Below are 72,089 nucleotides of genomic sequence, written 5' to 3' on the forward strand. Positions count from 1 at the left end.
TAACCAATAAAACCACGAACAATTAACTCGTTATCCGCACCCCGAATGTACATATCGGTAAGAAAAACTGGCATTTGACAGGACAGCATACTACAAGAAATAATCAAGCTGTAAATCATGCTCAGAATGCAATGCTCAGAAATCGTGTGTCGTCTAGCACCACGTGTGATCATAGCTCTGTAAAATCTGCATGTAAACAAACTGCAACGGAAAACAAAGCTAACGTGGGGGTAGACCTATGTGAAATGTATCCAGAAAGTGATTTTAAAAGTGTAACTTCTGATAACCACCTGGTGCCAGATGCTACCAATGTCAATTTATATTGCACTCTATCTTACACAGAAATTAACCCAAAGTGAACAATCTGCCACAAAGTGTATGAGTAATCCACCGACGAACAGAATTTCTCAAGTACCAATATATGTGCTGGACAAAAACGAAAGAAATTCCAGAACGTTACATAGCAAGAAAATCTCGGAAAAAATGAAAGTACTAATATTAAGTGACAGTGATGGAGGGGCCTGTGCTCAAATACTGCAAGACAAACGAGGGCCCTCATATAAGGGGAAAGGCATAGTAAAACCTGGCACCCCACTAAAAGAGGTGATAAAAAACACAGAAAATTTGATAAGAAACTTCAGTACACGTGATACTTTGATTGTAATAGGGGGATTGTAACAACAACGACGCTGTACTATTGTACATAAGTAATTTTTTTGTTCTGATTTTTCAATAAACTAGTGTAATTGATGTTCTGATTTCATTTCTTTTTTGTTTCATGTCATTGTGTTAGGAAAACTGTAAACGAGTTTCAATGTAAATATTAATGTTTATGTCAAATGTGAAGCAATATTGTGACAGAATTGAAGTGTAACAAATGTTGAGACTGTTGTAAGATGTTTAAAATGGTAACTGTGTGTCTGGTCCATACATAGGCAATGGGTTAGGATATGTAGAATGGAAATCCTTGGGTGAATACTATGTCTGTAAGGGAGCGGTAAAAGATGGTTGGCAGTCAAGCGCGGGAAAATGCACGCGGGCACTGCACAGCACAATGGGCTCAGTAGTAGTTGGAGTTTGGCATTGGTCTGAGCAACACCTTCTGGAGCGAGGAGGCTCTCCTGGAAGATGTAATTTCACTGAGCCTCGGGTATGCTGTTCGAATGCCCACACAGCATGGAAAAATTCCATAGGCACTAAATGGAAAAGTATTGTGACGCTAAGAAGAATTAAAGTGCCAATACGTCAAGAGCCGTAGCTGTGGTTGTATGTGTGCTCTGTGCCTCGCCATCTCACCGCCCGCCAACCGACGCATTGATACAAGCAGGCTGAAACTTTTAGTACTGTATTTGTATGGACCAGAGAGTTAACTATTCAATAATAACCTAAATTTTACCACAACTTTCTCCTCATGTAATTATCCTCACAACTAACCTAGACAGGGTCCTTTCCAAATGTGGAATCTGAGTGTCCCGAAATGAAAAATTAAATTTTGTGTTAATAATAATTACTTACAGACCTAGTTATGTTAGAATGGTTTTTAAAAAACTGTTTTGTTAATGAACCAGTAAAAGAATAACAAAGGTCTAACGATGTTGAAAGGTAACTTTAATATTGAAATAGTAATGAAGTTTAATTATTTTGAGACAGATATAAAGGTATTTAAAAGAGAAGCAAATAAGATAAAAAGAGTAGTAACTCATATATTGGAAATCTTGAACGCATTATAATTTCAGTAATCAATATTTTAATATAGTGATCAAAACAGTTTCATGCCCCCCCCCCCCCCTTCCCCCCACTCCACCCTTCCGCACCTCCAATTTATTCATTTGAATTTTGAAGTGTTCTAAATTGGTTTGACCAGCAAAAGTTAAAGTCAATATAAAAGCCTAAATTTATCAGTGTTTTATATTTATTAAAATTGACATTTTGTGTGTGGCTTGAAAGTGCTATTTCTAGGGTAACCTATGCCCGATTTTAATCAGATTAATAGACAGTATAAAGTCTTGTAGTATACATTATAGTGTGGTGTTATGTATTTATGGTTTTTCCATGTCAGTACAGAACGTGAAACTATCAGTTCAATAGACTTTCTTGTTCTAAAGTTTTACTATATTATGCAGTGTTACTGTGTGTTGTTTTGCATGAATATACAGCAACTTGCACAGGGAAGAAGCTCAGTTAATGCCTAATTAGGCTGGCGACCGTATTATCATCAAATTGGTAGCATCTTCAGTATTACTTTTGTTCCATACTGACGTGTAATTCCATTTTGAACTTACTTGACGGATCATTGATACAGGCACGGAATTTAGTAAAACATGCATTCAAAAAAAGAATTGCTATGAACTTTGAAATAGAGAGTCTAGCCAGAAACCACTTCACAACACATGGTTTACACCTAAACAAATGTGGCAAGGAGATTATCTGCAATAGACTGGCCTTCCTGACAACTATGGGGGACAATAAGAAACCAAAAGTCAGAAACCATAAACAGATGCTAATAAGCAATTGGATAAAGACAAACAAGATGGGAAATAAAAAGAGTAATAGTGGTCATGCTGTGCAAACTACACTAGACAAATGGGTCACAAAGTCACAGAGATGAAACACAAGCCCCTTGACTCCTCAAAAAGGTCAGGAACTGGAAAGGATCAATAATGTGATGGTGAACATTATGAAGACATCCCTCCAAAATGTCAATGTGATGCCTCAGCAGTGTGAAGTGCATGTGGACACTTTTCAGGCCCACCTGGAAGATGAGTCGGCTGCCAAGGACAAACAACAGAACCAGCACAGCTGCTCGGAAGTCAACATACCTAGAATACAGCACAATTTAAACTAAAGGTCAGTGACACAGTAAATATGACTTCAAGCCTCCCTGAGTAAACCCCACTCAGACCTGAAAATCTGTTATGACAATGTCTAATCCTTGAGCAACAAAACTGATGATATAAGCATTTTGCTGACCAGTGAACTCAGTGATATCTCAGTAGTATGCCTAGCAGAGCACTGGCTCTGCACTGATGTAGTTAAGTTAATCTCACTACCAAACTCAAATTGGGTTAACACCACTCCAGATCAAATGTTGGACGTGGTGGGTTTGCCATCTTCATCAAACAACACATTGAATATAGCCCACTTCCTACCCTACAGGAAATAGGAACAGACAAGATCTTTGAATGTGCAGCCATAAAGCTAACAGATCTAAATCTAATTGTAGCTACTATTTACCATCCCCCTTCCAGTAGTATTAATGATTTTCTGTTACAAATGGATTTGTTTCTATCCAAAATAAGTCAGTGGAAACAAGTTGCGATTATGTGTGGTGACTTTGATATAGACTTTCTCACCCACAACAGACACACGGAAACATTGATTAATTGTGCAAAAACTTTTAATCTGCATGACCTTGTAAATGAGCCCACTAGAATAACACCCACATCCAAGACAGCTCTAGATTAAATTTTTGCAAATAGAAATAAACTTACCCCAACTCTACGAGTATACAATGCATGATTCAGCAACCACCAAGCTGTCATTCTAAAGGTCGATGTTAGCAAAGATACCTCAAACCCAATCGCACCTAAAACGTTAAGGTTTTTCACCCAAGAGAACTTTAACAAGCTAAATGCCCTCCTTAGTAAAGAAAAGTGGACAGATATGTACACAGCCAATGATGTCAACATGAATTTCAACATGTTTCTTGACAAAATGATCCACCACTTTGAAGAGGCCTTTCCACAAAAACCAGTAAGAATAAATAATAATAATAATAATAATAATAATAATAATAGAAACAAGAGTTGGATTACACCAGCTATAAAAATCTCTTGCAAACATAAAAGAATACTCCATATGTTATGTAAACGAAGTAGCGACTCCCCCAACTAACAGAATATTATAAAAACTACACATGTATCCTAAATAGAGTGATAAGACAAGCTAAAAAGATGCAAAATGATGAGTACATTGTCAAATCCAGCAATAAAGTAAAAGCAATGTGGAATATCATAAAAAGGGAAAGAGGGGAAATGAAAGCTTCACACACAAACATAGAAATCAAACTCAACAATGAATCTATATCTAATACCGAAGTTGTGGTGAACTCTTTCGACAATTTCTTTACGAGCATAGCTGAAAAATTGGTCGAAAATAATCCTAACACAAATTACCAACCAGCAAACCAAAAATATCACTCATGTCCAGAGTCAACTTTCATTACCAAAGTCACTGAAAATGATGTTGCAAAAGCCCTCAGAGAGTTAAAATCTTCATATTCGGCTGGAATTGATGGTATCCCAGCAGCTGTAATCAAAAACTGTGAACACACAATTGCTGAACCATTAACTCGCCTCTGTGACTGTTCTTTACAGGCACGTATCTTCCCTGAAGCTCTGAAACTTTCTAAAGTAATTCCTGTCTTCAAAAAAGGTGATGATAAAGATATGAATAACTGCAGGCCTATCTCAATCTCATCCTGCTTTTCTAAAGTTTTTGAAAAAATAGTGTGCAAAAAAACGAACTTCATTGAAAAAATATCTACACTCCTGGAAATTGAAATAAGAACACGGTGAGTTCATTGTCCCACGAAGGGGAAACTTTATTGACACATTCCTGGGGTCAGATACATCACATGATCACACTGACAGAACCACAGGCACATAGACACAGGCAACAGAGCATGCACAATGTCGGCACTAGTACAGTGTATATCCACCTTTCGCAGCAATGCAGGCTGCTATTCTCCCATGGAGACGATCGTAGAGATGCTGGATGTAGTCCTGTGGAACGGCTTGCCATGCCATTTCCACCTGGCGCCTCAGTTGGACCAGCGTTCGTGCTGGACGTGCAGACCGCGTGAGACGACGCTTCATCCAGTCCCAAACATGCTCAATGGGGGACAGATCCGGAGATCTTGCTGGCCAGGGTAGTTGACTTACACCTTCTAGAGCACGTTGGGAGGCACAGGATACATGCGGACGTGCATTGTCCTGTTGGAACAGCAAGTTCCCTTACCGGTCTAGGAATGGTAGAACGATGGGTTCAATGACGGTTTGGATATACCGTGCACTATTCAGTGTCCCCTCGACGATCACCAGTGGTGTACGGCCAGTGTAGGAGATCGCTCCCCACACCATGATGCCGGGTGTTGGCCCTGTGTGCCTCGGTCGTATGCAGTCCTGATTGTGGCGCTCACCTGCACGGCGCAAAACACACATATGACCAGCATTGGCACCAAGGCAGAAGCGACTCTCATCGCTGAAGACGACACGTCTCCATTCGTCCCTCCATTCACGCCTGTCGCGACACCACTGGAGGCGGGCTGCACGATGTTGGGGCGTGAGCAGAAGACGGCCTAACGGTGTGCAGGACCGTAGCCCAGCTTCATGGAGACGGTTGCGAATGGTCCTCGCCGATACCCCAGGAGCAACAGTGTCCCTAATTTGCTGGGAAGTGGCGGTGCGGTCCCCTACGGCACTGCGTAGGGTCCTACGGTCTTGGCGTGCATCCGTGCATCGCTGCGGTCCGGTCCCAGGTCGACGGGCACGTGCACCTTCCGCCGACCACTGACGACAACATCGATGTACTATGGAGGACTCACGCCCCACGTGTTGAGCAATTTGGCGGTACGTCCACCCGGCCTCCCGCATGCCCACTATACGCCCTCGCTCAAAGTCCGTCAACTGCACATACAGTTCACGTCCACGCTGTCGCGGCATGCTACCAGTGTTGAAGACTGCGATGGAGCTCCGTATGCCACGGCAAACTGGCTGACACTGACGGCGGCGGTGCACAAATGCTGCGCAGCTAGCGCCATTCGACGGCCAACACCGCGGTTCCTGGTGTGTCCGCTGTGCCGTGCGTGTGATCATTGCTTGTACAGCCCTCTCGCAGTGTCCGGAGCAAGTATGGTGGGTCTGACACACCGGTGTCAATGTGTTCTTTTTTCCATTTCCAGGAGTGTATATTCATTACGTTTGGCTCAATAAGGGTTCTGAAGCAACAAATCTACTTACACTGCAGTATATGATTGCATAAATACGCTATTAGAACTGTTAGATAGAAAACAACCCATAACAGGCATATTTCTGGATCTGTCAAAGGCTTTTGACACTGTTGACCACAAAATATTACTGGAAAAAATAGAACACTGTGGTATCAGAGGAATTGCAAACAACTCAACTGCTACATTCCTAACCAATCGGATGCAGAGCGTCAGCATGAAATACACTAACAGACAAAGCAACTTAATAACCGAAATACTATCAAGTAATAAAACTGTAAAGCAAGGTGTTCCACAGGGCTCAGTATAGGGACCTTTACTTTTCCTCATGTGTATTAATGACTTGAGCCTGAATGTTGATGCACACAAAATAATAATATTTGCTGAGGACACAACTGTACTTCTCAAAGGGGAGAATACAGAGGCTGTGCAAAAAGCTGTGAACTTGGCCACTAAACACCTCAGCATATGGGCTAAAATCAACATATTAACTATTAACACCAAATAGATAGATTCCATGAAATTTCACACAACACAAAATGCAAATTCCTCTCAGTCATTTGTCACTGTAAATAATCAGCCAAAAGATACCAACACTGTTTTCAAATTCCTGGGTCTGTGGGTTCAAGATAACCTGAAATGGAATACACATACATGAGAGGTAAATGTCAGGATTAGTACTGGCTGTTATGCATTGAGTGTACTGAAAACGTGCGAGCCTGAAAACATTAACCAGCGTGTACTACGATTACATACAAGCCCCCCTAAAATATGGTGTAATATTCTGGGGAATATCTCCAACTGCTCTGAGCACATTCAGAATCCCGAAGAGAGCAATGAGGACTATTACTGGGAGCAAACCCAGAGACTCCAGCAGACCCATCTTCAGAAAGGTGGACATCCTTACACTGCCTTGCCTCTACATTCTCGAGCCTCTAAACTTTTTCAGAAACCACATAGTGCCAACTGACCCCAGAGTCATAAAAAATAAAGAAGTTCATGAACACAACATCGGGAAAAACGCAAATCTGCATGTTATACGTACAAACACCCAACTGTGTAAAAAGGGAGCCTTCCACATGGGCCTCCAACTGTTCAACAATCTTCCCACAAATATTAAGTCCATCGGGGACAAAATAAAATTTAGCAAAGCTGTGAAGTCATATTTATTTTGTCACTGTTTTTACTCTGTAAATGAATACTTAGAACAGTAATCTTGCCATTTCTATTAAATTGAAAACATTGAGCAATATAATACATTAGGATACTATGGGCCCATGATAATATATTTTAACAATGTTAACTGACATTTTCTGACACCTGCAACACACTGCGTACCATCAGATCACACAGAATGGATAAATAAATAAAACAAAAACAGCTTGGTCTGGGAACAAACTGTAGCAAAAATCTTAATGGGAAATATTTTATGAACAAAGGGACAGTGATATTGGTCTGGGAACAAACTGTAGCAAAAATCTTAATGGGAAATATTTTATGAACAAAGGGACAGTGATAATGTACATACATTATCATTGATACTTATTACCAACCATTATCTCCACATGTGTGAAAACATTTCTTCTATGGAGACAGGGAAGTTTCAGAATGCGTGAGGAAACTGACTAAGCAAGGTTGAGGCCGGGAGGGTTATGGGAACAAAGGATATACTGCAGGCCGGGTTCCCACTTGTGCAGTTCAGAAAATCTGGTATTGGTGAGAAGAATCCATAATGGCACAGGCTGTCAAGCAGTCATTGAAATGAATGATGTCATGTTGGGCAGCATGCTCAGCAACAGGGTGGTCCAATTGTTTACTGGCCACAGTTTGTCAGTAGTCAATCCTGCAGACAGTCAGCTTGTTGTTTGTCAGTCCCATGCTGAAAGCTGGACAGTGGTTGCAGTTTACTTTGTAAATCACATGACTGGTTTCACAGTAACCACTGTCTTTGGTGGGTAGGTGATGTATGTGACCTGATTGGAGTAGGTGACAGTGGAAGAATGTATGGGACAGGTCTTGCATTTAGTTCTGCTATAGGGATATGAACCATGATGTAAGGTGTTGAGAGAAGGAGTTGTGTTCAGATGGACAATTATATAGTGTAGGTTTGGTGGATGGAGCAAAACCACTGTGGGAGGGGTGGGAAGGATAGCAGGCATGGCATGTCAAATTTCAGAACACAATGACGGGTAGCCAAAACCTTGGTGGCGATTAATTCAGTTGTTCCAGTTCTGGGTGGTACTGAGTTACGAGGGGAATGCTCCCCTGTGGCCAGACAGAGAGACTTGGGGGTTGTGGGAGACTGCAAATATAAGGCACAGGAGATTTGTTTTTGTAAGCTTTATTGAGACCCGCAGTATATTTCGTGGCGTAATGCTAATCACTGTAGATGTGAGAACTGTGGGTGGATAGGCTGTATGGAAGGAACTTCTTGGAATGGAAATGATGGCAGTAGTCAAAATGGAGGCATCACTTGTGGTTAGTAGGTTGATATGGACAGAAGCAGTGAAGAAGCCATCTTTGAAGTGGATGTCAACTTCTATGAAGATGGCTTGTTGGCTTGAGAAGGTCCAGGTGAAGCAAAGGGGGAGAAGCTGTTGAGGTTGAGTGGGATGTGAATAGGGTGTCTTCAATCTCAATACGGATCACAACGATGTCTTCAGTAAACCTGAACGAGATGAGTGTTTAGGAAGGATTCTCAACCAGTTACCCCATCACTCATATCCATGTAACAGACCTAGAAGCAAGACCTGTCCCATACATCCCACCACCACCACCACCACCACCACCACCACCACCACCTACGGCTCCAGTCCGGTCCCATTCACCAGCTATCCCATCAAAGGCATGGCTACCTGCGATACCAGTCATGTGATATATAAGCTAAGATGCAACCATTGTGCTGCATTCTATGTTGGCATGACAACAAACAAGCTGTCTGTCCACATAATCGGCATCCTACAAACAGGGCAAGAAAAAAATTTTATACCCTGCTGCTGGGCAGGCTGCCCAACAGGACATCCTTCATTCCAATGACTGCTTCACTGCCTGAGACATCCAGATCATGCCCACAAACACCAGCTTTTTCTAAATGTGACGGTGGGTACCCTCCCTGCAACATATTCTATGTTCCTAAGACCCTCCCAGCCTGCACCTCAGTTATTCACTTTTCTCACACATCCATACCTTCTTATTCCAGCACTGCTCAGCCTCCATTCCACCATCACACCAAGTCTTCATTTTTCTCCTTTTCAGCCACCACCACCACCACCACCACCACCACCACCACCAGCAACAGCAACAACCACAAGAACCGGCCGCCGGCCCATTACCGTCCTGTGCGTTGTGCTATATACATCATGATCGGTCAGAGTGCCCCCAGCGTTGGGCCGTTTGTCGCATATGTAATAAAAAAGGACACATTGCTAAAGTTTGCCGCTCAGCCGCAAAAGAATCGAAGGAAGCAGGTACAGCGGACATGGACGTTGATTTTTAGGAAGTTTCATTGGGACAGGCTCTCTTCACATCGGCACACAAACTCTATATTGAGGTGTCTGTTCGGTCTCGCTGACTGTAACTGCATGTAGATACGGGGGCGGCAGTTTCTTTGTTGAATGCACAGACTTACTCCGACCTTGGGTCACCCCCGTTGGCGCCAGTTTACCGGCGTCCACGAGGTTATGGTAAACAGCTCATTCCCCTACTGGGTCAATTCACTACCGACTTACAATTCAGTTACTTTTATTTTGTCAGTGTTGCAAGCTCCGCTAAAATTTTGGCTTGGATGCCTTTCAAGCTTTTGGTTTTTCTATCGCTGACACCATACAGTTGGTCTCCGAAGATGTTCCCTATCAATCATTGGAATCTTTGATCTCGGACTTTCTGGATATCTTTGAGGAGGGCCTGGGTTGTGTTTCAGACTTTGAAGCTCACTTAACATTGAAGGCGTAGGCTCGCCTGCATTTTCTACGCACGAGGCAGATCCCCTTGGCTCTCCGCACTCAGGTTAAAAAAAAGCTCAAACGGCTGACAGCCCTCGCGGTTGTTCTTCCCATTTCTTCTTGTGAGTGGGCTTTGCCCCTCGTTATTGTCAGGAAACCATCAGAACACTTGCACAACCTTCACACCCTATTTCTCAAATTCAAGTCCGTGGGCTTGCGCAAGTTAAACTTCCTCCAACTCTCCATTGAGTATGTGGGCTACATCTCTCGGCACAGCTTCCAGCCGCTAGGAAGTTTAGTCCAAGGTATTGTCAACCTTCCGCGGCCCGCTTCGCTGAAGGAGTTACAAGCTTTTTTAGGCAAGATTGCCTATTACCACCGGTTTATTTCCAGGGCTTCCACCATAGCCCGCCCCCTGTACTGCATTCTGTGCTAGGGTGTTCCTTTTGGTTGGTCACCTGCATGCAAGTGAGCGTTCACCTTGTTGAAGGGCCTCCTCATGTCAGTGGCGTGTTTGGATACTTCTTACCCACATAAGCCATTGGTCCTCACTACAGATGCTTTGCAATATGGTGTGGGGGTGGTCCTGGCCCATCGCAATGCGGATGGTTCCGAGCAGCCACTGGTGTTTGCATCTAAAACTCTTAGTCCTGTGCAGGCCCATTACTCCCAGGTGGAAAAAGAGGCTTTGGCCATTGTCTATGCTGTTACCAAGTTTCACCCTTTTTTGCAAGGCACGAAGTTTCAGTTAATCACTGACCATAAGCCACTAGTATCGTTATTTGTCCCCGCCTCTCAGATTCTGGATAGGGCAGCCCACAGACTACAGCTCTGGGCCTAGTTCCTCTTGAAGTACAATGATGACATTCATTTTTGCCCTACTGGACAGCACGCCAATGCAGACGAACTTCCCCATCTTCCGGTGGGCCTGGATCCTAAGTTCAATCAAGAGGAGATTATGTGTTTTCATTTGGATGTGGCGTCCCGCCAAGCGGTTGATGGCTTCCCGATCACTAGTTCTAGAGTCGCCGGGGCAACGGCAGCTGACCCAGTTCTCCGGCAAGTAGTTCACCTCATTCAGCAGAGGTGGTCATCCCCACCTCCAGGCCGGGCCTCGGACCCTCTTTGTAATTATTTTGTTCAGCAAGACCGCCTCTCTGTCTTGGAAGGAGTTCTCCTTCTGGCTACCGATGATACAGCTCGTTGCGTGGTTTTTCCTACAAGTTTGCGAAGGGAAGTCTTCACGTTATTACATGAGGGGCACTGGAGTGTTTCCCGTACAAAAACTTTGACTTGCGGTCATGTGTACTGGCCCAGTATTGACAGAGAAATTGAGCACTTGGTGGCCACCTGTTGCCCGTGGGCAAGCCAACCGGCATCTCCCTGGTCAGCGTTCCCTTCATGGCCACCTGTAACCCAGGCATGGGAACGTGTTCACATCGATTTTGTGGCCCGTTTCTCAATGGCTTTTGGCTCATTGTCATTGATGCTTATTCCCGATTCCCATATGTGGTTCGCTGCTCCTCAACCACTTCAGAAGTTGCAATCCAGGCACTGGCAAAAATCTTATCTGTGGAAGGTCCACCAGTCACCCTAGTCTCAGACAATGGGCCTCAGTTTATTTCGCAGACCTTCCAGGATTTTTGTAGGCGCTTCAGTATTCGGCACATTTGCTTTCACCCCTTTCATCCACAATCAAATGGTGAAGTCAAGCTCATGGTGTGCACATTTAAGACGCAGATGAAAAAGTATGTGCACGAATTTCCTGTGGAGGAAGCATTGACATTTTTCCCGACGGCATACCAGACCACACCAAAGGGGGAACACAGCCCTGCAGAGCTCCCCCACGGGCGACAACGTAAGACTCTGCTGCCCCTCCTCTGGCCTGGTCCTCGCCAGTGTTCGCAAACCGGAGTACCCGGCTTTCCACCGGGTATGTTGATCTGGGCACGTGGGTTTGGTCGCAATCCACATTGGATACCAGTGATGGTCCTGAGCCGAAATGACTGCCGGCACTATACCTTGCAGGCAGGGAACCGGGAGATATGTTGGCACCAAAATCAGCTACGTCCACATTTGGGCACCCACCCTCCAACCCCTCAGGCACCGGCTTCCCCTTTGCCGGTACCCGTGTTGGGTTCTCAGGGGACGCTACCGCCACTCCCACCTGTGACTCAGCCACACTGCGATGGTTCTCAGCCTTGGCAGCCTCCAGTAGCTCCAGCACTGGCATCGCCATCGTTCGAAATCCCCAGCGAGAGCCGGCCCCCCTTGCAGGCCCGGTTTCTCAGGATGCTGTTTCACCTGTCGACGTCCATTCCCCTATTCGAAGGTTCTGGCTCAAGGGTTGGCAGATCCCCTCGACCCCAGCAGTCTGATGGATGTGGAGGTCATCGCTCCTGAACAACGCTCCACCTTCCATTACAGTGGATCACAGTGGCTTCACCCCCCTGAAGGAGGAGGAGTGCAGTAACCACCAGAAAGATCGCGGGAGGCGCACGTCAGCACAGCATGTCACGGACAGTAGTTGCCGCAAGTAGAGTCCTGTCCACCAGAGGGCATGCAAGAATTTGGCAGCGACCTCTGCCAGCAGAACAACAACAACTCAGGCAGCACGGGACGTGCCCAGTCAGTTCACATCGGGCATGCCTAGGAGACAGTTCCCGGTCGACTCTATGTGAAGTGCAATGGAAAACGTGAACCATGTTACTACAATATTCATTGAAGGATGATGCTTTTAATATGAGCCACGACAATGAAATAAGGGGACTGATCTAAACATTAGTACTTATTGCAGTGTCCCAATTTGTAATGTTAGCTAACCTTTACAATGACTTACTTTTAAATGTAAATTTGGTACTTAAAAATTTGTCTTCTTTCTTTTTTATCACATTTCCCTCACAATCTACCATGGCACACATTTGAAACACAACTGCACATTTGTGACCAAACTCTTGTAGTTACAAAGTGTAACGGAACATATTAAAGGCTTTACTTTAATGAAGTATGTGATACCCTCCAAATTCAACCAGTTTAACGAGTATTTATGATTATAGAAGAGTTATTGTGTATGTTAACAATGATTGCACAACATGTCTCCATAAACAGTCAACCCATTAAATTATACTGAATAACTGACCCACACAAAAGTTAATATCACTTGATCACTGATACAGCAAATGTCATCATGTAAAAACACTAAGTTTATCTTAAATAATTAATATGAAGTACGAAAAATAGTAGCCAACTTAGGTATTTTGGGTCTCCTTAAATAAAAATCACCCAGTGAAACCTATTTGTTCACTAGGAGCGTTTTCACTCAGTATTCAAGTAGTCAATCCTATTTTAGACGAAAACCAATGTAATTTTTAATAATTCATGTTACTTACTCATTTATGCAAATTAGAGAAGACAATTGACAAACTTCTAAAAAATGGCCTTTTTGTAAAAGAGAATTATTCTGTCAAGTAAACAAATCTGTCTGTCATTTTCATAACATGTTAAATTATGTCACTCAATGCAAATTAATAACTTATCTGCACAAATTATGATAACAGATGTACATGTGACTTATAAACTATATCTCTTTTTAGTAGTTCTTTGACAATGTTATAAATACAAGCAGCAAGAAGGGTCGAGGGGGTAGTCGGAATGTCACTTTGGTAAAGTGTGTTTGTGTGTTATTGTTTGAGGTGGATAAACAATGCAAGGAACATGTAAAGGAAGTACTATTTTGTGTTGTGTCATGGTCTTTGGTGGACAGTGGAATTAAGATGGCCACCAGAGTAATAAATATTTGAAGTTTACATATATGTTGGTTTTGCTCGTCCTTTATCATCAAAAGCACATAAAAAACACGGGACCCCATGTTTTTAACCCTAGACAACCAGATTTAGACCCAGCATCAGCATCGAGACACAGCAGCGATCCAGCAAGCAGCAGCGATTACTACAACGCATTTTAATGGCGCCAACCTAACATCAAGTGCTAACAAGATCCGTAAATGGGAGTGAAATAGTGTGATTACAGCAATTAGCTATATCAACGACTAGGCGACCATTACAAAAGGCAGTGCCAATTTTCAGTATGAATAATGTACTATGTAATTAATATCCAGTGTCAGGTTCAAGCATAAAATTCTGAACAACTGTTTCACTGATATACTTTAGCACACCACCAGTGAAGAATTAATGTCAAAGAAAAAGATGAAATAATGTATGCCACACAAGACAACATTAAAGTGATAACTTTAACATGTAATTAAGCTACTGAAGAAAGTGAAAATCTCACCTGCTGCTACCTCCTCTGCCTGCATCTCTTGTGGCTCCTGCAAAAAAATTAAAAAAACTGAATAATTTTTCATCAATTCATTTAAGTGTGAATCAAACACCTCGAAATGTGGCAGTGGTATGTCATCTCACTGCACATGCTCATCTAAGTGTTAGTAAGTTGGTAAATTAAATATGATATTGGACCACACAACAGAAAATGGTGTAGAACTGTTAAAAGAACCAGTAAATTAAATCCGGCCAGTTTTTTGCTATCCTGAAGGGTGCGAAGACACTGTGTGTGTGCAACTGTTTATAATGAATGTTGTTTGCCATCATAGAATGATGGAGAGCACATCTGTGCATGTGAGTTGAGTCACAACATGTCTCAGTCAATCGAGTGACTGTGACATGGCATGGTAAAGATGAAGAGAAAGAATGAAACAATGTTGGCAGTAATGATTACATTTCTAACTGGGAAAATTATGTTTCTCGAAGGGTGCCACGGAGCATAAAATCTCTAGTCATCCTTAGAAAGCTGTCATTTGGGTTTGCATTTAGGTGGGGTTGAGACAGAAAATGGATAGCAAATGGATGTAGACTGTCCAGTGGCTGAGGGATGTAAACAGTACAAAGGGTTAAGTCCAGGAGAGGAAGTAAAAGGCAGACAGGAATAGCTTGAAGGTGGGTTGTCAGGAAGACTATGAACATCATCCTTAACGAGCAGCAAAACTCCACTGCATGATGTGGAATCTGTCAATGGGTGATGGTGTGAGGTTGGGGGCATGTCAAAGCAAACTGGAAATAAATGAGAGAGTTCAGAGCAGGTCGTGAGCATGCAATTTTGTTTCCTGGAAGCAGAAAACAAGTAGAGGCTGTGATTCCAAGAGCAGCAATAAACCCTCTTTGTTGGATCAAAGGCCACAAACATTCCACTGGAAGAGTGCAACAATTAGGAAAGGGGAAAAGGGAAATAATGGAGGGGTGTCACCTCAGTGGATATCGAGTGGCAGCTCACTGCTACAGGGCAAAGAGGCTGGAGATTCCGCCTCTAGGAGATCTACAGAGGTGTCAGCATTACCATTCTGACCGTCCTTGGAATCCAGAGCAGAAAAATGGCTGGAGGTGCATACCGACATCAAGGAGGTCAGCCAGCAATGGATATCATGTGCCGACACCATCAGGGAGGACCCCCGAGCTGATAAAGAAGCAGATCATTTGCCTTTCTTTGATTTCTTGGAGCCTTTCTGGTTGGCAGAGGAAGACTCTTCTACATCTACATCTACATCTACATCCATACTCCGCAAGCCACCTGACAGTGTGTGGCGGAGGGTACCTTGAGTACCTCTATCAGTTCTCCCTTCTATTCCAGTCTCGTATTGTTAGTGGAAAGAAGGATTGTCGGTATGCCTCTGTGTGGGCTCTCACCTCTCTTATTTTATCCTCATGGTCTCTTCGCAAGATATACGTAGGAGGGAGCAATATACTGCTTGACTCCTCGGTGAAGGTATGTTCTTGAAACTTCAACAAAAGCCCATACCAAGCTACTGAGCATCTCTCCTGCAGATTCTTCCACTGGAGTTCATGTATCATGTTCATAACACTTTCACGTTTACTAAATGATCCTGTAACAAAGCGCACTGCTCTCTGTTGGATCTTTTCTATCTCTTTTATCAACCCTATGTGGTATGGATCCCACACTGCTGGGCAGTATTCAAGCAGTGGGTGAACAAGCATACTGTAACCTATTTCCTTTGTTTCCGAATTGCATTTCCTTAGGATTCTTCCAGTGAAACTCAGTCTGGCATCTGCTTTACCGACGATCATCTTTATATGATCATTCCATTTTAAATCAGTCCTTATGTGTACTCCCAGATAATTTATGGAATTAACTGCTTCCAGTTGCTGATCTGCTATATAGCACCTAAATGATACAGGATCTTTCTTTCTATGTATTCGCAGCACTATACACTTGTCTACATTGAGATTCAATTGCCATTCTTTGCACCATGCATCAATTCGCTGTAGATCCTCCTGCATTTCAGTACAATTTTCCATTGTTAAAACCTCTCGATATACCACAGTATCATCCGCAAAAAGCCTCAGTGAATCTGATGTCATCCACAAGTTCATTTATGTATATTGTGAATAGCAATGGTCCTACGACACTTGCCTTCCGCACACCTGAAATCACTCTTACTTTAGAAGACTTCTCTCCATTGAGAATAACATGCTGTGTTCTGTTATCTAGGAACTCTTCAATCCAACCACACAATTGGTCTGATAGACCATATGCTCTTACTTTTTTTCATTAAACGACTGTGGGGAACTGTATCTAACACCTTGCGGAAGTCAAGAAACATGGCATCTACCTGGGAACCCGTGTCTATGGCCCTCTGAGTCTCGTGGATGAATAGCACGAGCTGGGTTTCACACGATTGCCTTTTTCGAAACCCATGCTGATTCCTACAGAGTAGTTTCTAGACTCTGTAAAAGTCATTATACTCGAACATAATACGTGTTCCAAAATTGTACAACTGATCGACGTAAGAGATATTGGTCTATAGTTCTGCACATCTGTTTGACCTCCCTTCTTGAAAACGGGGATGACCTGTGCCCTTTTCCAATCCTTTGGAATGCTACGCTCTTCTAGAGACCTACGGTACACTGCTGCAAGTAGGAGAGCAAATTCCTTCGCGTACTCTGTGTAAAATTGAACTGGTATTCCATCAGGTCCAGTGGCCTTTCCACTTTTGAGCTATTTTAATTGTTTCTCTATCCCTCTGTCATCTATTTCGATATCTACCATTTTGTCATCTGTGCGACAATGTAGATAAGGAACTACAGTGCAGTCTTCCTCTGTGAAAAAGGTTTGGAAAAAGACATTTAGTATTTTGGGATTTAATCTGTCATCCTCTGTTTCAGTACCATTTTGGTCACAGAGTGTCTGGACATTTTGTTTTGATCCACCTACCGCTTTGACACAAGACCAAAATTTCTTATGATTTTCTGCCAAGTCAGTACATAGAACTTTACTTTTGAATTCATTGAACACCTCTCGCATGGTCCTCCTCACGTTACATTTCTCTTCGCGTAATTTTTGTTTTTCTGCAAGGCATTGGTTATCTTTATGTTTGCTGTGAAGTTCCCTTTGCTTCCACAGCACTTATCTAACATGGTTGTTGTACCATGATGGCTCTTTTCAATCTCTTGTGATGTTGCTTGACACATAGTCATCTAACGTATATTGAACGATGGTTTTGAACTTTGTCCACTGATCCTCAACGCTTTCAGTACTTAAAAGAAAACTTTTGTGTTGAGCCATCAGGTACTCTGAAATCTGCATTTTGTCACTTTTGCTAAACAGAAAAATCTTCTTACCTTTTTTAATATTTCTATTTACAGCTGAAATCATTGATTCAGTAACCGCTTTATGATCGATGATTCCCTGTTCTGCGTTAATTGTTTCAAATAGTTCGTATCTGTTTGTCACCAGAAGGTGTAATATGTTATTGCCACGAGTTGGTTCTTTGTTTAGCTGCCCAAGGCAGTTTTCAGATACAGGACTTAAAAAATTTCACTGGATTCTTTGTCCCTGCCACCCGTTATGAACGTTTGAGTCTCCCAGTCTATATCTGGCAAATTAAAATCGCCACCCAGAACTATAAGATGGTGGGGAAATCTACTCGAAATATTTTCTAAATTATCCTTCAGGTGCTCAGCCACAACAGCTGCTGAGCCAGGGGGGCTATAGAGACATCCAATTACCATGTCTGAACCTGCTTTAACTGTGAACTTCACCCATATTATTTCACATTTCGGATCTCCGTTCATTTTTATCGATACTATTGCACTTCTTATCACTATAAACACGCCTCCCCCATCACTCTCCAGCCAGTCTCTGTGGTATACATTCCAATCTGAGTTTAGAATTTCATTACTGTTTACATCTGGTTTCAGCCAACATTCTGTCCCTAGTACTATGTGGGCATTGTGACCGTTTATTAATTAGAGCAGTTCTATGACCGTTCTATAGATGCTCCTGCAGTTTACTATTAGCATATTAATGTAGTTATTCCCTGTTATTAGCCATACATGTGGAGGGAACAACTGAGTAATCAGGAGTGTGATCCCTGTGTTGTCATGGGGCTCAGCCATATGGGTACGTAACAGCCCCATCACTCTGGTGACTTAGCGGGGTGGAAGGGGGCTACTGGGGGGAAGGGTGCTGGAACGAAGGGCGCGGGGGGGGGGGGGGGGGGGGGGGAGGAATCCACACCACAGATGCCAGGGAGGGAGTTGTTCCCCAAGTGGCTCACACTAAAATACAGGAAATATTGAAGTGTTGAAGTGGAGGTCAAACCTCAAGTGGGGGCCTAACACCAAAACGGATGACTGAACAGGCAGAAGGAACAAAATTGGAAACAATACAGGAAAGCAGGTGGCTAGCCATGTCGATTTGAATCAGAACACTGAGAAAGGGGATGGAGGAGGCAATGGAGAATGAGCAAGGATGAAGAGGGAGAGCAGGGTGACAAATGCAGCCAGTAAAGAAGAACTGGATGCAATGCCACATGTACACCACGTGTGAAGTCACTAAACAACTGAGAGACCCCAGTGACGGATCTGACTTGAGTGCATGAGAATGTACGATCAAGTTGCCCATCATTAAACTGCCAACATTCAAAAGTGGTGTAATGCAGTTCAGGCATTTTTGTGGTAAATAATGAGGATTTATAGGACACTGCTTAATAACCATTTGCTTAGTTCAGTAATATGCACTGCTCACAATATAATCGCCCATCTTCCGGTGACTAGCACTAATTTTAATGCAGCTTCTGATAATGTTTGCAACACATACAATAACCCTAGATTGATTCTGTTATCACATCTGAAAAAGCTGTTGGTGCTCCCTTTCGTGACTGGGTAAATTGCAAATGAATTTCATGGACTACTTCAAGCAATGTTCATGTGCTGATGACATTACTAGCAAATGTATCCTTGCAAGACATAACTATACCTCATCTCTTTGTAGAAAATGTTGACCAGTATTCTGACATTAGCAGAGAGATATTATTTTCTCTAAAACAAATGCAAGTCTGAAATCTTGAAGGCTACAGACCAACATGGCACAGCACATATGGGAACAAACAGCAGACCACCTGCAACGCCAAGCACATAGGTCATTTGAGATGAAGCTAGTCCCTGCTAGTACTGCATTTGTCATGTGCCACTTGCCTCATACTTTGCAGAAGTGCAGAAAATTCAAGCAACCCACGTGTAGTGAACACAAACCTAATGTGATGCCCAACATATTGTTTGCCCAATTGCCTGAAGGTTGTTCGTAGGGATTCTAGTTGCACATCTGTATGCTGTCATGCTTGTCAAAAATGACAGCACACTAAATGAAACACACGAAATGGAACAAGGTATGACTGTCCTAGTAACATAAAACACAAACACAATGGTATACATCAATCAAGTAGATTGAGTTACTGCTCACTTAAGTCACCCCTGGCAAACAAGTGCTGCTTACAACAGTGACAATATGGTTAAAAGATAGCAGTGGCACATGAAAAACTTATGCTCTCTCAGTTTCTGACTCGCAGGGACGATTTATATCTCAACCATGTGCACAGTACAGCACCCATTCAAGGAACAGATGGAAACATACCAGAAACAAAATAGTGCGTCTCTGTTCAAATCGACTCCTGTAGAAATGTCTTCATCTTACCTTCCATCTGTTTAATGTTGCTGAAGATAACCCACATTTCGTCTCGATCCCAATATGTTGGATTTGATGAGTATAAAACTTGTCGATCCAGAATTTTGGTCACCTTTGCAAGATCGACATGATGTTGGGAGCAGAAGTTTGTGTGTAGATTCAGAAGGCAAGGACTCTCTCCACAGGATCTGATCATCATGCAGTTCAAGAGACAGAACTGTATTTGGTTATGTATGTCAAAGCTGTATCAAATGGGAGAATACAAAATTTTGTCAAGGTAGCCATTCGTGTTGTGCTCTGTGAAAACTTACACTGACTTTCTTGAAAAAATTGTGGAGCACAGAAGGATCAAATCATGTCTGAGCCTCAGTATCTCTAACGTTGGTTGCACAGCATTCCACTGGCATCACTAAATACTTAGGTTGCCCATATGGATTCAATTTTGTGTTACTAACTGAGATCTTTGATCAATGCACACCTGCAATTGTGCATTTATGATAGTGTGTCAGTTAAGTAGAGCCTGGAGAAAATTTGGCTGGAGGGTACATAGTGGGCAAGTTGTTGCTTTTGGGGGACTCTCTCTGTCTGATGCAGGTCCTGAGATAACGCTGAAGGTTGAATCAGTGAGGGCAAACTGGGCCGGATCACATGAGGACTGATAGCGGTCACCTGTGTGAAGACATACGGACATTGCTTGCAACCTGATTGGCAAGTTACTGGCTTACTCTACAAGCTTAAATCATGGCTCCTCGATGATCAAATGTGGGTGTTGTTGTTGTTGTTGTTGTGGTCTTCAGTCCTGAGACTGGTTTGAAGGAGCTCTCTATGCCACTATCCTGTGCAAGCTCCTTCATCCCCCAGTACCTACTACAACCTACATCCTTCTGAATCTGCTTCGTGTATTCATCTCTTGGTCTCCCTCTACGATTTTTACTCTCCACACTGCCCTCAAATGCTAAATTTGTGATCCCTTGATGCCTCAGAACATGTCCTACCAACTGATCCCATCTTCTAGTCAAGTTGTACCACAAATTCCTCTTCTCCCCACTTCTATTCAATACCGCTTCATTAGTTATTTGATCTACCCATCTAATCTTCAGCATTCTTCTGTAGCACCACATTTCAAAACCTTCTATTCTCTTTATGTCTAAACTATTTATTGTCCATGTTTCACTTCCATACATGGCTATACTACATACAAATACTTTCAGAAACGACTTCCTGACACTTAAATCTATACTCGATGTTAACAAATTTCTCTTCTTCAGAAACGCTTTCCTTGCCATTGCCAGTCTACATTTTATATCCTCTCTACTTAGACCATCATCAGTTATTTTGCTACCCAAATAGCATAACTCCTTTACTGCTTTAAGTGTAATTTCCTAACCTAATTCCCTGAGCATCACCCGACTTAATTCGACTACATTCAATTATCCTCATTTTGGTTATTAGATGGTCATGTTATACCCTCCTTTTAAGACACTGTCCATTCCATTCTACTGCTCTTCCAAGTTCTTTGCTGTCTGACACAATTACAATGTCATCAGTGAACCTCAAAGGTTTTATTTCTTCTTCATGCATTTTAATACCTACTCCAAACTTTTCTTTTGTTTCCTTTACTGCTTGGTCAATATACAGATCAAATAGCATCTGAGAGAGGCTATAAACATGTCTCACTCCCTTCCCAACCACTGCTTCCCTTTCATGTCCACCACCTCTCATAACTGCCATCTGGTTTCTGTACAAATTGTAAATAGCCTTTTGCGCACTGTATTTTACCCCTGCCACCTTCATAATTTGAAAGAGTGTTCCAGTAAACATTGTCAAAAGCTACAAATACTAGAAATGTAGGTTTGCCTTTCCTTAATCTTTTTTCTAAGAAAAGTCGTAGGGTCAGTATTTCCTCACATGTTCGAACATTTCTAAGGAATCCAAACTGATCTTCCCCGAGGTCGGCTTCTACGTTTTTCCATTCGTCTGTAAGGAATTCATGTTAGTATTTTGCATCCATGACTTATTAAACTGATTGTTCGGTAATTTTCAAATCTGTCAGCACCTGCTTTCTTTCGGATTGGAATTATTATATTCTTCTTGAAGTCTGAGGGTATATGGCCTGTCTCGTGCATCTTGCTCACCAGATGGTAGAGTTTTGTCAGGACTGGCTCTCCCAAGGCTGTCAGTAGTTCTAATGGAATGTTGTCTACTCCAGGGCCTTGTTTTGACTAAGGTCTTTCAGTGCTCTGTCAAACTCTTCATGCAGTATCGTATCTTCCATTTCATTTTCATCTGCATCCTCTACTATTTCCATAATATTGGTCCTCAAGTATGTCGCCCTTGTATAGACACTCTATATACTCCTTCCACCTTTCTGCTTTCCCTTCTTTTCTTGGAACTGGGTTTCCATCTGAGCTCTTGATATTCATACAAGTGGTTCTCTTTTCTCCAAAGGTCTCTTTAATTTACCTGTAGGCAGTATCTATCTTACCCCTAATGAGATAAGCCTCTATATCCTTACATTTGTCCTCTATGGATTGCCTGCTTAGACATTTTGCACTTCCTGTCAATCTCATTTTTGAGACGTTTGTACTCCTTTTTGCCTGCTTCATTTACTGCATTTTTATATTTTTACCTTTCATCAATTAAATTCAATACTTCTTCTGTCACCCAAGGATTTCTACTAGCCCTCGTCTTTTTACCTACTTGATCCTCTGCTGCCTTCACTACTTCATGTCTAAAAGCTAACCATTCTTCTTCTACTGTATTTCTTTCCCCCATTCCTGTCAATTGTTCCTTTATATTCTCCCTGAATCTCTGTACAGCATCTTGTTCTTTTAGTTTATCCAGGTCCCACCTCCTTAAATTCCCACCTTTTTGCATTTTCTTCAGTTTTAATCTACAGTTCATAACCAATAGATTGTGGTCAGAATCCACATCTGCCCCTGGAAATGTTACAATTTAAAACCTGGTTCCTAAATCTCCGGCCTATCATTATATAATCCATCTGATACCTTCTAGTATCTCCAGGATTCTTCAAAGTATACAACCTTCTTTTATGATTCTTGAACCAAGTGATAGCTACGATTAAGTTATGCTCTGTGCAAAATTCTACAAGGCGGCTTCCTCTTGCATTTCTTACCCCCAATCCATATTCACCTATTATATTTCCTTCTCTCCCTTTTCCTACTATCAAATTCCAGTCACCCATCACTATCAAATTTTCGGCTCCCTTCACTACATGAATAATTTCTTTTATCTCATCATACATTTCATCAATTTCTTCATCATCTGCAGAGCTAGTTGGCTTACAAACGTTTACTACTGTAGTAGGCATGGGCTGTGTGTTTATCTTGGCCACAATAATGCATTCACTATGCTGTTTGTAGTAGCTTAACCACACTCCCATCTTTTTATTCATTATTAAACTTACTCCTGCATTACCTATATTTGATTTTGTATTTATAACCCTGTATTCACCTGGCCAAAAGTCTTGTCCCTCCTGCCACTGAACTTCACTAATTCCCACTATATCTAAGTCTAACCTATCCATTTCCCTTTATAAATTTTCTAACCTACCTGCCCGATTAAGGGATCTGACATTCCATGCTCCGATCCATAGAACGCCAGTTTTCTTTCTCCTGATAACATCATCATCTTGAGTAGTCCCTGACCTGAGATAGAAATGGGGGACTATTTTACCTCTGGAATATTTTACCCAAGAGGACGCCATCATCATTTAATCATACAGTAAAGCTGCATGCCCTAGGGAAAAATTACGGCTGTAATTTCCCCTTGCTTTCAGTCATGCGCAGTACCAGCACCAGCACAGTAAGGCCATTTTGGTTAGTGTTACAAGGCCAGATCAGTCAATCATCCAGACTGTTGCCCCTGCAACTACTGATAAGGCAGCTGCCCCTCTTCAGGAACCACACACTTGTCTGGCCTCTCAACAGATATCCCTCCGTTTTGGTTGCTCCTACGGTATGGCTATCTGTATCATTGAGGCACACAAGTCTCCCCAGCAATGTCAAGGTCCATGACTCATGGGATGTGGGGGTAAGATGCAATAATACCCTGGCTGGAATCCTGCAAGGCACTGCTCCTTTGCAACTGAGTCAAGTTTCGAGTTGCTATGTTATATTTGAGTTAGGTCATGTCTGTATTATCTGGAATTGCATCTGTAATATTAATGCACCTATGAGTGTTTCAGTGCATGACCATCCGTCAATGTTATTAATTGTAATTTGTGTTCGGGGTCATGCATCATGAAAGTGTAAGAGTATACTGTGTCGGAGGCAAAGCAATCTCGGTACATGTGTACGCTTCAGCTAATGTATCAACAAGTGCTGATATTTTTGCTTCTGAATAATACAAATTTTAAGGAGTATTAAATTGTATCTCTAGTCAGTTGTGCCATACGTTCACATTTTCTACTTTCTGGCCTTTATTGTATGAAGCTGTATTTGTGCAGATTACCGTTCCCATTGATGTGTGTCAGCAGAAAATGATGTGTTTCAGTGCCCTGGGCCCAGAGTAGAGGTGTGTTTGCATATTTCCATGGCGGCACTTCCATCATCACATGGCACCCATATAGACTGGCAGTCTGATGCCCCTGCCAGTCGCACCTTTGTGGGACGAGGGAAGTGACGTTGCTCATTTAACATGTGACATGGTGGAGTGTCACCTCTGGGCAGGAACCAGTAGTCTGCTTGTTTTGGTGAATTTATTGAGATCGGGAGATTAAGGCACATTTTCCAAGCCTGAGGTTCCTCCTCATTACACCTTTAACTACTCGCTTAAACCTTTATCTCTTACTACTAAATCTCAACACATTAAGTTGGTTTGTTCGTTGGTTGCTTGGGGATGGAGACCAGACAGCGTGGTCATCGGTCTCATCGGATTAGGGAAAGATGAGGAAGGAAGTCAGCCATGCCCTTTCAGAGGAACCATCCTGGCATTTGCCTGGAGTGATATAGGGAAATCGCGGAAAACCTAAATCAGGATGGCCGGATGCGGAATTGAACCGTCGTCCTCCCGAATGCGAGTCCAGTGTCTAACCACTGCGCCACCTTACTCGGTAAACTACACGTTAAGTTTAAACCATGCTAGTTAAAAGTATAAACTGTCGATCGTTACCCTGGTGCATAGTCATTAATTAACTCCACTTGGGAAATTTGGCTGCTTGTTTCTTGTTGACTCTGATAGCTCTCTGCTGTAGCTCTCTGTTTGTTCTGAAATTTGGACAGTTGTATATTTATTAAAGGTCATTTTTAATGTTTGTTTGCAATGCATGGGTTACTGCTTAAGGGTTGTTCTTCCTTTTTGTAAAGTGTTAAACATTGCTAAGAGGCCTTCCAACAGCTACAATCAGTGGTGTGACTTGCGAATCTTCCTGAATTTGGATGAATGTTATTCAGGAGTCTAACAGTTACAAAAGCTGCAAGTTATCAGCACATTTAATGTCTTTCAATGTAATTCATTTGACTGATAATATTTTTGTTGAACCTGCCCAATTGGTGTGACCTTTCTTTGTTTTGTGACCTGTGTACTTCCAATTTCCTGCCCCGTTTGCAATGGTGCAATTGACAAAATATGGCTTCTAATTAATTAAGCCTGTTCAAGTTTTGACTGTTGGTATTGTGACTGTAAGAAATTTATTAATTTGTAGTAATAATAGTAATAGTAATAATAATAATAATAATAACAATAATAATAATTATGTTTGTAAGTAATGAAGTGTATTACATAAAATAACAAGTGACAAAATATGTGAGTCCACATTCCATTCCTTTTCCTTAATGCTGTTCCAACCCAAGTTATGAGGTATTAATGTCTTTATGACAGAAGAAGAGCAGCAATGTGATTCACAATTCCTGGAACACACAATTAAAGATTCAACAGATATATTAATTGTTCGTCTTCCATTTCAGGAACAGCCGAGTTTGTTATGCAATTCCTTCCACAATGCAGTAAAATTCTTTTCTTAAACTGAACAGAAACTAGCAAGATAATCAAAGTTTGTGGAAAGCTATACCGAGTTTATGAGGAAGTATGAATATTTAAGACATATGGTAATAGTGGTCATGATACATGCCATTTAATATTACATGCCACATCAGCTGTTCTTAGAAAAGCCAACTCAAATACCAAAGCAAGAGTAGTGTTTGATTGTGTTGCCAAATGGAATATGAATTTGTCACACAACACTCTTACAATGGTAGGACCAACCATGAGATATTATTTGTACTCCATGAGATTATGCTTCCACATGCAACACATTGCCTTCACAGTAGACATGGAGAATATGTATAGTCAGGTTCTGGTAGTAATTGAAGATCCCACATTCCAATGTATATTGTGGATGATTGATAGATCTGCACCACCTCAGGAATACCAATGAAAGAAAATCACATACACAATGATATGTGCCCCCTCCCTTGCAGCACAGTGTCCATTACGATTAGCTTGCAAAGAGAGTGAGCAGAGTGAAGCAGCAAACATTCTCACTAATCATTTCTATATGGACCACTGTATCTCAGGTTGTGATACAGTAAGGGCTGAAACTGAGCTCCAACAATATCTCTTGAAGATATTGATCAGAAGTGGATGTTCACTATGAAAATGGTACAACAACAGTCCAAACTATTCAAAAATATCCCCTCAGTGGTGCAAGAAACACAACTACTTTTACTGCTTGATAATGATGAGGATATTACAACTTCAGGTTTATTCTAGCAACCAGCTGATGATCATTTTGAAATTGTAAACAATGTCAAACCAGCACCTAATATCTACAGCTTCACAAAACACACACTACTGTGTGACACATCAAACATTTTTGGTCCTTTTGGATGAATTAGTTCCACTGTGATCACATTTAAGATATTTTTGCAATGTCAATGGCAGCGTAAGTTAATGTGGAATGGGCCCTTGCCCTCAGAGTTCCACTCCTTGTGGCAGACACTGTACAGTCAAATTCTTATGACAGACAGCCTGCACGTTGATTGTATAGTCATTGCACGAGGGACAGCTATCAGCATACAGAAGTCAGTACAAGATTTGGATGACTATCGAAAGATTTTCATTTGATTCTATTTCATGTGTCAGAGACCTATCTGAATATTACTGGAAGCAAATCCCAAAAAGCAAAAGTAGATACACAATTACTTTTACTTCACTCAGCACAATCTGTGGTACATGAGATACCAAACACGAAGTTAGTTTTATTGAATTACTAAGCTACATGTGTTAAAGTCTTGACACCCAGAGACAAGAAGACCTCTCTATGAAGAGCACAAGTTATCTATTTAACAGCCACAAAAATATTCTTGAAGATTTTTTAAACTTTGTCTGTCTATGATAACAGTAAGAAGAGTGACTCTGCTATAATTTTAGAAAGGTACTTGATGTGTAATTGCAATATCTAAATATTTTAGACAACTGTAGATATCATACCTACTGTGGTGTAACCTATCACTTGGGTACAGTTACATATTTCGCAATGTCTATAGTACCGATGAACGATGGCTGCAGCAATAATGTCATCTTATAGTTCATATAATGGGTTTACACTTTTATTCACTTCAGGAATTTTTTCTCTTGTGGATGAACTCTGTTGCAGATGTATGAAGAATTTCCACAGACTGGGACAACAATAGTTGCTTTATGAGGCTTCACCGTACCTGCTGATTTGAGTTGTTTATTCCATGCTACCTCATTCTGGTTCATTGATGTACCTATCCTCTACATCTGCTAGCACAGTGACAACTGCCGTTACATCAGGACACAAACATGAAGTTGAGCTGTCATTAGTATGTAAATATTGTTTGAGAAATTTTCTGGATTGTTCAGTAGACAATTTTATTGTGATAATGGACTTGAGATAACATTGCAGTTAACAGTGTAAATGAAGTTGCAAAGGTTGTGGGGCCAGGAAAGGGGTGGAGTGGAGTGCAAAAAACAATGAGAATGAAGTGGAGATGAATGGGATACACAGAAAGAAGTTGATTAATTAAAATGGTGTTGTGAAGGGCAGCTCACAGAAGGGCTGAAAACCCTGGGCTGATGAAATTTGTGAGCACCTTGTTTTACTACTGGTGATACTCACCTGAACTCTGCCATTCTCACGGGTGCTACCCTCTACTTTCACTCACCTGAGCAATAGGAGGCGGGCCTTGCTCCTCAACGAGGCCTGATTGACAAGAAAAGAAATTGTGTGTTAATATAAAAACTACTTTATCTGCAAAGGTAAAACAAACATGTGATTAACTAAGAATGTTACAATGTGACATGATAAAGAACAGAATTATTTCAATCTTTTAGAGTGCCTATTGATCAGTGAATAACTGAGCATCTTGTCTACTCAATTATGTACAACAGAGAACATTACTAACCGAGTCCCAGAAAGTCAAAACTTTATTCCAGTTGGTGGCTGCTATATGAAGACTGCCAGGGGCAAATACATTTTTACTGTCAATATTTCAGATAATTATTGACCAAATTTTACAATCCTGTAGTAACGTGCTTATTGAAACATACAACTTTATTTTACAGGATTAATTCACTGTGGCAAGTGTAACAGTTTGGAACTGTGTGTATGACTGTATACGAAGCCTCACTCACTGCAGGCATATGCAAACATTATATTCATCAATTATTTTACAATGAGAGCACTTAGTTACTTGCAGAAAATTTCACCCCCAAATTTCAAATTATCATGAATTTATCTCAGGGATACCCCACACAAGGTAATAGAAAAATTTGTTTATCACTTACCACAGTTTCCTGTTCGTGCAGTCAAACAGCCACATCAAACAAATACAATGCAACCCTTCTTTATTTACTTACAGATGGATACATACAACCACAAGAAGGCATAGCAGATGATGAGGGGTATTTCTCAGGTGCTTTCTTCGTAGAGCTGAGGGGGGAAGAACTTTGATGGGTATGGCAACAGGATGGAGTAGGAGACATAATAGGAATGAGGTGGAAGTGGGTGGTGTACCATCTGGATGGTACCTTACAATGCCGTCTTGTGAAATTCAACAGAGGGCTCTCTGTTGCTGGCATGTTAAGAGGCCTAAAACAAACTCAGTGCAGCTCATCTTACCCATGTCAGCCACTACATAGTTTCTGTACAGGGGCCCATAACACTGGACAATTTTCTAGTACTCCTGCACTGTACAGCCCTCATAGATCACTGCACAGTGGCACACTTTAGGTGCCTACAGCAGTGCTTCTCAGTTGTTACAGACTGAGGGCTGAACTGGAGATTCAAGAATAGTTATCATAGTAGCAAATATCTTTCAGTGGAACAGGGCATTCTCTACCTTGTCTTCACTAGTAACCTGTTTCATGTTGTTACACACAAAATGTGTTGCAATGACTCTCTATTCTCCTTGGCTACTCGGGAACATCTCTCTTCTTGTGCTATTTTCATTACTTCTTTGTCTCTGGAAACTTATTACCAGTGGCTTGTGTTCCGTTGGGTAGCCTTTATCTCTGTGTCATTGCACCTCACCATTCTTCTTCAATGATGATGTGGCCCGATTCCTGTATTATTCTGCCTGGTCTGTGCCTCCTTGATAACACTGCCATTGCCTCCATGAGAATGTCAGTTGTTATATTTTTTGCTGCTGTATAGAAAACTTTTCCTCTGAGCACAACAACAACATAGGAATCCAGGAAATCAACAGTGCAACTTTGCAGTGCTCACCTAACACCTTAAAGAAGGATTCTCATATTAGTGACACCCTTAGAGCATATAAGAACTATTTTTATGTTGCTTGCACTAGGAAGCTGCTTCACTTGCACAACTTTATCATGTGCCTTCTGTGTCGCAACAAAGTTCTAATATTATGCCTAACTGAGCAACATTTCTTTCCTTGTGCATGGATCATCAACAATAGGTGGGACATATGACCATGAGTGTGGTGGTAGACGGCAGTTCCCTGCGAGACTCCCTGTAGAGAGGTGAGGCAGGAATACAAACAGATTGTTCTGGGGAAAAGACTGTAGTGAATTTCTTAATGGGAAATATTTTATGACCAAAGGGACAGGGATACTGTACATACATTATCTTTGGATACTTATTATCAGCCATTCTCTCCACATGTGTGAAAACATTTCTTCTATGGAGACAGGGAAGGGCCTGAATGGGTGAGGAAACTGACTACGCAAGGTTGAGGCTGGGAGGGTTATGGGAACAAAGGATATACTGCAGGCAGGGTTCCTACTTCTGCAGTTCAGAAAAGCTGGGGTTGGTGAGAAGGATCCATAATGGCACAGGCAGTCAAGCAGTCATTGAAATGAATGATGTCAAGTTCGACAGTATGTTCAGCAACAGGGTGGTCCACTTGTTTACTGGCCACAGTTTGTCAGTGGTCATTCCTGAAGACAGACAGCTTGTTACTTGTCAGTCCCATGCCGAAAGCTGTACAGTGGTTGCAGTTTACTTTGTAAATCACTTGACTGGTTTCACAGGAAACCATGCCTTTGGTGGGTAGGTGATGTATGTTACATGATTGGAGTAGGTGACGGTGGAAGGAATTATGGGACAAGTCTTGCATTTAGTTCTGTTATAGGGATATGAGCCATGATGTAATGGGTTGGGAGCAGGCATTGTGTTCAAATGGCCAATTATATATAAGTTTGGTGGACAGAGGAATACCACTGTGGGCGAGGTGGGATGGATAGTAGGCATGGCATTTCAAATTTCGGAACACAATGACGGGTAGTCGATCCTTAGTGGAGAATGTAATTCAGTTGTGGTTGGTACTTAATTACAAGGGGAATGCTCCCCTGTAGTCAGACAGAGAGACTTGGAGGGTTGTTGGAGACTGCAAATATAAGGCACAGGAGATTTCTTTTTGTATACTTGTGGTTAGTAGGTTTGATATGGACAGAAGCAGTGAAGAAGCCATCTTCGAAGTAGATGTCAGCTTCGATGAAGGTGGCTTGTTGGCTTGAGAAAGTCCAGGTGACGCAAAGGGGGAGAAGCTGTTGCGGTTGGGTGGGATGTGAATAGGGTGTCTTCAATCTCGATGCAGATCACAAAGATGTCTTCAGTGAACCTGAATGAGATGAGTGTTTAGGAAGGATTTTCAACCCATTACCCCATCACTCATATCCATGTAACAGACCTAGATGCAAGACGTGTCCCATACATCCTACCACCACCACCACCACCACCACCACCACCACCACCACCACCACCACCTACTGCTCCAGTCCGGTCCCATTCACCAGCTATCCCATCAAGGGCAGGACTACCTGTGAAACCACTCACATGATATATAAGCTAAGTTGCAACCATTGTGCTGCATTCAATGATGGCATGACAACAAACAAGCTGTCTGTCCACATAAAGGGCCACCTACAAACAGGGCAAGAAACAATTCTGGACAATTGTTTCACTGATGTACTTTAGCACACCACCAATGAAGAATTAATGTCAAAGAAAAAGATGAAAAAATGTGTGCCACACAAGACAACATTAAAGTGATAACTTTAACATGTAATTAAGCTACTGAAGAAAGTGAAAATCTCACCTGCTGCTACCTCCTCTGCCTGCACCTCTTGTGGCTCCTGCAAAAAAATTAAAAGGCTGAATAACATTACATCAACTTAATTTAAGTGTAAATCAAACACCTTGAAATGTGGCAGTGGTATGTCATCTCACTGCACATGCTCATCTAAGTGTTAGTAAGTTGGTAAATTAAATATTGACAGAGATTACGAATCAGGTGCAGTGACAAGTAGATATATGTGGAATTTTATTAATGTGAGAGTGATGAAAACAGCATAATGATCCAAGTTAAGAATGACAAAATAATTGAATTTTAATTGAACTTAACACTATGAATTCCCTAGAGCTGCTAGCTGCCACAGACAGCCACGGTCACAGAGTAGGACAAAGATGCCCACAAAATGCAAGTCGACAGGGTGGGAATGCAGACCATAGCTGCTGGATGTTTGAAGGCTGCTGTAAGGATACTGCCAGAGACCAACACAGAGGTACAACATAGTTTGCTGGATCAAACACCCTTCAACTATGACCTGGTGTAGTAATCAAAAGGATCACGGAAAGGGAAATGAATAACAGACAATTATAAAATCACAGATCATAGAGATAGTGATTGGCTCTGTCATGGCTGCATCTGCTGCTATCAAGACAGGAATTTGTGAATGGGTCTTGGTGCCAGAGAGCTATCTGAGGTTGAGCCACAACAACAGAAGAGGGAGTGGAACTGTTAAAAGAACTAGTAAATTAAATCCAGCCAGTTTTTTTGCTATCCTGAAGGGTGCGACGACACTGTGTGTGCAATTGTTTATAATGAACATTGTTTGTCATCATAGAATGTTGGTTAAAAACATGGAGAGCACATCTCTGCATGTGAGTTGAGTCCCAACATGGCTCAGTCAACTGAGGGACTGTTACATTGCACGGTAAAGTTGAAGTGCAAGAATGGAACATTGTTGGCAGTAATGATTACATTTATAACTGGGGAAATACTGTTTCTCCAAGGGTGCCAGGGAGCATTAAATCTCTCATCATCCTTAGAAAGATGTCATTTGGGTGTGCATGTAGGTGAGGTGGGAGACCGAAAATGGATAGCAAATGGGAAATGGTCGCTTGATTTTGTACCATACATAATGATGAGATCATCATCAGGGCAAATTCGGCAGTGCAGGAGAGGTCCAGATGGGGGTAGGAGTGCATGGAGTGTGAAAGAAATGTGGGTACTCCCACAGTAAGCCAAATGAGGTTAGGGTGACAGGAGGACAATGAAGAGGGCACCTTTCTGATAGATTCTGGGAGAGTCCCAAGGGGAGCAGCAGAAACGGGTGAGGGAGTTGGCCAGTAAGCTGGAAGCTGACTGTCCAGTGACTTAGGGATGTAAACAGTAGAAATGGAAAAGTCGAGGTGAGGAAGTAAAAGGCAGACAGGATTAGCTTGAAGTTAGGTAGTCAGGAAGACTATGAACTTCATCCTTAATAAACAGCATGACTCCACTGCATGACATAGAATCTGTCCCTCGGTGATGGTGTGAGATTGGGCAGATGTCAAAGCAGACTGGAAATAAACGAGAGAGTTCAACGCAGGTCGTGAGCATGCAATTTTGTTTCCTGGAAGCAGAGAACAAGTAGAGACTATGATTCCAAGAGCAGCCATAATTCCTCTTTGTTGGATCAAAGGCCACAAAAATTCCACTGGAAGAGTGCCACGATTAGGAAAGTGGAAAAGGGACAAAATGGAGGGGTATCACCTCAGTGGCTATCGAGTGGCAGCTTTCGAAGGCTCACTGGTGCAGGTCACAGAGGCTGGAGAATCTCTCTATGAGGTCTACAGAGGTGTCGGCATTCTCATTCTGTCTATTCTGTCTGTCCTTGGAATCCAGAGCAGAAAAATTGCTGGAGGTGCATACCGGCAACAAGGAGGTGAGTCAGCCAAGGATATCATGTCATGACACCACCAAGGAGGATCTCCGAGCTGATAAACAAGCAGATCGTTTGCCTTTCTTGTTGGTAGAGGAAGACTCAGATGTTTGATGTTTGGAGGAACATGGAAAGTTTTCATGGGAGTGTTCCTTTTATCCTTCCTGGCCTGTCAGTTGTGTAGCAGATGACTCTCACCTGTGAGGCAAAAGTTTGTGCCTTGTTTGCACAGCTGGAGAGGAGGTGGAGGGAGCGGAGGAGAAGGGGGAGGGAGAGCAGGAGAAGGGGGAGGAGGAGGAGGGGGTGGAGGAGGAGGGGGTGGAGGAGGAGGGGGTGGAGGAGGAGGGGGTGGAGGGGGTGGAGGAGAAGGGGAAGGGGGCGCAGAGAGACGGGGCGCAGAGAGAGGGGGCGCAGACGGAGGGGGCGCAGACGGAGGGGGCGCAGACGGAGGGGGCGCAGACGGAGGGGGCGCAGACGGAGGGGGCGCAGACGGAGGGGGCGCAGACGGAGGGGGCGCAGACGGAGGGGGCGCAGAGGGAGGGGGCGCAGAGGGAGGGGGCGCGGAGGGAGGGGGCGCGGAGGGAGGGGGCGCGGAGGGAGGGGGCGCGGAGGGAGGGGGCGCGGAGGGAGGGGGCGCGGAGGGAGGGGGCGCGGAGGGAGGGGGCGCGGAGGGAGGGGGCGCGGAGGGAGGGGGCGCAGAGGGAGGGGGCGCAGAGGGAGGGGGCGCAGAGGGAGGGGGCGCAGAGGGAGGGGGCGCAGAGGGAGGGGGCGCAGAGGGAGGGGGCGCAGAGGGAGGGGGCGCAGAGGGAGGGGGCGCAGAGGGAGGGGGCGCAGAGGGAGGGGGCGCAGAGGGAGGGGGCGCAGAGGGAGGGGGCGCAGAGGGAGGGGGCGCAGAGGGAGGGGGCGCAGAGGGAGGGGGCGCAGAGGGAGGGGGCGCAGAGGGAGGGGGCGCAGAGGGAGGGGGCGCAGAGGGAGGGGGCGCAGAGGGAGGGGGCGCAGAGGGAGGGGGCGCAGAGGGAGGGGGCGCAGAGGGAGGGGGCGCAGAGGGAGGGGGCGCAGAGGGAGGGGGCGCAGAGGGAGGGGGCGCAGAGGGAGGGGGCGCAGAGGGAGGGGGCGCAGAGGGAGGGGGCGCAGAGGGAGGGGGCGCAGAGGGAGGGGGCGCAGAGGGAGGGGGCGCAGAGGGAGGGGGCGCAGAGGGAGGGGGCGCAGAGGGAGGGGGCGCAGAGGGAGGGGGCGCAGAGGGAGGGGGCGCAGAGGGAGGGGGCGCAGAGGGAGGGGGCGCAGAGGGAGGGGGCGCAGAGGGAGGGGGCGCAGAGGGAGGGGGCGCAGAGGGAGGGGGCGCAGAGGGAGGGGGCGCAGAGGGAGGGGGCGCAGAGGGAGGGGGCGCAGAGGGAGGGGGCGCAGAGGGAGGGGGCGCAGAGGGAGGGGGCGCAGAGGGAGGGGGCGCAGAGGGAGGGGGCGCAGAGGGAGGGGGCGCAGAGGGAGGGGGCGCAGAGGGAGGGGGCGCAGAGGGAGGGGGCGCAGAGGGAGGGGGCGCAGAGGGAGGGGGCGCAGAGGGAGGGGGCGCAGAGGGAGGGGGCGCAGAGGGAGGGGGCGCAGAGGGAGGGGGCGCAGAGGGAGGGGGCGCAGAGGGAGGGGGCGCAGAGGGAGGGGGCGCAGAGGGAGGGGGCGCAGAGGGAGGGGGCGCAGAGGGAGGGGGCGCAGAGGGAGGGGGCGCAGAGGGAGGGGGCGCAGAGGGAGGGGGCGCAGAGGGAGGGGGCGCAGAGGGAGGGGGCGCAGAGGGAGGGGGCGCAGAGGGAGGGGGCGCAGAGGGAGGGGGCGCAGAGGGAGGGGGCGCAGAGGGAGGGGGCGCAGAGGGAGGGGGCGCAGAGGGAGGGGGCGCAGAGGGAGGGGGCGCAGAGAGAGGTGGCGCAGAGGGAGGTGGCGCAGAGGGAGGTGGCGCAGAGGGAGGGGGCGCAGAGGGAGGGGGCGCAGAGGGAGGGGGCGCAGAGGGAGGGGGCGCAGAGGGAGGGGGCGCAGAGGGAGGGGGCGCAGAGGGAGGGGGCGCAGAGGGAGGTGGCGCAGAGGGAGGTGGCGCAGAGGGAGGGGGCGCAGAGGGAGGGGGCGCAGAGGGAGGGGGCGCAGAGGGAGGGGGCGCAGAGGGAGGGGGCGCAGAGGGAGGGGGCGCAGAGGGAGGGGGCGCAGAGGGAGGGGGCGCAGAGGGAGGGGGCGCAGAGGGAGGTGGCGCAGAGGGAGGTGGCGCAGAGGGAGGGGGCGCAGAGGGAGGGGGCGCAGAGGGAGGGGGCGCAGAGGGAGGGGGCGCAGAGGGAGGGGGCAGAGAGGGAGGGGGCAGAGAGGGAGGGGGCAGAGAGGGAGGGGGCGGAGAGGGAGGGGGCGGAGAGGGAGGGGGCGGAGAGGGAGGGGGCGGAGAGGGAGGGGGCGGAGAGGGATGGGGCGGAGAGGGATGGGGCGGAGAGGGATGGGGCGGAGAGGGATGGGGCGGAGAGGGAGGGGGCGGAGAGGGATGGGGCGGAGAGGGATGGGGCGGAGAGGGAGGGGGCGGAGAGGGAGGGGGCGGAGAGGGAGGGGGCGGAGAGGGAGGGGGCGGAGAGGGAGGGGGCGGAGAGGGAGGGGGCGGAGAGGGAGGGGGCGGAGAGGGAGGGGGCGGAGAGGGAGGGGGCGGAGAGGGAGGGGGCGGAGAGGGAGGGGGCGGAGAGGGAGGGGGCGGAGAGGGATGGGGCGGAGAGGGAGGGGGCGGAGAGGGAGGGGGCGGAGAGGGAGGGGGCGGAGAGGGAGGGGGCGGAGAGGGAGGGGGCGGAGAGGGAGGGGGCGGAGAGGGAGGGGGCGGAGAGGGAGGGGGCGGAGAGGGAGGGGGCGGAGAGGGAGGGGGCGGAGAGGGAGGGGGCGGAGAGGGAGGGGGCGGAGAGGGAGGGGGCGGAGAGGGAGGGGGCGGAGAGGGAGGGGGCGGAGAGGGAGGGGGCGGAGAGGGAGGGGGCGGAGAGGGAGGGGGCGGAGAGGGAGGGGGCGGAGAGGGAGGGGGCGGAGAGGGAGGGGGCGGAGAGGGAGGGGGCGGAGAGGGAGGGGGCGGAGAGGGAGGGGGCGGAGAGGGAGGGGGCGGAGAGGGAGGGGGCGGAGAGGGAGGGGGCGGAGAGCGAGGGGGCGGAGAGCGAGGGGGCGGAGAGGGAGGGGGGAGAGGGAGGGGGAGAGGGAGGGGGGAGAGGGAGGGGGGCGGAGAGGGAGGGGGGCGGAGAGGGAGGGGGGCGGAGAGGGAGGGGGGCGGAGAGGGAGGGGGGGGGAGGGAATGGGGGGGAGAGGGAATGGGGGGGAGAGGGAATGGGGGGGAGAGGGAATGGGGGGGAGAGGGAATGGGGGGGAGAGGGAATGGGGGGGAGAGGGAATGGGGGGGAGAGGGAATGGGGGGGAGAGGGAATGGGGGGGAGAGGGAATGGGGGGGAGAGGGAATGGGGGGAGAGGGAATGGGGGGGAGAGGGAATGGGGGGGAGAGGGAATGGGGGGGAGAGGGAATGGGGGGGAGAGGGAATGGGGGGGAGAGGGAATGGGGGGGAGAGGGAATGGGGGGGAGAGGGAATGGGGGGGAGAGGGAATGGGGGGGAGAGGGAATGGGGGGGAGAGGGAATGGGGGGGAGAGGGAATGGGGGGGAGAGGGAATGGGGGGGAGAGGGAATGGGGGGGAGAGGGAATGGGGGGGAGAGGGAATGGGGGGGAGAGGGAATGGGGGGGAGAGGGAATGGGGGGGAGAGGGAATGGGGGGGAGAGGGAATGGGGGGGAGAGGGAATGGGGGGGAGAGGGAATGGGGGGGAGAGGGAATGGGGGGGAGAGGGAATGGGGGGGAGAGGGAATGGGGGGGAGAGGGAATGGGGGGGAGAGGGAATGGGGGGGAGAGGGAATGGGGGGGAGAGGGAATGGGGGGGAGAGGGAATGGGGGGGAGAGGGAATGGGGGGGAGAGGGAATGGGGGGGAGAGGGAATGGGGGGGAGAGGGAATGGGGGGGAGAGGGAATGGGGGGGAGAGGGAATGGGGGGAGAGGGAATGGGGGGGAGAGGGAATGGGGGGGAGAGGGAATGGGGGGGAGAGGGAATGGGGGGGAGAGGGAATGGGGGGGAGAGGGAATGGGGGGGAGAGGGAATGGGGGGGAGAGGGAATGGGGGGGAGAGGGAATGGGGGGGAGAGGGAATGGGGGGGAGAGGGAATGGGGGGGAGAGGGAATGGGGGGGAGAGGGAATGGGGGGGAGAGGGAATGGGGGGGAGAGGGAATGGGGGGGAGAGGGAATGGGGGGGAGAGGGAATGGGGGGGAGAGGGAATGGGGGGGAGAGGGAATGGGGGGGAGAGGGAATGGGGGGGAGAGGGAATGGGGGGGAGAGGGAATGGGGGGGAGAGGGAATGGGGGGGAGAGGGAATGGGGGGGAGAGGGAATGGGGGGGAGAGGGAGGGGAGAGGGAGGGGAGAGGGAGGGGAGAGGGAGGGGAGAGGGAGGGGAGAGGGAGGGGAGAGGGAGGGGAGAGGGAGACGGGGCTGCTACTACGACACTGGGTGATTTTACAACCACAGTGCTGTATTTCTCATCACGTGTCTGGATGTCCATGTCCTTCATGAACTGAGATGTAGCAAGAACAGTACTGTAACTGCCTGATGGTAGAACACAGGCTTACTTCCTTGACCCAGATTTCCTGGACACCCGATCATCGAGGTACACGAGACTATCTCAGGAGGAGTTGGCATGGTCACCATTACATCTTTTGCAGCAGGGAGGAGATATGAAGTTGCATTCAATGATTGTTCACAATTCATAGAAACTTCCTTCTGATATCAGAAAGAACTTTGCATCTAAATACACTTCATGTGTCAAGCATCCCACCAATACCAGCCACTCTGACCAGGGGCTCTCCACAAGGGTGCCACTGAGCCACAGCGAGGGCCATCTGGTATGGCAGCCACTGCCGGGGGTTCCAATGCTCCGAGAAGGCAAGCAAACACAACTTGCCATACATGGAGAGTCAAGAGGTCAGGAGTCAGGAGTGTGATCCCTGTGTTTTCAGGGGGCTCAGCCATATGGGTACGTAATAGCCTCATCCCTCTGGTGACTTAGGAGGGTGGAAGTAGGCTAGAGGGTGGAAGGAGGCTAGAGGGTGGAAGGGCGAGGGAATGACGGAGAAGGGGGGGGGGGGGAGGAATCCTCACCACAGATGCCAGGGAGAGAGTTTTTCCCCAAGTGGCTGACACTAAAAAACAGGAAATTTTGAAGTGGAGGTCAAACATCAAGTGGGGACCTAAACACCAAAAAGATGAATGAACAGGAAGAAGGAACAAAATTGTAAACAATACAAGAAAGCAGGTGCATAGCCATGTCAATTTGAATCGGAACAGTGAGAAAGGGTAAGGAGGGGGCAACAGGGAATAAACAAGGATAGGAGAGCAGGGTGACAAATTCAGCCAGTAAAGAAGAACTGGCTGTATTGCCCCATGTGCACCACGTGTGAAGTCAATAAACAACTGTGAGACCCCAGTGAGGGATCTGACTTTACTGCATCAGAATGTACCATCAAGTTGCCCATCATAAAACTGCCATCATTCAAACGTTATGTAAAGCAGTTCAGGCATTTTTGTACATTTATGAGTCTTCTGGTTAATAATGAGGAATTATAGAACACTGCTAAATAACCATTTGCTTAGTTCAGTAATATGTGCTGCTCACAATATGATCACCCATCTTCCAGTGACTAGCACTAATTTTAATGCAGCTGTTGATACGGTATGCAAAACATAGAATAATCCTAGATTGATTCTGTCAGCACATCTGAAAAACCTATTGGTGCTCCCTTTAGTGACTGGAAAGGTGCAAGTAAACTTCATGGACCACTTCAAGCAATGTTCATGAGCTGATGGCATTACAACTAATTGTATCCTTGCAAGACATAATTATATCTCATTTATCTGTAGAAAATGTTGACCAGTCTGTAAGAACAGAATTTAAATCCCACCGGAGTTTCAAACGTTTTCCGACATTAGGAAAGAGATAGGTTTTTCTCTACAATAAAAGCAAATCTGAAATCGTGAAGGCTACAGACCAATATGGCACAGCACATATGGGAATGAACAGCAGACCGCCTTCAACGCCAAGCACATGGGGCATCTGAGATGAATCTAGTCCCTGCTAGTGCTGCATTTTTCATGTGCCACTTGCTTCATACTTTGCAGAAGTGCAGAAAATTCAGGCAAGGCGTGTGTAGTGAACAAAAAACCTAATGTGATGCACAACAAATTGTTTGCCCAATTGCTTTAAAGGTGTTCGTAGCACTTCTAGTTGCACATCTGTATGCTGTCATGCTTGTCAAAAATGACACCACACAGAAATAAAACACACAAAATGGAACAAGGTAGGATTGTCCTAGTGACATAAAACACAAACACAATGGTGTTTATCCATCAAGTACATTGTGTTATTGCTCACTTAAGTCATCCCTGGCATAGAAGTGCTGCTTATAACAATGACAATATGGTTATAAGATAGCAGTGGCACATGAAAAACATATGCTCTCTCAGCTTCTGACTTGCAGACACAATTTATATCTGAAGCATGCGCATAGTGCCTTTGACTTCACAAATGGCTAAGTAGAGCACCCATTCAAGGAACAGATGGAAACATACCAGAAACAAAACAGCGCATCTCTGTTCAAGTCGACGTCTCGGTACATGTGTTTGCTTGAGCTAATGTATCAGCACTTGTTGAAATCTTTGCCTCTGAATAATACAAATTTGAAGGAGTGTTAATTTGTATCGCTAGTCAGTTGTGCCAGTCATTCATATTTTCTACTTCCTGGCCCTTATTGTGTGAAGCTTTATTTGTGTAGATTACTGTTTCCATTAATATGTGTCAGCAGAAAATGATGTGTTCTACTTCCCTGGGCCTAGAGCAGAGGTATGTTTGCATTTTGCCATGGTGGCACTTCCATCGTCATGTGGCGCACAGATTGACTGGCTGTCTGCTGCCCCCACTAGTCGCACTGTGGTGGCTCTAGGGAAGTGAAGTTGCTCATTTGACACATGCTGTGGTAGAGCGTGACCTCTGGGCAGGAACCATTAGTCTGCTCTTTTTGGTGAATTTATTGAGTAATTAAGTTTATTACATAAAATAACAAGGGACAAAATATGCGAGTCCACATTCTATTTCTTTTCCTTGAAGCTGCTCCAAACCTAGTTGTGAGGTATCAATGTCTTTATTACAGAAGAAGAGCAGCGATGTAACTCACACTTCCTGGAACACACAACTGAAGATTCAAAAGATAGATTCATTGTTCGTCTTCCATTTCAGGAAGAGCTGAGTTTGTTATGCCATTCTTTCCACAATGTATCAAAATGATTCTCTTAAACTGAACAGACACTAGCAAGATAATCAAAGTTTGTGGAAAGCTACACAGAGTTTATGAGGGAGTAAGAATAATTAAGACATATGGTAACAGTAGTCATGACAGATAACATGCCACATCGGCTATCTTTAAAAAACAAGCTCAACTACTAAAGCAAGACTAATGTTTGATTGACTTGCCAAATGGAACACGAATTTGTCACTAAACAGTCTTCCAATGGTAGGACCAAACATGAAATATAATTTGTACTCTTTAAGATTATACTTCCACATGCAATGCATTGCCTTCACAGTGGACATGGAAAATATGTATCGACATGCTTTGGTAGTAATTAAAGATCACACTTTCCAATGAATATTGTGGAGGACTGATAGATCTGCTTCATTTCAGGAATACACAATGACTTGTGAACCCTTCCTTGCAGCACAGTATCTGTTATGATTAGCCCGCGAAGAGAGTGAGCAGAGTGAAGCAGCAAACATTCTCACTAATCATTTCTATATGGACCACTGTATCTCAGGTTGTGATACAGTAAGTGCTGAAATTGAGCTCCAACAATATCTCCTGAAGATACTGATCACAAGTGGATGTTCACTAAGGAAATGATACAGCAACAGTGCCAAACTATTCAAAAATGCACCCTGAGTGGTGCAAGAAACACGACTACTTTTTCTGCTTGATAATGATGAGGATATTAGAACTTCAGGTTTATTCTAGCAACCAGCTGATGATCATTTTAAAATTGTAAACAATGTCATTCCAGCACCTAATATCTACAGCTTCACAAAACACACACTACTGTGTGACACATCAAACATTTTTGGTCCTTTTCGATGAATTAGTTCCACTGTGATCACATTTAAGATATTTTTGCAATGTCTATGGCAGCATAAGTTAATGTGGAATGAGCCCTTGCCCTCAGAGTTTCACTCCTTGTGGCAGACACTGTACAGTCAAATTCTTATGACAAACAGCATGCACGTTGATTGTATAGTCATTGCACGACGGACACCTATCAGCATACAGAAGTCAGTACAAGATTTGGATGACTATCGAAAGATTTTCATTTGATTCTATTTCATGTGTCAGAGACCTATCTGAATATTACTGGAAGCAAACCCCATTAGCAAAAGTAGCTACACACTTACTTTTACTTCAATCAGCACAATCTGTGGTACATGAGATACGAAACACGAAGTTAGTTTTATTGAATTACTAAGCTACATGTGTTAAAGTCTTGACATCCAGAATCATGAAGACCTCTCTATGAACTGCACAAGATATCTATTTAACAGCCACAAAAATATTCTATGAAGATTTTTTGAACTTCGTCTGGCTATGATAACAGCAAGAAGAGTGACTCTGCTATCATTTTAGAAAGGTACTTGATGTGTAATTGCAATATCTAAATATTTTAGACAACTGTAGATATCATACCTACTGTGGTGTAACCTATCACTTGGTTACAGTTACATATTTCGCAATGTCTATAGTACCGATGAATGATGGCTGCAGCAATAATGTCATCTTATAGTTCATATAATGGGTTTACACTTTTATTCACTTCAGGAATTTTTTCTCTTGTGGATGAACTCTGTTGCAGAAGTATGAAGAATTTCCACAGACTGGGACAACAATAGTTCCTTTATGAGGCTTCACCGTACCTGCTGATTTGAGGTGTTTATTCCATGCTACCTCATTCTGGTTCATTGATGTACCTATCCTCTACATCTGCTAGCACCGTGACAACTGCCATTACATCAGTACACAAACATGAAGTTGAGCTGTCATTAGTATGTAAATATTGTTTGAGGAATTTTCTGGATATTTCAGTAGACAATTATATTGTCATAATGGACTTGAGATAACATTTCGGTTAACAGTGTAAATGAAGTTGCAAAGGTTGTGGGGGCCAGGAAGGAGTGGAGTGCAGTGCAAAGAACAATGAGAATGAAGTGGAGATGAATAGGATACACAGAAAGAAGATTATTAATTAAAATGGGGTTGTGAAGGGCAGCTCACAGAAGGGCTGAAAACCCTGGGCTGATGAGGAGGGCCAGGAAACAGTGTGGGGTTTATTACATGACACAAAACCATACTTGTTTTGCTACTGGTGAAACTCACCTGAACTCTGCCATTCTCACGGGTGCTACCCTCCACTTTCACTCACCTGAGCAATAGGAGGCAGGCCTTGCTCCTCAACGAGGCCTGATTGACAAGAAAAGAAATTGTGTGTTAATATAAAAACTACTTTATCTGCAAAGGTAAAACAAACATGTGATTAACTAAGAATGTCACAATGTGACATGGTAAAGAACAGAATTATTTCAATCTTTTAGAGTGCCTATTGATCAGTGAATAACTGAGCATCTTATCTACTCAATTATGTACAACAGAGAACATTACCAACCAAGTTCCAGAAAGGCAAAACTTTATTCCAGTTGGTGGCTGCTATATGAAGACTGCCAGGGGCAAATAAATTTTTACTGTCAACATTTCACATAATTATTGACCAAATTTTACAATCCTGTAGTAACGTGCTTATTGAAACATACAACTTTATGTTACAGGATTAACTCACTGTGGCAAGTGTAACAGTTAGGAACTATGTGTATGACTGTATACGAAGCCTCACTCACTCCAGGCATATGCAAACATTATATTCGTCCAGTATTATACAATGAGAGCACTTAGTTACATGCAGAAAACTTCATCCCCAAATTTAAAATTATCATCAATTTTTCTCAGGGATACCCCACACAAAGTAATAGAACGAATGGTTATCACTTACCACATTTTTGCTGTTCATGCAATCAAAGTGCTACATCAAACAAATATAATGCAACCCTCCTTTCTTCACTTACAGATGGGTAAATGCTTGGCGGATGATGTGGGATATTTCTGAAGTGCTTTCTTCGTGGAGGTGAGGCAGGAAGAACTTTGATGGGTATGGCAACAGGATGGAGTAGGAGACATAATAGGAATGAGGTGGAAGTGAGTGGTGTACCTTCTGGATGGTACCTTACAATGCCATATTGTGAAATTCAACAAAGGGCTCTGTTGCTGTCATTTTAAGAGGCTTGGAACAAACTCAGTGCTGCTCATCTTGCCCATGACTGCATAGTTTGTGTACAGGGGCCCATAACACTGGACAATTTTCCAGTACTCCTGCACTGCACAGCCTTCATTTATCACAGCACAGTGGCTTACCAGCCAACCCAAGTCACAAACTCTACATTAACTATCTACTTCGGAGTGCCATGGCTATTTTAATAAGAATGCAGCCCTCAATATTGGTGTCACCAGTGCAACCTACACTTTAGGTGCCTACAGCAGTGCTTCTCAGTTGTTACAGACTGAGGGCTGAACTGGAGATTCAAGAATAGTTATCATAGTAGCAAATATCTTTCACTGGATCAGGGCATTCTCTACCTTGTCTTCACTAGAAACCTGTTTCATGTTGTTACACACAAAATGTGTTGCAATGACACTCTATTCTCCTTGGCTACTCAGGAACATCTCTCTTCTTGTGCTATTTTCATTACTTCTTTGTCTCTGGTAACGTATTAACAGTGTCTTGTGTTCCATTGTGTAGCCTTTATCTCTGTGTCATTCCATCTCACCATCCTCCTTCAATGATGATGTGGCCTGATTCCTGTATTATTCTTCAAGGTCTGTGCCTCCTGGATGGCACTGCCATCACCTCCATGAGGATAGCAGTTGTAATGTTTTTTGCTGCTGTATAGACAACTTTTCCTCTGAGCACAACATCAACATTGGAATCGAGGACTTCACCAGTCCAACTTGCAGTGCTCACCTGACACCTTAAAAATGATTCTCATATTAGTTACAACCTTAGAACATACAAGAACTATTTTTATGTTGCTTGCACTAGGAAGCTGCATCACTTGCACAACATTATCATGTGCCTTCTGTGTTGCAACGAAGTACCAACGTTATGGCTACCTGAGCAACATTTCCCTCCTTGCGCATGGATCACCCACAAGAGGTGGGACATATGACCGTGAGTGTAGGTGGCCGATGGCAGTTACCTGCCAGACTTCTTGTAGGGGTGTGAAGCAGGAATACAAACAGTTCCAACACATTTCGGCCGTAATAAGTGCAAAATTTGTTCTAAATGAGTTATGCGATCTATTCTGTGTATTAACTTTAATTATTGGTACCATAAAAAATTTGTCAGAGTTAACCGGAAATAATTTAACAGAGAAAAACAGTGGACATGCCACCTGTGCATCATACTAGCAACTGAATCCAAAGTAAACAATAGTCTAAAAATGCAGGATCACATAATTACGTCATTGAAACAAGAAACAATGGACCTCAACCTCAAGGATAAAAGCCTACTGGTGAAGTATCATGAACTATTAGTGAAGTGTAATGAACTTGAAGTGGCAGTAACCAACAAAACCACAAACAATGAACTCGTTATCCGCACCCCGAATGTACATATCGGTAAGAAAAACTGGCGTTTGACAGGACAGCATACTACAAGAAATAATCATGCTGTAAATCATGCTCAGAATGCAATGCTCAGAAATCGTGTGTCGTCTAGCACCACGTGTGATCATAGCTCTGTAATATCTGTATGTAAACAAACAGCAATGGAAAACAAAGCTAATGTGGGGGTAGACCTATGTGAAATGGATCCAGAAAGTGATTTTAAAATTGTAACTTCTGATAACCACCTGGTGCAAGATGCTACCAATGTCAATTTATATTGCACTCTATCTTACACAGAAATTAACCCATAGTGAACAATCTGCCACAAAGCGTATGAGTAATCCACCGATGAACAGAATTTCTCAAGCACCAATATATGTGCTGGACAAAAACGAAAGAAATTCCAGAACGTTACATAGCAAGAAAATCTCGGAAAAAATGAAAGTACTAATATTAAGTGACAGTGATGGAAGGGCCTGTGCTCAAATACTGCAAGACAAACAAGGGCCCTCATGTAAGGTGAAAGGCATAGTAAAACCGGGCGCCACACTAAAAGAGGTGATAAAAAACACAGAAAATTTGATAAGAAACTTCAGTACACGTGATACTTTGATTGTAATAGGGGGATTGTAACAACAACGATGCTGTACTATTGTACATAAGTAATTTTTTTCTTCTGATTTTTCAATAAACTAGTGTAATTGATGTTCTGATTTCATTTCTTTTTTGTTTCATGTCATTGTGTTAGGAAAAATGTAAATGAGTTTCAATGCGAATATTAATGTTTATGTCAAATGTGAAGCAATATTGTGACAGAATTGAAGTGTAACAAATGTTGAGACTGTTGTAAGATGTTTAAAATGGTAACTGTGTGTCTGGTCCATACATAGGCAATGTGTTAGGATATGTAGAATGAAAAACCTTGGGTGAATACTATGTCTGTAAGGAAGCGGTAAAAGATGGATGGCAGGCAAGCACGTGAAAATGCACGCGGGCACTGCACGGCACAACAGGCTCAGTAGTAGTTGGAGTTTGGCATTGGTCTGAGCAACACCTTCTGGAGTGAGGGGCTCTCCTGGAAGATGTAATTTCACTGAGCCTCGGGTATGCTGTTAAATGCCCACACAGCATGGAAAAATTCCACAGGCACTAAATGGAAAAGTATTGTGACGCTAAGAAGAATTAAAGTGCCGATACGTCAAGAGGTTGAAACTTTTAGTACTCTATTTGTATGGACCCGAGAGTGAACTATTCAATAATAACCTAAATTTTACCACAACTTTCTCCTCATTTAATTATCCTCACAACTAACCTAGACGGGGTCCTTTCCAAATGTGGAATCCGAGTGTCCAGAAATGAAAAATTAAATTTTGTGTTAATAATAATTACTTGCAGACCTAGTTATGTTAGAATGGTGTTTAAAGAAATGTTTTGTTAATGAACCAGTAAAAGAATAACAAAGGTCTAACGAAGTTGAAAGATAACTTTAATATTGAAATAGTAATGAAGTTTAATTATTTTGAGACAGATATAAAGGTATTTAAATGAGAAGCAAATAAGATAAAAAGTGTACTAACTCATATACTGAAAATCTTGAACGCATGATAATTTCAGTAATCAATATTTTAATATAGTGATCAAAACAGTTTCATGCCCCCCCCCCCCCCCCCCCCCCACTCCCCCCTCCGCCACTTTTTATTCATTTGAATTTTGAAGTCTACTAAATTGGTTTGACCAGCAAAAGTTAAAGTCAATATAAAAGCCTAAATTAATCAATGATTTATATTTATAGAAAATTGACATTTTGTGTGTGGCTCGAAAGTGCTATTTCTAGGGTAACCTATGACTGATTTTAATCAGATTAATAGACAGTATAAAGTCTTGTAGTATACATTATAGTGTGGTGTTATGTATTTATGGTCTTTCCATGTCCGTACAGAACGTGAAACTATCAGTTCGATAGATTTTCTTGTTCTAAAATTTTACTATATTATGCAGTGTTACTGTGTGTTGTTTTGCATGAATATACAGCAACTTCTACAGGGAAGAAGCTCAGTTAATGCCTAATTAGGCTAGCGACCGTATTATCATCAAATTGGTAGCATCTCCAGTATTACTTTTGTTCCATACTGACGTGTAATTCCATTTTGAACTTACTTGATGGATCATTGATATTACAGAGTGCGTGTAAGTCTGATTTGCCACCATTCAGGCACACGCGGTCAATATCTATACAAAAATCCTGTCTCGTAAGGTGAACCCCGCTCACTTACCATAGAACAGGCTTTAGTGAGTATTGTGTGCCCCACGCGCACGTTACAGGTTCTAACGACATACACAAACTTCTCAATCTAATGTTGAAGCATGTGGTAGAACCATTGGCACCAAAACTTGCTGTAAGCCACAAAATGAATATCATTATCCAGCCTATACCCAGGAGATATGATGTTCAAAATTTAAATAGTAAAATTAATACTGCAAACCTCCACCTGATACAGGCATGGAATTTAGCAAAACATGCATTCAAAAAAAGAATTGCTATGAACTTTGAAATAGAGAGACTAGCCAGAAACCACTTCGCAACACATGGTTTACACCTAAACAAATGTGGCAAGGAGATTATCTGCAATAGACTGGCCTTCCTGACAACTATGGGGGACAATAAGAAACCAAAAGTCAGAAACCATAAACAGATGCTAATAAGCAATTGGATAAAGACAAACAAGATGGGAAATAAAAAGAGTAATAGTGGTCATACTGTGCAAACTACACTAGACAAATGGGTCACAAAGTCACAGAGATGAAACACAAACCCCCTGACTCCTCAAAAATGTCAGGAACCGGAAAGGATCAATAATGTGATGGTGAACATTATGAAGACATCCCTCCAAAATGTCAATGTGATGCCTCAGCAGTGTGAAGTGCATGTGGACACTTTTCAGGCCCACCTGGAAGATGAGTCGGCTGCCAAGGACAAACAACAGAACCAGCACAGCTGCTCGGAAGTCAACATACCTAGAATACAGCACAATTTAAACTAAAGGTCAGTGACACAGTAAATATGACTTCAAGCCTCCCTGAGTAAACCCCACTCAGACCTGAAAATCTGTTATCACAATATCTAATCCTTGAGCAACAAAACTGATGACATAAGCATTTTGCTGACCAGTGAACTCAGTGATATCTCAGTAGTATGCCTAGCAGAGCACTGGCTCTACACTGATGTAGTTAAGTTAATCTCACTACCAAATTCAAATTGGGTTAACACCACTCCAGATCAAATGATGGACATGGTGGGTTTGCCATCTTCATCAAACAACACATTGAATATAGCCCACTTCCTACCCTAAAGGAAATAGGAACAGACAAGATCTTTGAATGTGCAGCCATAAAGCTTACAGATCTAAATCTAATTGTAGCTACTATTTACCATCCCCCTTCCAGTAGTAATAATCATTTTCTGTTACAAATGGATTTGTTTCTATCCAAAATAAGTCAGTGGAAACAAGTTGTGATTATGTGTGGTGACTTTGGTATAGACTTTCTCACCCACAACAGACACAGGGAAACATTGATTAACTGTGCAAAAACTTTTAATCTGCATGACCTTGTAAATGAGCCCACTAGAATAACACCCACATCCAAGACAGCTCTAGATTAAATTTTTGCTAATAGAAATAAACTTAACCCAACTCTACGAGTATACAATGCACGATTCAGCAACCACCAAGCTGTCATTCTAAAGGTCGATGTTAGCAAAGATACCTCAAACCCAATCGCACCTAAAACTTTAAGGTTTTTCACCCAAGAGAAATTTAACAAGCTAAATGCCCTCCTTAGTAAAGAAAAGTGGACAGATATGTACACAGCCAATGATGTCAACATGAATTTCAACATGTTTCTTGACAAAATGATCAACCACTTTGAAGAGGCCTTTCCACAACAACCAGTAAGAATAAATAATAATAATAATAATAGAAACAAGAGTTGGATTACACCAGCTATAAAACTCTCTTGCAAACATAAAAGAATACTCTATAAGTTATGTAAACGAAGTAGCGACTCCTCCAACTAACAGAATATTATAAAAACTACACATGTATCCTAAATAGAGTGATAAGACAAGCTAGAAAGATGCAAAATGATGAGTACATTGTCAAATCCAGCAATAAAGTAAAAGCAATGTGGAATATCATAAAAAGGGAAAGAGGGGATATGAAAGCTTCACACACACACACACACACACACACACACACACACACACACACACACACACACACACATAGAACTCAAACTCAACAATGAATCTATATCTAATCCCGAATTGTGGTGAACTCTTTCAACAATTTCTTTACGAGCATGGCTGAAAAATTGGTCGAAAATAATCCTAACACAAATTATCAATCAGCAAACCAAAAATATCACACATGCGCAGAGTCAACTTTCATTACAAAAGTCACTGAAAATGATGTTGCAAAAGCCCTCAGAGAGTTAAAAACGTCATATTCAGCTGGAATTGATGGTATCCCAGCAGCTGTAATCAAAAATTGTGAACACACAATTGCTGAACCATTAACTCGCCTCTGTGACTGTTCTTTACAGGCATGTCTCTTCCCTGAAGCTCTGAAACTTTCTAAAGTAATTCCTGTCTTCAAAAAAGGTAATGATAAAGATATGAATAACTGCAGGCTTATCTCAATCTCATCCTGGTTTTCTAAAGTTTTTGAAAAAATAATGTGCCAAAAAACGAACTTCATTGAAAAAAATATATATATTTATTACGTTTGGCTCAACAAGGGTTCTGAAGCAACAAATCTACTTACACTGCAGTATATGATTGCATAAATACGCTATTAGAACTGTTAGATAGAAAACAACCCATAACAGGCATATTTCTGGATCTGTCAAAGGTTTTTGACACTGTTGACCACAAAATATTACTGGAAAAAATAGAACACTGTGGTATCAGAGGAATTGCAAACAACTCGACTGCTACATTCCTAACCAATCGGATGCAGAGAGTCAGCATGAAATACACTAACAGACAAAGCAACTTAATAACCGAAATAGTATCAAGTAATAAAACAGTAAAGCAAGGTGTTCCACAGGGCTCAGTATTGGGACCTTTACTTTTCCTCATGTGTATTAATGACTTGAGCCTGAATGTTGATGCACACAAAATAATAATATTTGCTGGGGACACAACTGTACTTCTCAAAGGGGAGAATGCAGAGGCTGTGCAAAAAGCTGTGAACTTGCCCACTAAACACCTCAGCATAAGGGCTAAAATCAACATATTAACTATTAACACCAAAAAGACAGATTTCATGAACTTTCACACAACACAAAATGCAAATTCCTCTCAGTCATTTGTCACTGTAAATAATCAGCCAAAAGATACCAACAATGCTTTCAAATTCCTGGGTCTGTGGGTTCAAGATAACCTGAAATGGAATACACATACAGGAGAGGTAAATGCCAGGATTATTACTGGCTGTTATGCATTGAGTGTACTGAAATCGTGCAAGCCAGAAAACATTAATCAGCATGTACTATGATTACATACAAGCCCACCTAAAATATGGTGTAATATTCTGGGGAAATTCTCCAACTGCTCTGAGCACATTCAGAATCCCGAAGAGAGCAATGAGGATTATTACTGGGAGCAAACCCAGAGACTCCTGCAGACCCATCTTCAGAAAGGTGGACATCCTTACACTGCCTTGCCTCTACATTCTCGAGCCTCTAAAATTTTTCAGAAACCACATAGTGCCAACTGACCCCAGAGTCATAAAAAATAAAGAAATTCATGATTACAACACCAGGAAAAATGTAAATCTGCATGTTATACGTACAAACACCCAACTGTGTAAAAAGGGAGCCTTCCACATGGGCCTCCAACTGTTCAACAATCTTCCCACAAATATTAAGTCCATTGGGGATAACATAAAATTTAGCAAAGCTGTGAAGTCATATTTATTGTGTCACTGTTTTTACTCTGTAAATGAATACTAAGAACAGTAATCTTACCATTTCTATTAAATTGAAAACATTGAGCAATATAATACATTAGGATACTATGGGCCCATGTTAATATATTTCAACAATGTTAACTGACATTTTCTGACACCTGCAACACACTGCATACCATCAGATCACACAGAATGAATAAATAAATAAAACAAAAACAGATTGGTCTGGGAACAAACTGTAGCAAAAATCTTAATGGGAAATATTTTATGAACAAAGGGACAGTGATGCTGTACATACTTATTGGATACTTATTACCAGCCATCATCTCCACATGTGAGAAAACATTTCTTCTATGGAGACAGAGATGTTTCAGAATGCGTGAGGAAACTGACTAAGCAAGGTTGAGGCCGGGAGGGTTATGGGAACAAAGGATATACTGCAGGCCGGGTTCCCACTTGTGCAGTTCAGAAAATCTGGTGTTGGTGAGAATAATCCATAATGGCACAGGCTGTCAAGTAGTCATTGAAATGAATGATGTCATGTTGGGCAGCATGCTCAGCAACAGGGTGGTCCAATTGTTTACTGGCCACAGTTTGTCAGTGGTCAATCCTGCAGACAGTCAGCTTGTTGTTTGTCAGTCCCATGCTGAAAGCTGGACAGTGGTTGCAGTTTACTTTGTAAATCACATGACTGGTTTCACAGTAACCACTGTCTTTGGTGGGTAGGTGATGTATGTGACCTGATTGGAGTAGGTGACAGTGGAAGAATGTATGGGACAGGTCTTGCATTCAGTTCTGTTGTAGGGATATGAACCATGATGTAAGGTGTTGAGAGAAGGAGTTGTGTTCAGATGGCCAATTATATAGTGTAGGTTTGGTGGATGGAGCAAAACCACTGTGGGAGGGGTGGGAAGGATAGCAGGCATGGCATTTCAAATTTCAGAACACAATGACGGGTAGCCAAAACCTTGGTGGCGACTAATTCAGTTGTTCCAGTTCTGGGTGTTACTGAGTTACGAGGGGAATGCTCCCCTGTGGCCAGACAGAGAGACTTGGGGGTTGTGGGAGACTGCAAATATAAGGCACAGGAGATTTGTTTTTGTAAGCTTTATTGAGACCCGCAGTATATTTCGTGGCGTAATGCTAATCACTGTAGATTGGAGAACTGTGGGTGGAAGGCTGTATGGAAGGAACTTCTTGGTATGGAATGGATGGCAGTAGTCAAAATGGAGGCATCACTTGTGGTTAGTAGGTTGATATGGACAGAAGCAGTGAAGAAGCCATTATTGAAGTTGATGTCAACTTCTATGAAGATGGCTTGTTGGCTTGAGAAGGTCCAGGTGAAGCAACGGGGGAGAAGCTGTTGAGGTTGGGTGGGATGTGAATAGGGTGTCTTCAATCTCGATACAGATCACAAAGATGTCTTCAGTGAACCTGAACGAGATGAGTGTTTAGGAAGGATTCTCAACCAGTTACCCCATCACTCATATCCATGTAACAGACCTAGATGCAAGACCTGTCACATACATCCCACCACCACCACCACCACCACCACCACCACCACCACCTACGGCTCCAGTCCGGTCCCATTCACCAGCTATCCCATCAAAGGCATGGCTACCTGCGATACCAGTCATGTGATATATAAGCTAAGATGCAACCATTGTGCTGCATTCTATGTTGGCATGACAACAAACAAGCTCTCTGCCCACATAATCGGCATCCTACAAACAGGGCAAGAAAAAAATTTTATACCCTGCTTCTGGGCAGGCTGCCCAACAGGACATCCTTCATTCCAATGACTGCTTCACTGCCCGAGACATACAGATCATGCCCACAAACACCAGCTTTTTCTAAATGTGGCGGTGGGTACCCTCCCTGCAACATATTCTATGTTCCTAAGACCCTCCCAGCCTGCACCTCAGTTATTCACTTTTCTCATACATCCATACCTTCTTATTCAGCACTGCTCAGTCTCCATTCCACCATCACACCAAGTCTTCATTTTTCTCCTTTTCAGCCACCACCACCACCACCACCACCACCACCACCACCACCACCACCACCAGCAACAACCACAACAATCGGCCGCCGGCCCATTACCGTCCTGTGCGTTGTGGTATATACACCATGATCGGTCAGAGTGCCCCCAGCGTTGGGCCGTTTGTCGCACATGTAATAAAAAAGGACACATTGCTAAAGTTTGCCGCTCAGCCTCAAAAGAATCAAAGGAAGCAGGTACAGCGGACATGGACGTTGACATTCAGGAAGTTTCATTGGGACAGGCTCTGGACGCATCGGCACACAAACTCTTTATCGAGGTGTCGGTTCGATCTCACCGACTATAATTGCAAGTAGATACGGGGGCGGCAGTTTCTTTGTTGAATGCACAGACTTACTCCGACCTTGGGTCACCCCGTTGGCGCCAGTTTACCGGCGTCCACGTGGTTATGGTAAACAACTCATTCCCCTACTGGGTCAATTCACTACCGACTTACAATTCAGTTACTTTTGTTTTGTCAGTGTTGCGAGCTCCACTAACCTTTTTGGCTTGGATGCCTTTCAAGCTTTCGGTTTTTCTATCGCTGACACCATACAGTTGGTCCCCGAAGATGTTCTCTATCAATCATTGGTATCTTTGATCTCGGACTTTCCGGATATCTTTGAGGAGGGCCTGGGTTGTGTTTCAGACTTTGAAGCTCACTTAACATTGAAGGCATAGGCTCGCCTGCATTTTCTACGCACGAGGCAGATCCCCTTGGCTCTCCGCACTCAGGTTAAAAAAAAGCTCAAACGGCTGACAGCCCTCGCGGTTGTTCTTCCCATTTCTTCTTGTGAGTGGGCTTTGCCCCTCGTTATTGTCAGGAAACCATCAGAACACTTGCACAACCTTCACACCCTATTCCTCAAATTCAGGTCCGTGGGCTTGCGCAAGTCAAACTTCTTCCAACTGTCCATTGATTATGTGGGCTACATCTCTCGGCACAGCTTCCAGCCGCTAGGAAGTTTAGTCCAAGGTATTGTCAACCTACTGCGGCCCGCATCGCTGAAGGAGTTACAAGCTTTTTTAGGCAAGATTGCCTATTACCACCGGTTCATTTCCAGGGCTTCCACCATAGCCCGCCCCCTGTACTGCATTCTGTGCTAGGGTGTTCCTTTTGATTGGTCACCTGCATGCAAGTGAGCGTTCACCTTGTTGAAGGGCCTCCTCATGTCAGTGCCGTGTTTGGATACTTCTTACCCACATAAGCCATTGGTCCTGGCTACAGATGCTTTGCAATATGGGGTGGGGGTGGTCCTGGCAGCCTCTGGCGTTTGCGTCTAAAACTCTTAGTCCTGTGCAGGCCAATTACTCCCAGGTGGAAAAAGAGGCTTTGGCCATTGCCTATGCTGTTACCAAGTTTCACCCTTTTTTGCAAGGCACGAAGTTTCAGTTAATCACTGACCATAAGCCATTAGTATCGTTATTTGTCCCCGCCTCTCAGATTCTGGATAGGGCAGCCCACAGACTACAGATCTGGGCCTAGTTCCTCTTGAAGTACAATAATGACATTCATTTTTGCCCTACTGGACAGCACGCCAATGCAGACGAACTTTCCCATCTTCCGGATGGCCCGGATCCTAAGTTCAATCGAGAGGAGATTATGTGTTTTCATTTGGATGTGGCGTCCCGCCAAGCGGTTGATGGCTTCCCAATTACTAGTTCTAGAGTCGCCGGGGTAACGGCAGCTGACGCAGTTCTCCGGCAAGTACTTCACCTCATTCAGCAGAGGTGCTCATCCCTAACTCCAGGCCGGGCCTCGAACCCTCTTTGCAATTATTTTCTTCAGCAAGACTGCCTCTCTGTCTTGGAAGGAGTTCTCCTTCTGGCTACCGATGATACAGCTCGTTGCGTGGTTGTTCCTGCAAGTTTGCAAAGGGAAGTCTTCACGTTATTACATGAGGGGCACTGGGGTGTTTCCCGTACTAAAACTTGGGCTCGCAGTCTTGTGTACTGGCCCAGTATTGACAGAGAAATTGAGCACTTGGTGGCCACCTGTTCCCAGTGTGCGAGCCAACCGGCATCTCCCTGGTCAGCGTTCCCTTCATGGCCACCTGTAACCCAGGCATGGGAACGTGTTCACATCGATTTTGTGGCCCGTTTCTCAATGGCTTTTGGCTCATTGCCATTGATGCTTATTCCCGATTCCCATATGTGGTTCGCTGCTCCTTAACCACTTCAGAAGTTGCAATCCAGGCACTGGCAAAAATCTTATCTGTGGAAGGTCCACCAGTCACCCTAGTCTCAGACAATGGACCTCAGTTTATTTCGCAGACCTTCCAGGATTTTTGTAGGCACTTCAGTATTCGGCACATTTGCTTTCACCCCTTTCATCCACAATCAAATGGGGAAGTCAAGCACATGGTGTGCACATTTAAGACGCAGATGAAAAAGTAGGTGCACGAATTTCCTGTGGAGGAAGCATTGACATTTTTCCCGACGGCATACCAGACCACACCAAAGGGGGAACACAGCCCTACAGAGCTCCCCCACGGGCGACAACCTAAGACTCTGCTGCACCTCCTCCATCCTGGTCCTCGCCAGTGTTCGCAAACCGGAGTACCCGGCTTTCCACCGGGTATGTTGATCTGGGCACGTGGGTTTGGTTGCAATCCACATTGGATACCAGTGATGGTCCTGAGCCAAAATGACTGCCGGCACTATACCTTGCAGGCAGGGAACCGGGAGGTACGTTGGCACCAAAATCAGCTACGTCCACATTTGGGCACCCACCCTCCAACCCCTCAGGCACCGGCTTCCCCTTTGCCGGTACCCGTGTTGGTTTCTCAGGGGACGCTACCGCCACTCCCCCCCTGTGACTCAGCCACACTGCGATGGTTCTCAGCCATGGCAGCCTCCAGTAGCTCCAGCACTGGCATCGCCATCGTTCGAGATCCCCAGCGAGAGCTGGCCCCCCTTGCAGGCCCGGTTTCTCAGGATGCTGGTTCACCTGTCGACGTCCATTCCCCATTGTCCCTGCCACTGGGTCTTGCCCCTCCCAAGGTGGGCCAGGATCCGGAATTCGACGGCTTGTCTCCCGTTCTGCCCTGGGCTCCGGTGGTGGGATGACGGGGGCCTCTTTGTGTGGATCACTTCCAGCCGTATTCGAAGGTTCCGGCTCAAGGGTTGGCAGATCCCCTCGACTCCAGCAGTCTGATGGATGTGGAGGTCATCGCTCCTGCACAATGCTACACCTTCCAACACAGTGGAACACAGTGGCTTCACCCCCCCGAAGGAGGTGGAGTGCAGTAAACACCAGAAAGATCGCGGGAGGCGCACATCAGCACAGCATGTCACGGACAGTAGTTGCCGCAAGTAGAGTCCTGTCCACCAGAGGGCATGCAAGAATTTGGCAGCGACCTCTGCCAGCAGAACAACAACAACAACTCAGGCAGCATGGGACGTGCCCAGTCAGTTCACATCGGGCATGCCTAGGAGACAGTTCCCGGTCGACTCTATGTGAAGTGCAATGGAAAACGTGAACCATGTTACTACAATATTCATTGAAGGATGATGCTTTTAATATGAGCCACGACAATGAAATAAGGGGACTGATCTAAACATTAGTACTTATTGCAGTGTCCCAATTTGTAATGTTAGCTAACCTTTACAATGACTCACTTTTAAATGTAAATTTGGTACTTAAAAATTTGTCTTCGTTCTTTTTTATCACATTTCCCTCACAATCTACCACAGCACACATTTGAAACACAACTGCACGTTTGTGACCAATCTCTTGTAGTTACAAAGGCAGTGCCAATTTTCAGTATGAATTATGTACTATGTAATTAATATCCAGTGTCAGATTCAAGCATAAAATTCTGAACAACTGTTTCACTGATATACTTTAGCACACCACCAGTGAAGAATTAATGTCAAAGAAAAAGATGAAAAAATGTATGCCACACAAGACAACATTAAAGTGATAACTTTAACATGTAATTAAGCTACTGAAGAAAGTGAAAATCTCACCTGCTGCTACCTCCTCTGCCTGCATCTCTTGTGGCTCCTGCAAAAAAATTAAAAAAAATGAATAATTTTTCATCAATTCATTTAAGTGTGAATCAAACACCTCGAAATGTGGCAGTGGTATGTCATCTCACTGCACATGCTCATCTAAGTGTTAGTAAGTTGGTAAATTAAATATGATATTGGACCACACAACAGAAAATGGTGTAGAACTGTTAAAAGAACCAGTAAATTAAATCCGGCCAGTTTTTTGCTATCCTGAAGGGTGCGAAGACACTGTGTGTGTGCAACTGTTTATAATGAATGTTGTTTGCCATCATAGAATGATGGAGAGCACATCTGTGCATGTGAGTTGAGTCACAACATGTCTCAGTCAATCGAGTGACTGTGACATGGCATGGTAAAGATGAAGAGAAAGAATGAAACAATGTTGGCAGTAATGATTACATTTCTAACTGGGAAAATTATGTTTCTCGAAGGGTGCCACGGAGCATAAAATCTCTAGTCATCCTTAGAAAGCTGTCATTTGGGTTTGCATTTAGGTGGGGTTGAGACAGAAAATGGATAGCAAATGGATGTAGACTGTCCAGTGACTGAGGGATGTAAACAGTACAAAGGGTTAAGTCCAGGAGAGGAAGTAAAAGGCAGACAGGAATAGCTTGAAGGTGGGTTGTCAGGAGGACTATGAACGTCATCCTTAATGAGCAGCACAACTCCACTGCATGATGTGGAATCTGTCGATGGGTGATGGTGTGAGGTTGGGGGCATGTCAAAGCAAACTGGAAATAAATGAGAGAGTTCAAAGCAGGTTGTGAGCATGCAATTTTGTTTCCTGGAAGCAGAAAACAAGTAGAGGCTGTGATTCCAAGACCAGCAATAAATCCTCTTTGTTGGATCAAAGGCCACAAACATTCCACTGGCAGAGTGCAACAATTAGGAAATGGGAAAAGGGAAATAATGGAGGGGTGTCCCCTCAGTGGATATCGAGTGGCAGCTCACTGCTACAGGGCAAAGAGGCTGGAGATTCCGCCTCTAGGAGATCTACAGAGGTTTCAGCATTACCATTCTGTCCGTCCTTGGAATCCAGAGCAGAAAAATGGCTGGAGGTGCATACCGGCATCAAGGAGGTCAGCTAGCAATGGATATCATGTGCCGACACCATCAGGGAGGACCCCCGAGCTGATAAAGAAGCAGATCATTTGCCTTTCTTTGATTTCTTGGAGCCTTTCTGGTTGGCAGAGGAAGACTCTTCTACATCTACATCTACATCCATACTCCGCAAGCCACCTGACAGCGTGTGGCGGAGGGTACCTTGAGTACCTCTATCGGTTCTCCCTTCTATTCCAGTCTCGTATTGTTAGTGGAAAAAAGGATTGTCGGTATGCCTCTGTGTGGGCTCTCACCCCTCTGATTTTATCCTCATGGTCTCTTCACAAGATATACGTAGGAGGGAGCAATATACTGCTTGACTCCTCGGTGAAGGTATGTTCTTGAAACTTCAACAAAAGCCCATACCAAGCTACTGAGCATCTCTTCTGCAGATTCTTCCACTGGAGTTCATCTATCATGTTCGTAACACTTTCACATTTACTAAATGATCCTGTAGCAAAGCGCACTGCTCTCCGTTGGATCTTCTCTATCTCTTTTATCAACCCTATCTGGTATGGATCCCACACTGCTGGGCAGTATTCAAGCAGTGGGTGAACAAGCATACTGTAACCTATTTCCTTTGTTTCCGGATTGCATTTCCTTAGGATTCTTCCAGTGAATCTCAGTCTGGCATCTGCTTTACCAACGATCATCTTTATATGATCATTCCATTTTAGATCAGTCCTTATGTGTACTCCCAGATAATTTATGGAATTAACTGCTTCCAGTTGCTGATCTGGTATATAGCACCTAAATGATACAGGATCTTTCTTTCTATGTATTCGCAGCACGATACACTTGTCTACATTGAGATTCAATTGCCATTCTTTGCACCATGCATCAATTCGCTGCAGATCCTCCTGCATTTCAGTACAATTTTCCATTGTTAAAACCTCTCGATATACCACAGTATCATCCGCAAAAAGCCTCAGTGAATCTGATGTCATCCACAAGTTCATTTATGTATATTGTGAATAGCAACGGTCCTACGACACTTGCCTTCCGCACACCTGAAATCACTCTTACTTTAGAAGACTTCTCTACATTGAGAATGACATGCTGTGTTCTGTTATCTAGGAACTCTTCGATCCAAACACACAATTGGTCTGATAGTCCATATGCTCTTACTTTTTTTCATTAAACGACTGTGGGGAACTGTATCTAACACCTTGCGGAAGTCAAGAAACATGGCATCTATCTGGGAACCCGTGTCTATGGCCCTCTGAGTCTCGTGGATGAATAGCACGAGCTGGGTTTCACACGATTGCCTTTTTCGAAACCCATGCTGATTCCTACAGAGTAGTTTCTAGACTCTGTAAAAGTCATTATACTCGAACATAATACGTGTTCCAAAATTGTACAACTGATCGACGTAAGAGATATAGGTCTATAGTTCTGCACATCTGTTTGACCTCCCTTCTTGAAAACAGGGATGACCTGTGCCCTTTTCCAATCCTTTGGAATGCTACGCTCTTCTAGAGACCTACGGTACACCGCTGCAAGTAGGGGAGCAAATTCTTTCGTGTACTCTGTATAAAATCAAACTGGTATTCCATCAGGTCCAGTGGCCTTTCCTCTTTTGAGCTATTTTAATTGTTTCTCTATCCCTCTGTCATCTATTTCGATACCTACCATTTTGTCATCTGTGCGACAATTTAGATAAGGAACTACAGTGCAGTCTTCCTCTGTGAAACAGCCTTGGGAAAAGACATTTAGTATTTCGGCCATTAGTCTGTCATCCTCTGTTTCAGTACCATTTTGGTCACAGAGTGTCTGGACATTTTGTTTTGATCCACCTACCGCTTTGACACAAGACCAAAACTTCTTATGATTTTCTGCCAAGTCAGTACATAGAACTTTACTTTTGAATTCATTGAACGCCTCTCGCATGGTCCTCCTCACGTTACATTTCACTTCGCGTAATTTTTGTTTTTCTACAAGGCATTGGTTATCTTTATGTTTGCTGTGAAGTTCCCTTTGCTTCCACAGCACTTATCTAACATGGTTGTTGTACCATGGTGGCTCTTTTCAATCTCTTGTGATGTTGCTTGGCACATAGTCATCTAACGTATATTGTACGATGGTTTTGAACTTTGTCCACTGATCCTCAACGCTTTCAGTACTTAAAAGAAAACTTTTGTGTTGAGCCATCAGGTACTCTGAAATCTGCATTTTGTCACTTTTGCTAAACAGAAAAATCTTCTTACCTTTTTTAATATTTCTATTTACAGCTGAAATCATTGATTCAGTAACCGCTTTATGATCGCTGATTCCCTGTTCTGCGTTAACTGTTTCAAATAGTTCGTATCTGTTTGTCACCAGAAGGTGTAATATGTTATTGCCACGAGTTGGTTCTTTGTTTAGCTGCCCAAGGCAGTTTTCAGATACAGGACTAAAAAATTTCGCTGGATTCTTTGTCCCTGCCACCCGTTATGAACGTTTGAGTCTCCCAGTCTATACCTGGCAAATTAAAATCGCCACCCAGAACTATAACATGGTGGGGAAATCTACTCGAAATATTTTCTAAATTATCCTTCAGGTGCTCAGCCACAACAGCTGCTGAGCCAGGGGGCTATAGAGACATCCAATTACCATGTCTGAACCTGCTTTAACTGCGAACTTCACCCATATTATTTCACATTTCGGATCTCCGTTAATTTTTTTCGATACTATTGCACTTCTAATCACTATAAACACGCCTCCCCCATCACTCTCCAGCCTGTCTCTGTGGTATACATTCCAATCTGAGTTTAGAATTTCATTACTGTTTACATCTGGTTTCAGCCAACATTCTGTCCCTAGTACTATGTGGGCATTGTGACCGTTTATTAATTAGAGCAGTTCTACGACAGTTCTATATATGCTCCTGCAGTTTACAATTAGCACATTAATGTAGTTATTCCCTGTTGCATTTTGCCTACTCCTACCTTGCCGCATCTCAGTAGGCATCTTCTCGGGCCTAGAGAGGGAATTCTCTAACCTAAAATCCGACATGAGCACTCCACACATACCCCGCTACACTTGTAGCCGCTTCCTGCATGTAGTTCACACCTGACGTATTCAGAGGGACCCTACATTTCTCCACCCGATAGCGGAGGTCGAGAAATTTGCACCCGCAGATCTCCACAGAATCGTCTGAGCCTCTGGCTTGAGCCTTCTATTTGGCTCCAAACCAGAGGACCGCGATCAGTTCTGGGAACAATACTACAAATAGTTAGCTCAGACTCCACCCCACGAGCGAGGCTTTTGGCCTTCACCAATTCTGCCTACCGCCTGTACGAATCGAGGATGACCTCTGAACCCAGACGGCAGGAGTCATTGGTGCCGACATGAGCAACTATTTGCAGTCGGGTGCACCCAGTGCTCTCTATCGCTGCAGGCAGGGCCTCCTCCACATCTCGGATGAGACCCCTCGGCAAGCAGACAGAGTGAACACTGGCCTTCTTCCCCGACCTTTCCACTATTTCCGTAAGAGGCTCCATCACGCACCTAATGTTGGAGCTCCCAATAACTAATAAACCACTCCCCCATGTGCCAGCTTGGGCCTTGCTGAAGAAGCGGCCACAAGTCCACTCTCAGGCAGAGCGGGTGATGCCACATGGCCAGCCTCCACATTGACCCTCCGCCACGTCCGCCGCGAACGCTGCTGAACCCGCCTCTTCCCTTGGGAAGAGCGTAGGCCAACCCCGCCCGGTACCTGCGAGGTTTGATGGCTGGAGGAACATGGAAAGTTTTCATGGGAGTGTTCGTTCTATCCTTCCTGGCCTGTCAGTTGTGTAGCAGGTGACTTTCTCCTGTGAGGCAAAACTTTGCGGCTTGTTTGCACAGCTGGAGAGGAGGAGGAGGAGACGGGGCTGCTATTATGACACTGGGTGATTTTACAACCACAGTGCTGTATTTCTCATCACATGTCTCGATGTCAATGTCCTTCATGAACTGACATATAGCGAGAACAGTACTGGAACTGCCTGATGGTAGAACGCAGGGTTACTATCAAGCCGACAATTTGCAAGTGACCTGGTAAGGCATCTTTTTCCTTGACCCAGATTTCATGGCTGCCCAATCATCATCAACGTACATGAGAAGAGGAGGTGGCATGGTCACCATTACAACTTTTGCAGCAGGGAGGAGGAGGCAGCCAGGTTACACAAATGGCTGGGTGTCACCAGGAATTTCGAGTGCGGTTATAATGATGACACTGGTAGCAGTGCATTGTGTTCAGAATGTGTTGTCTTACTGATCTTTGACTGAAGCATCACTGTATCAAAAGTGAAAAAAAGAAGCCAAGACTGGCCCTCTCCAAACGTGTAGCCAGGGAAGGAAAAGTTGCTGTGTAATATGAAGTAGCATTCAATGATTGTTTACCATTCACAGAAACGGCCATTGGAGATCGGCCAGAATTTTGCAGCTCAATATGCTTCATGTGTCAAGCATCCCCCCAATACCAGCCACTCTGACCAGGGGCTCCCCTCCAGGGTGCCATCCAGACACAGCAAGGGCCGTCTTGCACAGCAGCCATTGCCGCGAGTTCTGATGCTCCAAGAAAGCAAGCAAACACTATTAGCCATACATGTGGAGGGAACAACTGAGTAATCAGGAGTGTGATCCCTGTGTTGTCATGGGGCTCAGCCATACGGATTCGTAACAGCCCCATCACTCTGGTGACTTAGCGGGGTGGAAGGGGGCTACAGGGGGGAAGGGCGCTGGAACCAAGGGCGGGGGGGGGGGGAGGGGGGGAGGAATCCACACCACAGATGCCAGGGAGGGAGTGGTTCCCCAAGTGGCTCACACTAAAATACAGGAAATATTGAAGTGGAGGTCAAACCTCAAGTGGGGATCTAACACCAAAACGGATGACTGAACAGGCAGAAGGAACAAAATTGGAAACAATACAGGAAAGCAGGTGGCTAACCATGTTGATTTGAATCAGAACACTGAGAAAGGGGATGGAGGAGGCAATGGAGAATGAGCAAGGATGAAGAGGGAGAGCAGGGTGACAAATGCAGCCAGTAAAGAAGAACTGGATGCAATGCCACATGTACACCACGTGTGAAGTCACTAAACAACTGAGAGACCCCAGTGACGGATTTGACTTGAGTGCATCATAATGTTCCATCAAGTTGCCCATCATTAAACTGCCAACATTCAAAAGTGGTGTAATGCAGTTCAGGCATTTTTGTGGTAAATAATGAGGATTTATAGGACACTGCTTAATAACCATTTGCTTAGTTTAGTAATATGTGCTGCTCACAATATAATCGCCCATCTTCCGGTGACTAGCACTAATTTTAATGTAGCTTCTGATAATGTTTGCAACACATACAATAACCCTAGATTGATTCTGTTATCACATCTGAAAAAGCTGTTGGTGCTCCCTTTCGTGACCGGGTAAGGTGCAAATGAATTTCATGGACTACTTCAAGCAATGTTCATGTGCTGATGACATTACTAGCAAATGTATCCTTGCAAGACATAACTATACCTCATCTCTTTGTAAAAAATGTTGACCAGTATTCTAACATTAGCAGAGAGATATTATTTTCTCTAAAACAAATGCAATTCTGAAATCATGAAGGCTACAGACCAACATGGCACAGCACATATGGGAACAAACAGCAGACCACCTGCAACGCCAAGCACATAGGTCATTTGAGATGAAGCTAGTCCCTGCTAGTACTGCATTTGTCATGTGCCGCTTGCCTCATACTTTGCAGAAGTGCAGAAAATTCAAGCAAGCCACGTGTAGTGAACACAAACCTAATGTGATGCCCAACATATTGTTTGCACAATTGCCTGAAGGTTGTTCATAGGGATTCTAGTTGCACATCTGTATGCTGTCATGCTTGTCAAAAATGACAGCACACTAAATGAAACACACGAAATGGAACAAGGTATGACTGTCCTAGTAACATAAAACACAAACACAATGGTATACATCAATCAAGTAGATTGAGTTACTGCTCACTTAAGTCACCCCTGGCAAACAAGTGCTGCTTACAACAGTGACAATATGGTTAAAAGATAGCAGTGGCACATGAAAAACTTATGCTCTCTCAGTTTCTGACTCGCAGGGACGATTTATATCTCAACCATGTGCACAGTAGAGCACCCATTCAAGGAACAGATGGAAACATACCAGAAACAAAACAGTGCATCTCTGTTCAAATCAACTCCTGTAGAAATGTCTTCATCTTACCTTCCATCTGTTTAATGTTGCTGAAGATAACCCACATTTCGTCTCGATCCCAATATGTTGGATTTGATGAGTATAAAACTTGTCGATCCAGAATTTTGGTCACCTTTGGAAGATCGACATGATGTTGGGAGCAGAAGTTTGTGTGTAGATTCAGAAGGCAAGGACTCTCTCCATAGGATCTGATCATTATGCAGTTCAAGAGACAGAACTGTGTTGGGTTATGTATGTCAAAGCAGTATCAAATGGGAGAACACAAAATTTTGTCAAGGTAGCCATTCGTGTTATGCTCTGTGAAAACTTACACTGACTATCTTGAAAAAATTGTGGAGCACCGAAGGATCAAATCATGTCTGAGCCTCAGTATCTCTAACGTCAGTTGCACAGTATTCCACTGGCATCACTAAATACTTAGGTTGCCGATATGGATTCAATTTTGTGTTACTAACTGAGATCTTTGATCAATGCACACCTGCAATTGTGCATTTATGCAAGTGTGTCAGTTAAGTAGAGCCTGGAGAAAATTTGGCTGGAGGGTACATAGTGGGCAAGTTGTTGCTTTTGGGGGACTCACTCTGTCTGATGCAGGTCCTGAGATGCCGCTGAAGGTTGAATCGGTGAGGGCAAACTGGGCTGGATCACATGAGGCATGAGGACTGATAGCCGTCACCTGTGTGAAGACATACGGACATTGCTTGCAACCTGATTGGCAAGTTACTGGCTTACTATACAAGCTTAAATCATGGCTCCTCGATGATCAAATGTGGGTGTTGTTGTTGTTGTTGTTGTTGTGGTCTTCAGTCCTGAGACTGGTTTGATGCAGCTCTCCATGCCACTCTATCCTGTGCAAGCTCCTTCATCCCCCAGTACCTACTGCTACCTACATCCTTCTGAATCTGCTTCGTGTATTCATCTCTTGGTCTCCCTCTACGATTTTTACCCTCCATACTGCCCTCAAATGCTAAATTTGTGATCTCTTGATGCCTCAGAACATGTCCTACCAACCAGTCCCTTCTTCTAGTCAAGTTGTACCACAAACTCTTCTTCTCCCCAATTCTATTCAATACCGCTTCATTAGTTATTTGATCTACCCATCTAATCTTCAGCATTCTTCTGTAGCACCACATTTCAAAAGCTTCTATTCTCTTTATATCTAAACTATTTATTGTCCATGTTTCACTTCCATACATGGCTATGCTACATACAAATACTTTCAGAAACGACTTCCTGACACTTAAATCTATACTCGATGTTAACAAATTTCTCTTCTTCAGAAACGCTTTCCTTGCCATTGCCAGTCTACATTTTATATCCTCTCTACTTAGACCATCATCAGTTATTTTGCTACCCAAATAGCTTAACTCCTTTACTGCTTTAAGTGTCATTTCCTAACCTAATTTCCTGAGCATCACCTGACTTAATTCGACTACATTCCATTATCCTCGTTTTGGTTATTTGATGGTCATGTCATACCGTCCTTTTAAGACACTGTCCATTCCATTCAACTGCTCTTCCAAGTTCTTTGCTGTCTGACACAATTACAATGTCATCGGTGAACCTCAAAAGTTTTATTTCTTCTTCATGCATTTTAATACCTACTCCCAACTTTTCTTTTGTTTCCTTTACTGCTTGCTCAATATACAGATCAAATAGCATCTGAGAGAGGCTATAACCATGTCTCACTCCCTTCCCAACCACTGCTTCCCTTTCATGTCCACCAACTCTCATAACTGCCATCTGGTTTCTGTACAAATTGTAAATAGCCTTTCGCGCACTGTATTTTACCCCTGCCACCTTCATAATTTGAAAGAGTGTTCCAGTAAACATTGTCAAAAGCTACAAATGCTAGAAATGTAGGTTTGCCTTTCCTTAATCTAGTTTCTTAAAAAAGTCGTAGGGTCAGTATTTCCTCACATGTTCAAACATTTCTAAGGAATCCAAACTGATCTTCCCCGAGGTCGGCTTCTACGTTTTTCCATTCATCTGTAAGGAATTCATGTTAGTATTTTGCATCCGTGACTTATTAAACTGATTGTTCGGTAATTTTCAAATCTGTCAGCACCTGCTTTCTTTGGGATTGGAATTATTATATTCTTCTTGAAGCCTGAGGGTATTTTGCCTGTCTCGTGCATCCTGCTCACCAGATGGTATAGTTTTGTCAGGACTGGCTCTCCCATGGCTGTCAGTAGTTCTAATGGAATGTTGTCTACTCCAGGGCCTTGTTTCGACTAAGGTCTTTCAGTGCTCTGTCAAACTCTTCACGCAGTATCATATCTTCCATTTCATCTTCATCTGCATCCTCTACTACTTCCATAATATTGGTCCTCAAGTATGTCGCCTTTGTATAGACACTCTATATACTCCTTCCACCTTTCTGCTTTCCCTTCTTTGCTTAGAACTGGGTTTCCATCTGAGCTCTTGATATTCATACAAGTGGTTCTCTTTTCTCCAAAGGTCTCTTTAATTTACCTGTAGGCAGTATCTATCTTACCCCTAGTGAGATAAGCCTCTATATCCTTACATTTGTCCTCTATGGATTACCTGCTTAGCCATTTTGCACTTCCTGTCAATCTCATTTTTGAGACGTTTGTATTCCTTTTTGCCTGCTTCATTTACTGCATTTTCATATTTTTACCTTTCATCAATTAAATTCAATACTTCTTCTGTCACCCAAGGATTTCTACTAGCCCTCGTCTTTTTACCTACGTGATCCTCTGCTGCCTTCACTACTTCATGTCTCAAAGCTACCCATTCTTCTTCTACTGTATTTCTTTCCACCATTCCTGTCAATTGTTCCGTTATATTCTCCCTGAAACTCTGTACAACGTCTTGTTCTTTTAGTTTATCCAGGTCCAACCACCTAAATTCCCACCTTTTTGCATTTTCTTCAGTTTTAATCTACAGTTCATAACCAATAGATCGTGGTCAGAATCCACATCTGCCCCTGGAAATGTTACAATTTAAAACCTGGTTCCTAAATCTCCGGCCTATCATTATATAATCCATCTGATACCTTCTAGTATCTCCAGGATTCTTCCAAGTATACAACCTTCTTTTATGATTCTTGAACCAAGTGATAGCTATAATTAAGTTACGCTCTGTGCAAAATTCTACAAGGCGGCTTCCTCTTGCATTTCTTACCCCCAATCCATATTCACCTACTATATTTCCTTCTCTCCCTTTTCCTACTATCAAATTCCAGTCACCCATCACTATCAAATTTTCGGCTCCCTTCACTACATGAATAATTTCTTTTATCTCATCATACATTTCATCAATTTCTTCATCATCTGCAGAGCTAGTTGGCTTACAAACGTTTACTACTGTAGTAGGCATGGGCTGTGTGTTTATCTTGGCCACAATAATGCATTCACTATGCTGTTTGTAGTAGCTTAACCACACTCCCATCTTTTTATTCATTATTAAACTTACTCCTGCATTACCTATATTTGATTTTGTATTTATAACCCTGTATTCACCTGGCCAAAAGTCTTGTCCCTCCTGCCACTGAACTTCACTAATTCCCACTATATCTAAGTCTAACCTATCCATTTCCCTTTATAAATTTTCTAACTTACACGCCCGACTAAGGGATCTGACATTCCATGCTCCGATCCATAGAATGCCAGTTTTCTTTCTACTGATAACATCATCATCTTGAGTAGTCCCTGACCTGAGATAGAAATGGGGGACTATTTTACCTCTGGAATATTTTACCCAAGAGTACGCCATCATCATTTAATCATACAGTAAAGCTGCATGCCCTCGGGAAAAATTACGGCTGTAATTTCCCCTTGCTTTCAGTCATGTGCAAAACCAGCACCAGCACAGTAAGGCCACTTTGGTTAGTGTTACAAGGCCAGGTCAGTCAATCATCCAGACTGTTGCCCCTGCAACTACTGATAAGGCAGTTGCCCCTCTTCAGGAACCACACGTTTGACTGGCCTCTCAACAGATATCCCTCCATTTTGGTTGCTCCTACGGTATGGCTATCTGTATCATTGAGGCACGCAAGCCTCCCCAGCAATGTCAAGGTCCATGACTCATGGGATGTGGGGGTAAGATGCAATAATACCCTGGCTGGAATCCTGCAAGGCACTGCTCCTTCGCAACTGAGTCAAGTTTCGAGTTGCTATGTTATATTTGAGTTAGGTCATGTCTGTATTATCTGGAATTGCATCTGTAATATTAATGCACCTATGAGTGTTTCAGTGCATGACCATCCGTCAATGTTATTAATTGTAATTTGTGTTCCGGGTCATGCATCATGAAAGTGTAAGAGTATACTGTGTCGGAGGCAAAGCAATCTTGGTACATGTGTACGCTTCAGCTAATGTATCAACAAGTGCTGATATTTTTGCTTCTGAATAATACAAATTTTAAGGAGTATTAAATTGTATCTCTAGTCAGTTGTGCCATACGTTCACATTTTCTACTTTCTGGCCTTTATTGTATGAAGCTGTATTTGTGCAGATTACTGTTCCCATTGATGTGTGTCAGCAGAAAATGATGCGTTTCAGTGCCCTGGGCCCAGAGTAGAGGTGTGTTTGCATATTTCCATGGCGGCACTTCCATCATCACATGGCACCCATATAGACTGGCAGTCTGATGCCCCTGCCAGTCGCACCTTTGTGGGACGAGGGAAGTGACGTTGCTCATTTAACATGTGACATGGTGGAGTGTCACCTCTGGGCAGGAACCAGTAGTCTGCTTGTTTTGGTGAATTTATTGAGATCGGGAGATTAAGGCACATTTTCCAAGCCTGAGGTTCCTCCTCATTACACCTTTAACTACTCGCTTAAACCTTTATCTCTTACTACTAAATCTCAACACATTAAGTTGGTTCGTTCATTGGTTGCTTGGGGATGGAGACCAGACAGCGTGGTCATCGGTCTCATCGGATTAGGGAAAGATGAGGAAGGAAGTCAGCCATGCCCTTTCAGAGGAACCATCCTGGCATTTGCCTGGAGTGATATAGGGAAATCGCGGAAAACCTAAATCAGGATGGCCGGATGCGGAATTGAACCGTCATCCTCCCGAATGCGAGTCCAGTGTCTAACCACTGCGCCACCTTACTCGGTAAACTACACGTTAAGTTTAAACCATGCTAGTTAAAAGTATAAACTGTCGATCGTTACCCTGGTGCATAGTCATTAATTAACTCCACTTGGGAAATTTGGCTGCTTGTTTCTTGTTGACTCTGATAGCTCTCTGCTGTAGCTCTCTGTTTGTTCTGAAATTTGAACAGTTGTATATTTATTAAAGGTCATTTTTAATGTTTGTTTGCAATGCATGGGTTACTGCTTAAGGGTTTTTCTTCCTTTTTGTAAAGTGTTAAACATTGCTAAGAGGCCTTCCAACAGCTACAATCAGTGGTGTGACTTGCGAATCTTCCTGAATTTGGATGAATGTTATTCAGGAGTCTAACAGTTACAAAAGCTGCAAGTTATCAGCACATTTAATGTCTTTCAATGTAATTCATTTGACTGATAATATTTTTGTTGAACCTGCCCAATTGGTGTGACCTTTCTTTGTTTTGTGACCTGTGTACTTCCAATTTCCTGCCCCGTTTGCAATGGCACATTTGACAAAATATGGGTTCTAATTAATTAAGCCTGTTCAAGTTTTGACTGTGAGTATCGTGACTGTAAGAAATTTATTAATTTGTAGTAATAATAGTAGTAATAATAATAATAATAATAATAATAATAATAATGCACCATTAGACCATTCTTGCATAGACCACCAAATAACCCACAAGTCGAAACAACAATAAGAAGTATCAACACAATCATACACAACAAAATAAATGTAAACACAACTATGGAAGAGTTACAACTACTGGTTTATATAGGAGCACTCATGACACTAAATATACACACTAGGCAGAGATCAGAACCAACCAACACACAGAAGAAACCCACAAAACCAGCATGGCAACACAGGCTACAGATCAAAATAGAAAATCTGAGAAAAGACATCGGACAGCTAACACAATTTATAAGAAATGAAATCTCGGAAAAAAAAACGAAAAAGGTTAGGTAAAATCTCACAACAAGAAGCGACAGAGCAATTAGACGAAAAGAAGCAGAAATTACAAGCATTAGCCAAACGACTCAGAAGATTAAAAAAAAGTGAAAATAGAAGGAAACAAAACCAAACATTCAACACAAACCAAAAGAAATTTTACCAGACAATAGATAACACACACATTAAAATAGACAATCCACCAAACATAACAGACATGGAACACTTCTGGAGCAACATATGGTCAAACCCGGTACAACATAACAGGCATGCACGATGGATACAAGCAGAAACAGACACACACAAGATGATACCACAAATGCCTGAAGTGATAATTTTGCAACATGAAGTCACCCAAGCAATTAATTCTACTCACAATTGGAAAGCCCCTGGAAATGATAAAATAGCAAATTTCTGGTTAAAGAAGTTCACCTCAACACATTCACATCTAACTAAATTATTTAACAATATCAATATAATGGAAGGAAACATTCCACGTGGGAAAAATTATATATAAAAACAAAGATGAGGTGACTTACCGAACAAAAGCGCTGGCAGGTCGATAGACACACAAACAAACACAAACATACACACAAAATTCAAGCTTTCGCAACAAACTGTTGCCTCATCAGGAAAGAGGGAAGGAGAGGGGAAGACGAAAGGAAGTGGGTTTTAAGGGAGAGGGTAAGGAGTCATTCCAATCCCGGGAGTGGAAAGACTTACCTTAGGGGGAAAAAAGGACAGGTATACACTCGCACACACGCACATATCCATCCACACATACAGACACAAGCAGACATATTTAAAGACAATATGTCTGCTTGTGTCTGTATGTGTGGATGGATATGTGCGTGTGTGCGAGTGTATACCTGTCCTTTTTTCCCCCTAAGGTAAGTCTTTCCGCTCCCGGGATTGGAATGACTCCTTACCCTCTCCCTTAAAACCCACTTCCTTTCGTCTTCCCCTCTCCTTCCCTCTTTCCTGATGAGGCAACAGTTTGTTGCGAAAGCTTGAATTTTGTGTGTATGTTTGTGTTTGTTTGTGTGTCTATCGACCTGCCAGCACTTTTGTTCGGTAAGTCACCTCATCTTTGTTTTTATATATAAATTATTTAACAGTTACATTGCAGACCCATACACATTCCCTGATACACTTACACACGGAATAACATATCTGAAACCTAAAGATCAAGCAGACACAGCGAACCCAGCTAAATATCGCCCCATAACATGCCTACCAACAATATACAAAATATTAAATTCAGTCATTAAACAGAAATTAATGACACATACAACACAGAACAAAATTATAAATGAAGAACAAAAAGGCTGTTGCAAAGGAGCACGAGGATGTAAAGAGCAACTGATAATAGATACAGAGGTGACATATCAAGCTAAAACTAAACAAAGGTCGCTACACTACGCATACATTGATTACCAAAAAGCTTTTGATAGTGTACCCCACTCATGGTTACTACAAATATTGGAAATATACAAAGTAGATCGTAAATTGATACAGTTCCTAAACATAGTAATG

General features: G+C 44.0%; 1 protein-coding gene across 1 annotated transcript; it reads left to right on the forward strand.

Moving 5' to 3' along the window:
- The first annotated feature begins 20,004 nt into the window (after positions 1–20,004).
- LOC124620337 (ribosome-binding protein 1-like) lies at positions 20,005–48,243 on the forward strand. Its single transcript, XM_047147012.1, has 3 exons — positions 20,005–20,086; positions 33,608–36,528; positions 48,145–48,243. The coding sequence occupies exons 1-3, from the start codon at positions 20,005–20,007 to the stop codon at positions 48,241–48,243; spliced, it is 3,102 nt and encodes a 1,033-aa protein (XP_047002968.1).
- Positions 48,244–72,089: the final 23,846 nt, after the last annotated feature.

Source organism: Schistocerca americana, chromosome 6, assembly GCF_021461395.2.
Source record: "Schistocerca americana isolate TAMUIC-IGC-003095 chromosome 6, iqSchAmer2.1, whole genome shotgun sequence".
Taxonomy (NCBI): Eukaryota; Metazoa; Arthropoda; class Insecta; order Orthoptera; family Acrididae; genus Schistocerca; species Schistocerca americana.

What these genes read in the sequence shown, in the direction of transcription:
- LOC124620337 (XM_047147012.1), top strand. Translation starts at nt 20,005, where the DNA reads ATGTTGGATTTGATGAGTATAAAACTTGTCGATCCAGAATTTTGGTCA. An exon ending in ACATGATGTTGGGAGCAGAA is followed by an intron (nt 20,087 to 33,607) that starts GTTTGTGTGTAG and finishes TTGTTTGCACAG; the next exon opens with CTGGAGAGGAGGTGGAGGGA. An exon ending in AGGGGGCGGAGAGCGAGGGG is followed by an intron (nt 36,529 to 48,144) that starts GCGGAGAGGGAG and finishes GACACTTTTCAG; the next exon opens with GCCCACCTGGAAGATGAGTC.